General features: G+C 40.7%; 1 long non-coding RNA gene across 2 annotated transcripts; it reads right to left on the reverse strand.

The window, feature by feature from the left end:
* Positions 1-1006: 1006 nt before the first annotated feature.
* LOC136007127 (uncharacterized) lies at positions 1007-40933 on the reverse strand. 2 transcript variants are annotated; one of them, XR_010609486.1, is made up of 4 exons: positions 40815-40933; positions 38645-38899; positions 21905-22005; positions 21231-21427 (listed from the first exon to the last, which is right to left on the reverse strand). It is a non-coding gene; the product is annotated as an uncharacterized LOC136007127 (long non-coding RNA). The 2 variants fall into 2 exon arrangements; XR_010609485.1 differs by lacking the exons at positions 21231-21427; positions 21905-22005 and adding an exon at positions 1007-1859.
* Positions 40934-72089: the final 31156 nt, after the last annotated feature.

A 72089-nucleotide genomic window follows, 5' to 3' on the forward strand; every position in this document is an offset into this window, starting at 1 on the left:
GTCATTCCAGGCTGAAGAAGATAAATGCGTGAAATGTTTCCATATATAGTTCCTGTGAATCTGTATCTTAAAAAAAAAAAAAAAATAAAATAAAATAAAAAATTAGAAGTCCTTTTCTAAGCTTTATTGAATTTTCTGATAATATCTGCTTTCAAGCCTTCAACCCTGATATCGATTTCTGACAATGTGCATATATAAGAGGTATGTGCACATCCCTGCATGAGTTGGTTGAGAAGAGAAAAGAATGCCAGCAACAGTGGGAACCCTGCCGCCACCCCCATGCCTATGTGCTAGCTGCTGAATGCATTTTCAGACTGCTGTTATGTCTCATAGCATAACGAAATAAGCTCCAAATGCAAAAACAATTGAACAGCCCTCAGCGAGCCACTGCTAAGAAGTGCTTTTGCATTCTTTGATTAGCATCCACAATATTAGTAGAAAAACAGCCTCTAAAAATAAGTAGCTGAGGTCATGTCACTGAGGTGTCCAGTACCATGTACTGATACTCTCCCCTTACTGTTTAGCAGCTCAAGGCTATCACTGCTGTCTGCTGCTGCATAGTTACTTCCTTTTCCTTTTCTTTTTTGGCTTTGAGGTCACTTCTAAGTCTTATATTCGGCATTGCCCTGACTGAGCAATGGCTGCAGAGAAAGGTAAGGAATTGTTCCTGATTCATTCAGCAATTCTGTAATAACTTCATTGCTGCAGCACCGACTATGTAAACGTTTTTTCCGACCACATAAAACTCAGTGGATTTCTTACTGAGAGCATCTATTCATTCAAAGAAAATTGTATTAATATGAATGGGGAAAACAGTATGAATATCAATGGATGAAGTCTAGGTCATTCTAACAAGAAAGAATGTCGAATCCTTTCTACTGAGACCTGGTCCCTTAGGTGATTTAGTGCCCCTCAACATCCACTGAAAAATTATATTTAGCAAATAGAAAGAAAAAGTTTCTAAATGATAGATTACGGGAGAAAGAACAGACAGGATGTCAAATCCTGAGAGACAAGACATTTCTGTTTATTTGTTATGGAGGTTTTTTGCATTAAAGTCTCTTTCATACACCAAAATTAGTATAAATTGGCTGTGACTTCCTCCGTCTCAATAAATAGCTTTGAAATTGCTTCAATTCCTCAGCTGCATTTAAACCATTTGATAAGCAGCCTTTTGTCATATACTGATATGCAATTTATACAGATGAAATGTGCCTTTAACAGAAATCAGAAGTGAAGGGATCAAATAAATCTCTGGTATAATTACAGGGCTTCCAAGTGAGTTGCAGTAAGATGAATTTGACTCGAGGCTGTATATTTAGCCTGGAAACAGCCAGCCTGGGCATCTCGAATCGGACAGACCCAGCACACGTGCAAATGCTACAGCTGCCACCATGATGCAGATGCTAATAATTCCGCGGCTTTGTACCCTGTGATTATGCACGTGCTGTGTAGTGGTTCAGATTAAAGAGTTAAACAAAGTGCTTCCCCCTCTCCTCTTGGCGGAAAGATAATTCAAACCCATCTGATATTCACAGACAGTTGGACAGCAGCTGAGGTTTCATTAGGAATCCCACGTATGGCCAGAAGCAACATACACCTCGGTGTTTCCGGGAGCCACAGGCAGCCAGAACAGATGGTAGAAATCATCATCCCCAGACAGCCATCAGGGGAACCTCAGGCCACATGCTTGAATTTTTCTCAATGAACCGCATACAAGGCAGGCACTTGATCCATGTGACGGCAGCTGCTGGGTCCTGGGGGAGCGGGAGGCGGTGGAGTAGAGGAAGGCTCTTGCAGGTTATTAACAGGTCATGCTGTGACATTAGCAGTCCGGAAACATCGTCTCTCCCAGGGGGCTAAAACAAAAGCAAGGGAAAGGTTCCTCGTAATTCAAACACAGTTCAGTGCTTACAGATTACAGCACATAATCTGCTTGGCAACAGCACAGCGTGCAGAGACACTCTGCTATCTGATTTCCCTCTTTCTTCTAGCTGTTTCCATTAGAAATGTCAGAAGGAATCCTTGATGCGGTAAATGTCTTATGCAAATCTCGAGGGAGGAAGAGAACAGCTTCCCTGCAATTTTCAGAATGAGACCCGGAGGCAAAGCTGATGGTGACGGCTGAGCTCCCTCATTCAGATGTCCCCAACCTTTTTGTTCCATCCATGACATGCTAGATGCTGCTTTGCTCATTGATCATCAGAGCTTGTCTGAATCACCGAGCCCCTTTTGTGAGCAGAGACTTGCTGCAACTGCCTGCCTCGTTAAAAGGAAACCTTCTTTGGTGATATTTTGGAGGTAATGAGGCGGTTGGAGGAATAGTCTTAAAATATTGCATTTGACAAGGTGAATGCTTTTAGAAATCATTACCCTAGCCCTACAACTGCCCATCTTTTCGTTCTCATCCCAGCTCTTCCATGCAGAGCCAGCCATGTACACCAGTCTGCAGATAGAAAGTCTCCAAACCCTAGGCCTGCTTTAAATGGTCTCTGTCCAGAGCTGGCAGGTCAGGGCAATGGCAGTCAACCACGCACTCCCAGAATTACATCCTGGAGAGCATAGTAATATAAATATGCATAAGCGTGGGTTTGTGTGTACAGAAGGGGATACGCGCATGTTTATGTGTAAATACAAAGAAAATTACTTCATATCCGGAAGCTGCTTACTTTTTTATTACTTATACTTTCTAAGTATAAAATGGAATCTATCAGTATCTGAAGCAGACAGATTTGACATTTAAATATGCCTTAAGATTTTTGTTGTGCCAAGCAAAGTTCTTCACCAGCCACCTTTCTCTATAGAAAATTTTGGTTATCTACCTCCTCACCTCCTTTGCAGGACTTTTTTGGGGGGATTGGTATTTCTGTTTCCTGCCTTCACAGCAGTCAGTCTTCACTCACATTCCTGGTCTTCTTTCTTCTCTACTGTGCCAGATACTCCATTTCACACTCTTTTGCCTGCCTATCCAACCCAGGAAGCCCCTTAGTAGTTTTCAGCTGATACTTCCCGGTTTCTTGAAGAAAATTCCATGCTCACTGGATCATTACTTAAGACAGCAAATCCTAAGTTTTGTCCTAAGAACCCTTTCCTGTGCATCCATTTCTTGTGTTGTACAGGGAAACCATGGGTAAGGTGTTGGATAAACATAGGTTTTCTGGGATCTTGTGAGCTTATCTGGCCAAGCAGCAGAAACCTGTATTTTCCCTGCAAACACTGACCATTTGCCTGGGACACCTCACACTAGATCATGTCACCCAAGGCTCTGTCTAACCTGGCCTTGAATGCTGCCAGGGTGTCCCAGGTTCAGCAGTAGCAGTCATTTTTTCTCCTTCTTAGTAGCTAGTGCAGTGTTATGTTTTCATTTTTTGGCCTGGCAAGAGAGCTGATAACGCCAATGTTTTCAGTTGCTGCTCAAATGTTTGGTCTGGCCAAGGACTTTCTGAGCCTCATGCTCTGCCAGGGAGGAGGGGAAGCTGGGAGGAAGCAGAGACAGGACACTTGACCCAAACTGACCAAAAAGGTATTCCATACCACAGCACGTCATGCCCAGGATGTAACTGAGAGTTACCCAGAAGGGCTGGGGGGGACTGCAGGGTTGGAGGAGGTATCGGTCGGTGCTCGGCTGGGGGGATTGGGGCGAGTTATTGAGTTATTGGTCGGCTGGTGTTGAGGTGTTGTATTCTTTCCTCTTGTTATTTCCTGTATCATTATTATTATTGGTGGTAGCAGTAGTGATTTGTGTTATACCTTAGTTACTAAACTGTTCTTATCTGAACCCATGGGAGTTGCATTCTTTTCGATTCTCCTCTCCGTCCCTCCAGGAGCAGGGGGAGGGCAAGAAGCGGGGGGGAGTGAGTGGACGAGCTGTGTGGATCGCTTTAAACCTCAACACAGGGATGGAGCAAAAAAGACCTCAGGTCTTACAGACTGGAGCTTGTGCTGACTTGTATATGTATATGCATATGTATTGCTCTCTCACTGCAATGTTTTTAGAAGAATATGTGGTGGCAACAATAAGGACTCTTGTCAGGATTGCAAATTAATGGGAATGCAAATAAAAGATGTAGTGTTTTTTTGTCTGGAGCTGTAAGATGTGTGTAAAGTTTAGGCATCACAAAACATTACTGAAGGAAACATCAATTTTTTTTAAAGAGAGATCTATTCAAAATGCTCCCCAACCTTTTTCCTTTAACATAGAAATTGCTTTCATCCTAGCAAGAATTATCTACTGTACTAAGTCTAGACACGTTCTTCTTTATTAGAGAATATTTTTGTATGAGCCACTTTCAAAAAGATCCTTTTATGTTCCACCAACTAATGAGTGATCATGTCAGTGCAAAGAACAGGATTTTAAAAAAATAAAGTTAATGATGTGGGATGAAATTAGCCCTTTTGAAAGAAGTCAGGCTGACAGTTCCCACTGAACTCCACATTCAGTCACAGATGAAGGCCTAGAGATGAAGTGAGGACCTGAAGGGATGCTGCATCCCACCCTTCTCCTGCCCTTTAGTGCCATTTGGTGCTTCACGTGTTCTCTAGCACAAAGACTCCAGTGACCATCTCACTGCGTTTCGACTAGTCCAACCCCATGAATGTTACAGCAGCATCTGTTCTAGCCTTGGTAAGCCCAGAGTTTTTCCACGATGCTCCACCAGCACAGCAACTATCTATTTATTTCAGATGTAGTGCATCAAGTCTGATAGCCTGTCCAACAGTAATCAGTGCTAAAGGTCTCAGAGGAGAGAGCAAACCCAACAGGTATACAGCACCAAGCATTCAGGTATGTGTCTAATAATTCTGACACAAAGAGGATGCTTTTATCTCTAAATTTGTATTGACCGTGTTCCCTGAAAATATTTTTTTTTTAAGCTAGGGTTCCTGAGTTTATACTAGCCATTTTAACTTATTTTTAAGTCTCCAGTGGAATGAAGTTTCACAGGTTATTTTTTTCTGCTGTCCCTCTATGCCAGTTATAAACTTGTTACCTTTAATGCTACTGTTCTGGTCCTCTAGTGAATAGGAATGCTAACTGGCTTGAGGTCATTCAATCAATGACCTTCAGTTCTTATTCCATCACCATGTAACTGTTACCTTCCTAAAATAATTCTGGTTCTTATATGAAAAGACTTTAAATGGAATCTTCCATTTATGAAAGGATTTCCAGAGTAATAAATATTTTGTATTATTTCTCTTTAGACTTGAAGTTTCACTTTAGAAACGGGGAAAAAAGAAATTAACGTTTTTTTCAAGGGGAGATCACACGACAAATTTTTCAAGTTGTGAAGATGTGCACTTATAGCATAGCTACTTCAATCTTCTGATTCAAGATAACAGCCCAGTTACATGTCCATTCACTTCCTGCAGGTGATAAAGGCAGTACTGGTGAATGATGTATCAATGGGAATTCGACAAGACTGTTCAGTTCATTTTACCATACACCATGGCCTTTATACCACAACATTATATCTTTCCTACTAATATCAGTCGAATGTCCAAGTTTTATCCTAAGAAGAGACCATACAAAATAAATCAATGCATGGGTTAAAATCTTAGCTTTTTAAATAATACCTGCATGAATGGTAACTTTCACACAAAATGGTAAGGAAAATTGCAGTACAAGGTTGAGATGTTGGATCACAGCAGAAGTATGTGGTCACATACCATGTGTTAAAGGAGTAGTCTGTGCCAGTCCTGTGGCACTAGCACAATATGAATATCCTGAAGATCAGTACACTGCCTTTGGCTTGCTATACTGGAATAAAAGGACAGGGCTTCACCAAAAACTTATGGGATCATTTGCAGACAAAGCGGGGAGGATATTACAGCTTCTGGCAGGGCAATGAACTACGCACAGCCAAGAAGGAGCAAACTAGACCACAGCAGGGGATGAAACTATCTATCTTAGAGCAAGCTGATGTTATTTTCCTACCCTGACACAGTAGTTTCACAAATCCTTGGAGTTTCAAAAAGAAGCAGGCTGAGAAAGGTGATGGGAGGATACCAGAGATGCAGCATTAATTCAGTGTGATCAGTGACTCAGTCACTGAGTTACTGATTGCTAAACATAACCCTGCACCTTCAGAGAATATGAGCACACAGAAAGCTTTAAGAAAACCGAAGTTACATTAAAAGCATGCATGAGAAAGGCAAACAATGAGAAAATAGGAAGGACAGAGAATGGCAAACACATAAAAGGAAGCAACAGTAATGAAGGCAAATATGCACAGAAAAAGCAATGGATAGAAAGAAAGGTAAACACATAAGCAAAAAGTAGTGATTAAAAGAAAGGTTATCACATAAATCTTTCTGGAGTTTTTTTGAGCTTTTGAAGAAGGGATTCAGCTGTAACAATGATCTTACAACAGAAAGCCTGAATGGAAATTAAAATCTGCTTTAATAAATACTTTTAAAAACTTAGTAACTGTTGGTCAAAGATTTCTCGTTTTATATCGTTGGTGTTTCACAGTTGCAGAAAACAAACCTGAAGATGTAAATAACAAAGTGTCAAAACCTATGAAAGAAGTAAGAAACCCCAGGAAAACGTACTTTTTCATTTGGTTCTTATTTTATGAACCTTGTATGGTGGCAACAGTGAAAATACTGTAACCTTGCTTTGTTATCATTCTACCAACTATACCGTCTTCTCACACGCGCAAATACCCACACATTAGTGGTTGACTGATGTGAGAGCAGGATGAAAGCTAACTCTTCTAAAGTATTCTCTCAGCTCAGGATTACTCGGTTACAGTAAAGATTTAGTAGAGCATGATTTCCCTTCACAAAATTTTGCAGTTTGCACTAACACTTCTTATAGCCATTGGAATAAATTTCAGACAGCATATCCCAAAAGACAAGAAAAGAGAAGTTCTGTATTTTTCCAACACAGTGTCAACTTGAAATATGAACAGTGCTTAAAGAAAAATGTTTCATTTCTGAAAAAACTCATACACATGTAGGCATTTTCTGTTACGAAAAATTTGCTACCTGATTTGGTCTAGCAAACTTCTAAGTCAGAAGTTAAGTTAATGTCTTAAAAAAATATTATTGATGATAACAAACACACCCAGTTGTTTTGTTGCTTCTTCTAAAAGCATAACAAAGCATCAGGAGACTAGCTGCCCTGCTGACCAGCTAGCTTTGACAGGCGATTATTTTCCAAGGTCAGTGCTGGGTAATTAAAGATCTAATTCAGAATTCCCTTGGGATTATTTCTATTGACTTAGAAAGCTATAAATGGGACCCCTGATTCTCCACCTCCTCACTCAGTGGTTCACAGGAAGCTGCAATGTCAACAGAAGTGGAAAGGAGTTTCCCTGAAACAAATGAGGACACGTGCCAGGTATTAAAGGACTGCATTAGGTAAATCATTATAGACAAACACTGGGACACTTCATGAGTTCTAGCAAATAACGAAGTACCAATAAGTACTACATGTATTTTTTTAGTAACTAAGCTAAGAATCTGCCATAAATTATAGAACTGCTTCAAATCAAAAGCAAGCAAGGTTCTGTTCTCCTTCCCAAAGTTAAAACCTTTGAGATGATGAACTGTATTCAAATCCGGCTTATGTATTATATTGCAGACTTTGATTAACTCAGGATACAGTCATTTCCTACTGCACAACACCTTCCACTGCTAGTTCTTTCATCAAAACCACAGTCTATGATACCACCAAGGTCATCATAGTTGTTCTTAGTGCAAAGGGGAATGTCTCAGGAAAGTATGAGTGACTTAGAAAAATTTTGCTTCGAACTTAGAAGGACTCCACTGGAGCAATAAAAACTGCTCTCAGCTGGAACCAAAATATACCTTTAGCCACAAACAGTCTTCCAGCAGCCTGAAAACACATAGTAAGATAAGGAACATAATTCCAATAAGGTAGTAGTGAAACAAAGGTGAAGTTAATCTGCAAGAGAGATGATTAAGAAAGATCCTGCATTCTTGCAGGCAGCAGCAGAACTCCATTCCTTTGAGAGCTGCCATTGGCAGTAAGCTAGTGCTAAAATGTCCTTTCTTCCTTCTATCCCCCCATAAAATGGAGATGCACACCATTTTAATTCAAAAATTTTAATTAGCATGTGCTGTACAGCAGGTGCTCTAGCAAAATCATAGGCATCTGAATAAAAGCTTAAAGGCCTTGGATTATCTTTTAACACCAGAACAGGAGACTTTAATCAGGTCTGCTATGTCTGGCACATACTGAGAGTTAATTAGGTTTAGCAGAAGTAATCATAATGGAAATTCTTGGGTTTGTGGGGTTTGTTTTTTTCCTTTCTTTATGTCAGTAGCAGGACCTGAGGAGAACTCTGCTTACACTTTCAAGGTGGTTTCTGTGCTACCTTGGGGTTCTGATGATTTATTTTTTCTGGTGGCCAAATTCCAGACTGTAGGTATTGCTGTCCATGGTTCTGTCTTTTGGATAATTATTTAAATGCATGGACGTATGATAGCTGGAATGTATTACCAGGTTACAACTGAAACACAGCACATGTACTGCTGTAAATTAACATGGAACGCACACACTTTGCTTCAGGGAAAGCAAATATCTAAGAAGTAGCATCTAAGAAAGGACATGCTTGAATCAGGCCCTCCATCATGAGCTTTTAGTTAACTCAGAAACCCTCTGCTCTGAGAAACATGTTTTGTGTTTCTTTCTTTATTGCCAGCAGATATATGACCCAGTTCCAGAGACTTAAATCCCCTTGCCTTTGGTAAGGACTGCAGAACTGCTCCTTCAGGTTGCATGTTGTTCTCCTGATGAATCATTAAAGTTGTTTATGAACAGAGTTACTAATGTAGTTTCTTCACATTTCCAGTAAACCAGTTTATAATGTATTATTATAGGAAGCATTTGATCTTAAGTCAAATAATTTAATTTTCCTTCTTAGCCAAACCAACTGTTATTATCCTTCTACCCTGGAGAGATACAGTTTACCAGCTTCCTTATTAAAAGTAAATTTGTGCTTCAGCACAATAGTACCAAAAGCAACCAGCAAAATGAAAGGGCAAAAACTGAGCACAGGGGCCAGAAAATATGAATGCACAGGGGTTGAGCAGAAGAAGATAAGCTACTTCCACACTGAGAACTGGTCTCCCAGAAGAGACATTGAGTACTTGCATGATTAGACCAATGAAAGTGATTTCACTTTGAAATGAATTTATGACCCACTTTCAAATCCCTGAAGAAAACAGGGATTTAAAATGGGAAAGCTGAAAAGCCACAACAGCAGCAATGCAAACGTCTGCTCTTTTTCTCAGTTTTATAATAGTGTCATGGCCCTGATGTTAAAAAAACCCAACAGTATGTCAGCAACGTGCTGGAGGCAATGGAAGTTATCAATCAGTAATGTGAAGTGGATTTAAGCAGCTTAATAGAGGGCAAAATTCAATTGATTAATGGTTAAGGAAGTACTCACTGACGTGGAGGTTTCAAGGAATTACAATCTGATTAAAATTCCATTTTAGAAATGAAGGGATATGGGATGCTAATCAGTCTAAACCACAGATTATTAGTGCCAGCTATTTGTAACAGCTGGGACTATTGTGATGAAAACAAAACGTGACTCAATTTTGGTGAGAGGGGGATCATTTATTCATTTTGAGAACTAGAGCACATCAGAATAAACAACATCCATGCACCAAGCCTGCTGATCTCTGGCTGCTATTTAACACCTGAAAACCTGGTTGTCTTTTGGTCAGCTTTGGAGGCAAAGTGAAAACTGGGATCTCTTCAGCCACTCACATGCAATAAGGTTCTCCATGTTCATTAGAGCCACCTCAAGGGGCTCTGAAGTCCTCTATAGAACTTCAGACTAGGGGACTTTGGGAACTAATATAGATTTAAGAGGTCCTGCCAGCAAAAGAGCCTGTAAGAAAGTTTCTTTTAGAGATGTTGTAGTAAGATAAAATCAGTGTCTTTAGTCCTAAAAGACTTCTCCTTTTTTTCCTCATTTTAGCATGAACATCTATTTGGGTTAGGAATTCAAAACTCGAGGAAACCTTTCAGAAACAGTAGCTGAGATCTGGCTCATTGCATTTATGTCCCCATAATGTGGCAATCCCATTGACTTGCTCGAGAAAAAAGAAGAGTTAAGGCAGTGCTTCTCTTCAGCTCCTGGATTAAGCAGACCATTATTGCACTGCAGTATTTATATCATGGTTTTAGTAGCCTCAAATTTGAGCTTTTCTAAACCACATTTGTACTGTTTCTGGAATGCAGTGTCTTGTGCTTTGTGTGTTTTCTTTTAGCTCTGTTATTGACAGCATTGGTTTGCTTTGGCATGGCTTCTAGTTATGAGTACAAAGAGTATGACATTTCAGAAGAAGATGTGTAAAGTCATACTTAAGATTTAAATCCTTTAACAGAAGCCAAACATATGTTATCAATTGAAGTTCTAAGCACTGATCCAAATTTGGAGTTATTCTGGCAAATTAGGTCAACTTCTAAAGATTTATCAGGACAACTTCTAAGTAAGGAGATTTGGTTTGTTAAGAAACAGGCAGAATACATGAGTAACTCTTAATTTCCACATTCCCCTGGCAAGAACGGTGTTTGACCCTGGAAAAAAAAATAGGTTTCTAAATTATTTCTAAGTACTTGCATATGGCATTGAAATAGACAAAGATATTTATCACTTACTATTTCTTATTACCTTGACTAGAAAAAAAAAAAAACAGTTCCCTGAGTCCAATGAATGTAAGTTTATCTGGGGGGATATCAAACATAAAATGGGAGAATTAAAAACAAACCAAAACCTAATTCCACTCTGTTCCCTTCACCCAGTGAAGACCACTGGCATTATGACCTCTGTGGCCTAATTTAGGCAACCTTTCTCTTCTGCAGCTGACCTTATACTATGAACCAGAAAATACCTGGGGCAAAACTAACATCTGGTAGACTCGATAAGATGGAATTTTCTGACAGGCTTGTTGCATTCCTGCCAAAAATAAAGAATTTGTTATGTGACCTCCATAGAGCTACTGAATGACTGGGAGAAGGTCAGCAGTTTCTCAGACAAGCCTAGCTTTGCAGCTCACATTTTCAGGTAAGGAACAATCCTTTTATGTAAGGAACAACTTATATTGACCTTATTGCCATGGGAAAGTCTCTGAATGGAGACTGCTCCTGGGTTATATTCCTCTCTCTGTCACACAGCGGTAGAGGCATGTGCCAGACCTTAAAGACCTACTAGAAAGAAAAGTACATGGTAGAGATGCTTCAGCAGTTGGGGTGGAATCTGGGTTTCAGCATACATTATTAAATGACACTAGATGGCAGAGCAGCTGTTTTGAATTAGTTAAAATGGTATCTCTCATAGTGGTTTGCTGTTACTTTATTTTATGACATTACAGTTTCAAAAGGTGTTGACATATATCTATGCTGGCTTTTGAATTTTATGGATTTCTTGGCTGAAAGCTGAAGTCAAGAATATAAGAGGATCAAAATGAATTTTTTAATCTAGTCTAAGGGTGACAAAATACTAAGAAAGGGGAACAGAAAGGACTATCCAGCAGCCTTTTGGCCACATCAGCTGAATCTCTGTTCCTGTGACAAACGAGGATATAAAAGTCTGGGATCTAAAAGAAGTTGCTGAATTGGGGAACTGGAAGATTCTGGACAAGATTCTGAAAGACAAGCTCAGAGCTGTAACAAGGGCTTGTGTGGACCTTTCACTGGCATCACCACTGCCAGCAGGCTGGTTTTCACCTCGTAGTTACCATCCTGCAGGGTAACTGCTCCTCACACAAATCTATATCAAGCCTAAGGCACTTGTCCACCTCGACCTGTGGAAAGGTGGGCATGCTGCAAATGTGTTCACCCTTCATATACCAGAGAAGCATGATATGTGATAATGTGACCAATCACTCACCCAACATTGCTAAAAACTCTTAATCTGTAAACACAGAAGTTTTACAGTGGGCCTTATAGGGATGAGATCAGTAGTAACTCTTGCTGAATTTCCAGGAATACCCACGCATTCTCTAAAACACTGTACTTTTTTCTGAAACCCCCCTAAAAAAAGAAAAAAATGGAAAGCAATAAAACCTTTCCTGCTATATCACTTTTCCTTCAAGGCGCTGCTTATAACTTATAAAGGAGATGTACTATATCCTTGCTGCCACGAGATATGAGGCAGAGAGACAGGACTGTGAGGAGCTAATGACATGACAAGGAGCGAAGACTCCTGGATCCCTACCCTACCCACTCGACCATGCTGCCCATTGCCTTGCTGCAAATCCTACCCAAAAGTGGTGCCGTTGGGTGTGAAAAGCAGTCTTTACAGCCACAAGGCAGAAGGCAGACCTCCTACAGCAAAATGCATCTCGTTTCCCTCTCTCCCTTAAATCCAGCTGACCTGGAAGTGTTCAACAGAGCCATGTAAACAGCTCAAACAAGTTTCCTTCAGGTCCAAAAGAAAAGTAAATTAAGACAGCCTTCACCTCTTTTGTGTCTCCTTTCCTTACAGAGCTTAGCAAAGGTATTGTACTGAAATGAGTGTTGCAAGTACACAGTTCAGAATTGCACCGTTATGTCACAGAAGAGATAGATAAAATGTGAACAAGACTGCTTTTACAGCACCCTGCCATGAGATGAAGGCTGCCAGGGCCTGCCTTCTAATGTTTTTGATTCAGCTGGAGCATGAGCCAGAGCTCAAAGGAGAGAGCAGTTTGGAGGGGGCAATTGCTGTCCTTTGGCTCCACATGTGGTGTCAGGGCCATCACCCTTTCCACTAGCAAGTGCTGCTGCCAGCTGAGAAGAGGATGTACCCTGCTGCCAAAACAGACTGCCGACACACATCTGTAAACTCACGCACCTCTGCAAACTGGACAAAACCCACAAAGAGGGCTGAAAGAATGAATTAATGAATTCAGAGAGCTGCTGTCATGGGAGTTGCTATGGAAGCAAAAGGAAATATTTTTAGATTGTTCTTGCATCACATATTCTCCCACACAGAAACTCCCATTCCCTCAAATTACCTCTAGCGAGGAGTGAAAGAGGAGCATCTCTTCACTTTATCATCCATTCTGCCTGGTTTCTGAGCTCATAGTGAGCCCATGTTGGACTTATATTGCAGTCCCCTGAGAACCTGAAAGCTGCTAAAAGACAGAAAGATGTATGTGGCTGCTCTACAAAGAAGGCTTGAAATTCTTCTGTGATTTGAAATCCATGGCTGACTTCTGTGCATCCCTGCAACAAACATTCATTTGTTTCTTTCTTCTGCAACTTCTGGAAGTGCAGTTGACATAACATTAACTTAGATATACAGATCTCCTGTGCAAGAGGGAAAAAAATGCATTAGTTAAGTTATACGCATTATGCAGAGGACATAAACAGCCACATGTTTGTGCATAACTGGATGAGTCCTTAGGGAGTAATTAGCATTTTGGCAGAGCAGCTTGCCACTATTTCTACTCTTCTGCCAGAGAAATTTGATGGGGAGGAGCCTGTTTTGGTTACTAAAAAACAATTCATTGTATAACATTTTAGTATAGCTACAAGAGACATTTCAAGGTAGATAAGCTGGCCAACTTTGATATTATCTGTTCACCAGTGACCTCCTCCCTCATATTCTCTTGACAGTTTTAAGATAAAATGTGAACCGGAAAGAAAGAGTACTGCTAATGGATGGCCTATCTGAAGTATTGCCCCATACTTGAAAATCTACTTTTATAAGAAAACATATAATTTTCCCCTTAACGTCGTTGTGCAATGAAATTGATTCAAAGTAGCATTAGGGAAAACACTTTTTCAGGACAGGCAAATATCTGACTTAGAGGAAAGGACTCCTACAATATCTACAAGCCAGCGGGTTTTGGGGCTGTACAAAGACCTACATAGAGCTGCCAGCCTGCAGATAAGGATCACTTTCACAGAGCCTCTTCACCAAGTCGCAGGATGGTGGGGAGAGAGCCCAACACATCCGGTTCGCACAAGTTCCTCTTTATAGTCACGTTAAGAAATGCTACGCCTCAGATAAAACTTCCCACAGCAGACATTTCTTCCTAGATCCAGCACCGTGTGTTAAGAGGGTGCCACCAAGAACCTCAATGCAGCTGGGGGTAGGCGTTCTCAAAGCCTTAATGTTTGTTTTCACAAGGGACTTCTTCAGCCAAAGAGGGGAGTAATGAAATAAATGTCATATGCCACAAAACGAATGGGGGATCCCACACTTGTTCTTTTCATCCCTCAGCTGTACGTCATAACCAGCCCATTTTCTCCATCCCACAGGAGAAAGAGAAGATGCTGAAGCAGCACACAGGCGCCTGTAATTTCTGTGTTTCCTAAGAGCTTGGGAAGGCTCCTGACAGCCCTCCCATGCTGACAGAAGTACCACCACCCACCCCGCCAACGTCAGTGAGATACACCAGAGCAGCAGGCCGGAAATGGAGGATTTGCTCCAGCAACAAACAGGCTGCAGTGGAAGGAAACCCCTTGGGAGGAGGAAGCAGCCCTGTATTGAGGGGCAAGCGAGGTTCAGGAAGAAAGCTGCTGATAGATGTCCAGTGAGACCAGTCTCATTCATTCATCTGTCAGGAGACTTCATTTGTCTACCATGGCCTCATCCTCATCATGTCAACCAGTGTGCTGTATTAATTGAATTAGCTTGTAGCTCTCAATAAATTACTGGCTGACATGTTTTGGCTGCTTTTGATTTGATATAAAGAGGGAGATGCAACAGTAATCACCAAAAGGAGTGGATATCACTATCCATCTCATGACAGGGTAATTAATGGTACTGCTTTGACCTCTGCCAACTAGCCCTAGCCAGACAATAGAAAAGCAGCTTCTCTCTGCAGCCTTCCCTGGGACACACTTTTGCCAGAGCTCCCTCTATGCCAGAGGTGAAGCAGGGTTGATGTGGCCTCCATTGCTGAGAGGAGGGATAGTGAATTAGCCTTCATCTCAAGATCGAAGGTGGCCAAGGGAGCAGAAGCCCTTAAAGCTTTCCTCTACCTTGGTAGGAAGGACAGATGTTTATGTTTAGAGAGGGCTGGTTTGTACCTGGTGTCCCTCATACTTTATAACTCTGAAGCACCTGGAATACTGCGTTCAGCTTTTGGACCCCCGCCATAAGAAGGACATTGACTTGTTGGAGTGAGTCCAGAGGAGGGCCATGAAGATGATCAGAGAACTGGAGCATCTCTCCTATGGAGACAGGCTTGTCTCCATACAGAGAGTTAGGGTTGTTCAGCTTGGAAAGGAAAACGCTCTGGGGAGACCTTACAGCAACATTCCAGTACCTAAAGCGGCCTGCAAGAAAGCTGGAGAGGGACTTTTTACAAGGGCACGTAGTGATAGGACAAGGGCGAATGGCTTTAAACTGAAAGAGGGTAGAGTTAGATTGGATATTAGGAAGGAACTTTTTACTGTGAGGGTGGTGAGTCACTGGCACAGGTTGCCCAGAGAAGCTGTGACTGTTCCATCCCTAACAGTGTTCAGGGACAGTTTGGATGGGGCTTTGAGTAACCTGCTCTAGTGGAAGGTGTCCCTGCCTGTGACAGGGGGGTGACAGGGGATGAACCGAATGAGCTTTAAGGTTTCTTCCAACCCAAGCCATTCTGTGATTCTATGATTCTATTGTGTGCAAATCTGGGGCTCAACTTTTTAAATGCAAATGACTTTCAGTTTGAAAGCCAGGTTTATAGTATGTGCTGCCTTTCCAGGGTCCATTTGCTAAAACATGAGAGAATCAAAACACATGGAAAGCTTTGCTCAGCCTCTCCCCGCAGGTTACTGAAAATGTGCTCCTCTGCACAAACCCCTTTTTTCAAAGGGCTGTTTTTATGTTCTAATGGTTATACCTTCCCTCACTGTTTTATAAATCTCAAATACTTCTTTCAATTACACTTTAAAAGCAGAGCTGGATCCCCTTTATCCAGCTCCAGAAAAGCCCACTGCCCCAGTGTCACTGCCTTGGGACAGGTATAGCTCCCACCAGCCTGAGCCATGTCTGAAGAAAATATCCAACAGACTGCCTCCACTCGCTGAAAGTGGAAAGCATGAAACACAGATGGACAAAACTGATTTGTCTGTAGCAACTAAAGTATCACTTGAGATAGCAATTGTCAGTCCAAACCCAAGAGAGGGTAATGGGCAACGTAATTCTAGACTAGCTTGTAGGCTGCTGGGAAGGGGACAAGAAACAAAAGAGAACCAGAGGAGACAGTCCTGCAGCATGACAGCTTGGTCTGGATGCTGGGAACAGCTGAGAACTGCAGCAGTGAGACTGATCTGGATAACAAATAGATTCAAATGAGTGGTTTAGCAGTGACTGGGAAAGCAAAAAAAGGATTTTATCAAAACTCTCAAAAAGTTTGCAGCAGCAAAGGACATCACTGACTGCAGCAAGTGATCATGTTTTATTATGCTGAGACACCTGGGTTGAGCAAGGGCCACTGGGGTGATCAATCAGGTGAGAAACTTAACCTACTTAGGTCATGGAACCTGGCAACTCTGCAGTACTGCCAAGGATAGTATCACTGGGTAAAGTTTTGTTCAGCTCAGAAAAAGGCTGCATTGTTCTAGAAATAAAGAACGTGTTGTCCCGCTCTCTGCTGTAGTACTCTGCTATACCTTTCTCACAGCCACATCATGGAAGTAAATATCAATCCTGCCTGGGAGGTATCTCCTCTGAATGCCCCAGGAAGAATGGGAGGAGCCCTTTCAAACACAGGATGTGTGAGGGAGCAGAAAGTAGTGCAGCAGTATCCATTCCTGGGGCTTTTGGAGTCCCCACCTCCCTGGGAAGGTGTTTGTGCTCTCAAGAGGCAACAAGATCACCGCGGGTAAGTAAAATAGGACATGGGTTTGAACCTGCTAACCACATCACACCCATTTACTCAGTTCTTTCTGCATTCCTCACCCAATACAGGCAAGACAGAGCCCAGACAAAACTGCCCTGAATGTAGGAGCATAGCATGGAGGAAGCCATGGTGAGCATAGACCATCTGTTATCCATGTTTCTATTGCAAGCTCTGCCACTTTGAAGTCCAAGAACAAAACTGTGGTGACGGGGCTTTGCCTGAGCTCAGCTGTCCCTTGGGTACCTAGGGACAGTATGCGCTGTCAGTAATGGCAATAGGGGTAGGGCAGCAAACCGAGGATTCATCTTCCTCCTTTTAGCATGCTCCAAATAATCCTTTTTGTTACACTTTTTTAAACAACATTGTGCTTCAGTGAGGCTTCTGTTCCACCAGAAGAATGCTGGTGGAACAAATAGGTCTGGGATATGCATTGTACAAACCATTTTAGCAGAGCAGGATCAGTTGTGCTACTGCAGGCAGAAAAGAAAGGAAAAAGATAGTAGGACATGAGAAATGTGAGTTTTCTGGCTTAAAATGATGGCCACTGTGTTTTTAACTTGCTTACTGCTAACTCTCTTCCTAGCTGGCTCTGTGATAACTGCTTTCTCCATTCACCTCATCAGTCACTGTGCAGTAGGTATTATATAAAATAAAACTGTCCACAGTGAAAGACCCAGGCTCTTCTGTTTTTATTGTTCTGAGGAAGCTAGTGTCAGTAATGGTTCATTACCCAGTTTATCTACTTCAGTGATCTCTCCTTGACCGAAGTGAAAACTTTTGTTATAAACTTTCAATTCTATTACCTCACCTTAGTATTGTGTGCTGAAAAGGACTCCATAGCTGTTACAGACATTCAGAGGTGGATCTCATTAAAGATCTTGTTAAACATTCTTAAGATAGGGCAGTGATTAAGAAACTTCCCTTCACCTTACAGGCTTTTAAAAATCTCTCTTCTTAGTTAATGATAGAAAAGGATTTCTCCTGATCATAGATGATGGTCTTAACATTGGTTTGCTGCGTATTGTACATATATTCCCAGTTAAGCCAAAGCACACGTAACTATTTATGTAATGTCAAAGTGATAAATAAGGCATTTAGGACAAGATTCAGACCAAGCTGCGACTGCAGCACAGTTTAGGCCTATTGGTCCTAAACAGCAGATCTAGAAAGCCTTCAGACTGGCATTGCTTTACATCAGGCATGTTTACAACTCACAGTAGAACTCCAGACCGAGCTTTAGAGCTCTCAGGACCACAGGGTTTAACCATTTGGGTGCAATTACCCACATGTGATGAGCCTGGCAGGCAGTCTAACATTTAGACAAAACCTGTTATCCCTAAGGAGGTATGATCTGCATGGACTGAAGCCAGTGACCACAGGAAGAGCACCAGAGCTGCACTCAGTCTGAGTAACATTCAGCTTCAGATTAAAACCCCTAATTATGGTTGCCTACTTGTGTGTGAGATGTCAAAACTCCCATCATGCTCAGCAGACATCTAATCATATTGGCAATAGAGGCAGTGAGCAATTTAGCTAATCAAAATTTGACACCCAGGGATGGACTGAGCTACCCAGGTGTAGATGTCTAGTGTTACTTTGGTTGCTGTAGGGTATCCTGTAGCTACCACTCCAGGAGATGATGATCTTCCGTAAGTCGTACATCATTTCTGCCACCCTTCTGCAGACATTTCAGCTGCTCTGAGCATCCCAGATGGCTTTGTGTGGGCAACTGAATTGCAGCCCTAATGGTTGGTTAGGTGAGTATCTCTCTCAGCTCCAGTGAGACTGCACTGATTAGATCTACCCTGACTGTAATGGGATCATAGATGCAAGTACTTTCATCTCAGACTGGAACCCACCACTTCGTTAACAAAAACAACTGCTGATAGTAATATCCACTTATACATAATTGCTTACAGGTCTGTACAGTCATTCAGGGAATCAGATACTTGATGCAAAGCTTTGTCTAAACCCAGGAGTTAGACTTTTAGCTTCTGTATCTTAAGAATGTGTCTAGATTCCTACGCTATGTACTATCCCAAGGGCAGGACAACATCTCTCTCCCTTCAGGCTGAATGGCCCTCTACAGCTTGGGGAAACAGCAGGAAAGTGTGTAAAAAGGAACATGTCTGTGAGGTCTAGCAGCCATGGCCTACATCTGGATAGTGTCTGTCTCCTGGATGTTCTTCTCCCCAGGGCATTCTAACGTAAAAGACACAGAGAGGAACAGGGCCAGGGCCCTCTCCAACAGCTGGTTAGAAGTCCCATCCAGCAGTTACACAGCTGCTGTTGTTCCTGTCTCAGTTATTCACTTGTCAGTTCCATGAATCTATAGTCACAGACTCATGCAATGTCTTAATTCATGTATTTTACTGTTATGAAGAACTTCAGGGTCTGCATATATCAGAGGCCTTTATATTTACACCTGTACCAAGGCAAATAATTTGGGCTTGATTAAAAGTTAACCTTCCAGAAAGCCATCCAGAGTAGATAACTTATCACTTCTCTTGGGAGCCTTTTGAACGTTAACACTATAATAATTGTTAAGAAACACGTGCTCTCTTTTTTTATTTGAATTTGTTCAGCTTGAGCTTCAAAATGTCAGTTCTTGTAATGTTTTTATCTAGTAGATTCAATAACCTTTTACCAACCAATTTTTCCGTGGTTCTACTAACCAGTAACTGACATCTCTTAATCTGCTTTTTTGGTTAGCTGATTTTTCCTTTCTCAATACACACATCCTACCTCTGAATTATTCCTGCACCCTCTTCCAGTGTTGTTAGCTCATTTTTAAACTGTCATCATCAGACTTGCATAAGTTCTCACCAAGGGTGCACAAAAAGAGTAAATCATGACAGCTTATTTATACATCAGGCATTAGCCAGAGCATTGCACAGGGAGCTCATCTGGAGTAGTCTGTTGCTCTCTTTTTGCCTCATTGCTGCCAGTTACCTTGCCCAGGAGTGGAGACTTCTGAGCATGTGCCTAAGACAGGAGAGATGAGAAAGAAAAAGAAAGCCCTCTTCTATGTGAGGTTCATCAATATGGCTCCTAACAACAAGGGCTGGCAGTGGTGGGTATGGAGCGGATGGGGTCCAGAAGAGGATGAAGCGAAAATGAACAAATAGCTTGTTCTGGAGCTACAATTTTAAGAGCTGGTTGAACTGAATTGTTTCTTATACAGCTTTGTCTTCTTGTTCCTCTGGTTTTAAAATAAAGAACAAGGACGATTACAGAGTGGTATTGCCATTGTCAGCCCCTGTGCTATGGCTGCTAACAGGGAGTTAGCTGATGAAGTGTATTTGATGTACTTGATGAAGTGGCAGCACAGGCTAATGAAATTGTTGTTCACTCAGGCATGTGAAGATTTTGACTCTAATCCCAGCTCTGACTGTTCTTCTGCCTCCAAAAGTAACTTAATCATAATGTATTTCCGTTTCCACAATGTCCTCTTCCCCCACACACCTTTTATCTAACTCTGTAAAGCCAGGACTTAGAGTTATCACATTTTCTAATAAAGAACCCTAAACCCACTTGTAATCTCTAGGCGTTACTTTCACCTCTTTTCTATTCTCTCAGCTGAGCAGTGACAATGGAATTAGGTGCAATGTTTCTGCCAAATTCCTGTGGGTAAATGTTCGTCCTATATCCAGATTTCCTCACGGACTCCCATCCAAGTATAGGACAGACCCATAATTCCCTGCCCTCTGGCTGCATGTCTCTAGGAATAGCTCTCGTTAGTAAATATTGTATTCACCCTGACATCCAAAATGCCACCAGCTTCTTTGATGTGCTACTGTGGGGACAAAAATGGCAGGAATGTAAGAATCATTAGAGTGTAAGCTAAATGTTGTGCTTCCTAGAACAGGCACTTCATGCAGCTGCTGAGATGGCTCTGCTGAAAAGCAGACTAGCATACCAATTTTCACATTTTCAGATCTTATGCTGTGCATACCAATGTAATTCGTATGTAAAAAAAACAATGTAAATTGTTTCTTATGCAACTGTATTACTGTTTATACAAAATTTAGGGTTATTTTTAAAAAAGACACTTAAAACTACTTCTTAAATAATCCAAAAATGTGACCCTATGGGAAGGTCACAAGGGTCATAAGGTGACAGATTTTAACTTTTGCCTGTATGAGACAGAATACAAGTTTGCTAATTTACACCACACACGATGAGCAAAGCTATGTTTCCTCAAGGGTTTAATATATCAGACTTGAGTTTCACGTCTTCCTATGTCACTAGGCTCCCAGAACACTTTTTTTTTCCTTTAAGATACAGCAATTGCTCAATTATTCTGATTACTATACTTATAGAAGATGAAAAAAGAGAGAACGAAGTTACTTTTACTAGACTCAGGTCACCCACTTGGTCGTGTGCCAGCGTACACAATAACACTTTGGGTAGGAATGGGTCTTAAAGAATCGCACTTGCCAATTTTTCATAATAAAAATACAGACAGTATTAATAGCTACTAGCATTTCCGGCATCACACTTGACTTCTGGAAGGGGATCCCCTGCCACATTCCAGAATTGACGTCTGCTGGGGACAGCCGTCTTCGCAAGTGCCAACTGAGCTCCTGCAGGGAAGGGCCCACATCCAACAGCCCATCTATCAAACAGAAGGCAGACAGAATTAGCAGTAGGATAGAGAAAAGATGTCAGAAAATCTTGAAATCGGCATTGCTCCTGGTTTGCATGTAAACAATAATTTTATAGTTCTATATATTTTCATTCAAAAAAAATTGAACGATGATTCAAAATCAAAGGGGGAAAAAGAAAAAATAGGTATTTTAAATGTGTTCTGTCTATGTCCAACAAAGTAATTCTCATTTTTCCTTCCCAGGCACGTTTGTAATTTTGCACTTCTATTTATGGTTAGAGCAGTCTAACGTAACATTAAAAGAATTAATCTTATCACCACTGAGGAAGTACTGGAAGATAAAATCAGGATTGCTCTTTGATCATTAAATGGCTTTAGAATTCTGCACACAAACAGATCTCTCTCTGCATTATCAAATGTCAGAGACACAGTTATGGCTGTTTGTGAAAGATATCTTTTTTCCTGCTCAAACTTACATACACAGACCTTCACATGGGACACATGCTCTTTTATTTTCACATCTCTTCTCAGCTAGATAAATTGGTTCTATTTGTAGGAAGCAGGAGGGAAATTCTTGGAATTGTTTACTGTAGGGGAGAGAAAGAAGAGGATTACTATAAAGACAAAATAAAAGGGTCTGTGTGTCATACAAAGGTGCTTGTAAACTTGGAGCACAATTACCTAGCTTCAGGAAAGTACTCTTACATCCAGAGTATACACCATGTTCAAAATATGGGAGTGGGGAAAGAAGTAAAGCATTATCATAGTAATTTGCAAGTAAATCCATAAACAAACAGAAGTTTAGGGTGATGTTGTTATGCATAATGAATATGCTAATTAGGACAATTTAGGCATTTTAGGACATAATGCATACATGTTCACTGCATATATATTTGCCCAGGCAGCCAAGAAAGCCAGCAGCATCCTGGCCTCTATCAGAATTAGCATAGCCAGTAGGACCAGGGAAGTGATCATCCCCCTGTACTCAGCAATGGTGAAGCTGCACCTCAAATATTGTGTTCAGTTTTGGCCCTTCACTACAAGAGAGACATTGAGATGCTGGAGCAGGTCCAGAGAAGAGCATGGTGAAGGGTCTGGAGCACAAGTCTGATGAGGAATGGCTGAGGGAACTGGGGTTGTTTAGTCTGGAGAAGAGAAGGCTCAGTAGCCGCTCTCTATAACTACAGGCAAGAAGGTTGTATTGAGGTGGGGGCCGTTCTCTTCTCCCAGGTACCAAGCAGTAGGACAAGAGGTAATGGCCTCAAACTGCCCCGGAGAGGTTTACTTTGGATATTAGGAAAAATTTCTTTACAGAAAGGGTAACCAGGTCTGGGACCAGATTTCCCAGGGCAGTGGTGGAATCACTGTCTCTGGAAGTGTTCAAAAAACTGTGTAGATGGGGTCCTCAGTGATATGGGTTAGTGGTGATCTTGGCAGTCCTGGAGTAATGGTCAGACTTGATGGTCTTAAGGGTCTTTTCCAACCTAGTTAATTCTGTGACTTTCTACTCAAATTTACTCTACTCTACTGTACTCTACTCACATATTCATACTTAACTGAAGCCTCTTTATGATTCACTGCAACCAGCCCCAGGTAGGGGCTGGGCCATGGTGCATGCAAGATCAACATGGACAGTGGCAGGCTTGCTAGGAGAGCAGGGGCACAGCAGCACTGGGGGCTGCAGAGGGTGGAAATGGAGGTAGAAGCCAGAAGCCAGGGATGGGAGTCTCAGAATAGCTGGTTACAATGTCAAGATCACCAATGTGGGGTTTTTTTTTATTTCCCCCCTCCCCTCTTATTCAATTATCAGCAGCAATTACAAACTGACATTAATAACGCTGGCAGAAATATGGAAAATTGTCGTGGATTGAATGGCAGAAGATCAAGTAGAAAAGGGGGCAGAAGGGCAGAAGTGCTCACAGCACATCTTTTCTGCATCAACCCTGTGATTCAGGCTTACTGTTCACAACTGCTCACTGACAGGCATAATAACTAAGAGAAAGCCTTGTTTCAGTGAATGGGAAAAATGTTCGGGCTGAAATGTAGTCATAAAAAAAAGGCGTTTTTTTTTTTTTTTACTGCTTTTCTATAAATTTGTACTTCTTCCACAGCCCAGCACCTCCCTCACCCCCTTCTCAAGCTATCAAGAGACACATTCCCTGTGTCTGTTTTGCAATGGAGTGTTTCAGAACTTGATCACAAATTCCATGGTATGCTGAGCAACACCCAGTCTGAACGTACCCTAACAGAATGATGCAAAAAAGCAAATTGCTAGTGTTTCCTTAAGGCAGATTAAAAATATTATTAACTTCGAGATGCTGGTTTTAAAGGCAAGTCTTTGTGGTTTTGTTTTTTTTTTCTTTATTTACCTTTTGCAGGAAAAAGCTTCCTTTTCATTCAGTGCATTTGACTAGCTAAAGCAGATACATAAAGTTGAGTAGACCACTAAAGCTAATCAATAAGAGGAAGTAATTTCACAGTCGGTGTCTATATATATAGCTTCGTATGCAGACACAGACATACAGACACACAGCTATTGCTAAGTAAAGGCTCCTAGAAACGTAAAGAGGCTGTATAACATCCTGGAAAATTTCCCCCATTTTCTGACAGCAGGACAATAGCACCTTTTTGTTCCTGGGGAAGGCATGCACATCAACAAGGGCACTAATCTGAGTAAACCTGGCAGGCAGCAGCAGGATCTGGCTCAGCACAGAGGCCAAGAGTGGGGAATGGCGTAACAGGTCAGCTTAAAAGTTACACTTCCCAGCATGTGCACAGTGTGCTGAGCTGCTTATTCCAAATCTACGTACAGAATGAAGTCAGTGGAATTACACCGGGGATGAATTTAGCCTCATAACTTTACTGATCTATTTCCTACAATTCTCTTAAGTATTCAGTTGCTTCCTGCTAATTATTTTTGCATTATTTTATAGAAGGCTAGTGTGTGCCATGTGGGGCTTTTGTAAAATGTTCTTTAATCATTGTCACTCAAAATAATTTAAGTTTCTGAATGAGTTTGTACACTAGTAAAGTAGCTATTAGAGAAAAGGCTGTAGTTCTTGTTCTATGGGTTATTAAAGTGAAGTAACTATTTTCCATACAAATCTTCTTTATTTCGTTAAAGCTCATGCCAAGCTGAATTTTGTGCTTTGGTGAAGTTAATGGAGCTCCCCAGGCTTTCATAAGAGTTCATATTCACACCATGAAATATGCTTGCAAAAGACAGCTTTCATTTTTAAGTCTGACCTCAAAACCTGTTTCTGTATCTCATATCATAGGATTTCTTATTCATAGGCAGAATTAAGCATGTATCTTGTCTCCAGGACCCTTCTATTTTTAATTCATTTCATACTGAAGAAAAAGTAGGGCTGGGGTATTGTGAAAATATGTAAAAGTATAGATATGGTTGCAAAGCTCAAAAAATCGGCCTCCATTGTGGCAAACCAGCTTGTTGCAGGTTGCACCTGGTACATGGACCAGTTTCTGTAAAGTTAGTACTAAGATATGAAAACAGGGACTCAGACATTAAATGCAAGATCCATTTACTTTAAATATCCTGTATCAGGTATAACAGGGTTCAGCAAATGCCTGAAAAAATATGAACAATCTCAAGTTCTCTGCTTTCTCCTGCATGTAGCCTTCTCTGAGTATCTTTTGAGTCATCTCCTATATGTAATAATACTAGAGTTTTCCAGATGCCTTGCAAAGTACTCCAAGTATTGCATTTACTTTAACAATCAAACAGATGAACAAAACAGAACACAGCCAGACCAAGCCATGTAGTCAGACTAATCCAATTCATATTTCAGTGCTTTCTCAACATTTCTATCTTTCTGAAAGATGTTAAGATGTGGTCCCACAATTGCTACTGGTGCTGGGTAGGTGGTTTTGCCAGTAGATTCAACCAAGCTGTCAAACACCAGCTCTGAAACAAATAAAGTGAGACAGTGAGAAAATAAACAGATGGTCTTTACCTTTCTAATGCTACCTTTGGAAATCATCTAAAAGATACCTTAATTCTATATGGCTATTTCTCTGCTTAAATTTAAATACCTGCTGATGTAAGTTCTGTATTTAGTTGTAGGACTGCTATGTTTTCGATGACCAGGCCAACCACCCCTTGTCATTACAATTCAGAGACCTTTTTTATATCTGTTCCAACAAAACTCTCACAGCCACAATGGCAATTGCAATTGCACAAGACATTTCGGTAGCTGAGCCAAAGCCTGAACGGAGGCCAGCAGATCTTCTAGCTTCTTTTCCAAAGGCTGCATTGCTCTTATTCAAACAGCCTCTCTTTGCTGGTTATCTGGTATCAATTTATAATTTACCCCACTAGACACCAGTCCCTTGAGCATTATTTCCCAATCAGATAATTAGTCCATTCAGCTCCTCTAAGATACCCTCTGCTACTTTGAAATAGGAGAGGCTGGAGTGCCTAGTGCATAGTCTTTAAGCTTTGTTCATGCAGCTGAGAGAAATGACTCATACTGCCAATGTGGATTTACTCATTAGGTCTGTTGTGCTAGTAGATGCTCTGGGGAAGCTGACGGTGACCAAATATTTCCTTTTTATCAGTGCAGCTATTTGTCTCTCATTGTGATACAGAGCAGTTCTGGTTGTCTCTGGTATGTGCTGCAATCTTATCAGATCTGCCTTCTCTTTCTTTCCTCCTTTGCTCATGAAAAGTTACCCTATTGACTTTCTCAAAGAACATTATCAGTGCTATTTCACAACCCCATCACTTTAATTGCCAAATACATACAAAGCATTTCGGTCTCAAAAGAGATAAAAAAAATATTCAAAGGTGAAATGAATAACGTGCACATATTTTAGAAGATCTTCCTGCACAGAGCCTTCATTTTGTCCTTTGATATGGCTTTCAAAATTAATTCCAGTCCTGATCTCTCAAATAATTTGCTAACTAAGATCTACAAAACCTTGAAGTAATTGACAAATTTAACTTTTCAAATCATACCTTTATGCATCTGTGGAGCTGAAAAACCTTCACCACATTTTGAAGACAAAACCCCTTTTTGTCTTCATCTCAGAGCAATAAAGAGGAAAACTTCCCATGAGTAAGCCAAGGACTGATTTTGTGATAATCTTCATATTCACCAAAATGATCTCTTGTGGTGTCCCAAACATGGTATTGGAAACATTAATCTGTTCTTATGATGCTTCTCTCACAAACCACAAATGTGTGCATTCAGTTAATCAAATTATAAATCAAACTAGTTCTATGATGAGTAATACAACTCGCATATTAATAGTGTTAATGAGTAATTAATGGATCATCAATGCAGTTGGTGGGGAACCATTTTGAAGAGCAAAATAACAATGCTCTGGAAGTAAAGGTACAAGGATCCCAGCAGCAGCGTGTCCTCTTTAGATAGTGAGTTTAAATAGTAATGTCTGTGGTAAGGAGCAGATTGACAAAGTGATAAAGTGCTACCTAATTACTTCAGAAAGTTGCTTGGTGTTAAGATTTCAGTACATTACATAAGCAAGAAGATAATTTATACCAAACTGAAGGGTTTTTAACATGAAGAAGGACTGAATGTTCAATTTCATGAAAATGCATCTATGCCATTGTACAGAAATCAGAAATACCTAGTTTTATGGCAGGTAATATGCTCTATGACAAGCCTTCCAAAGTCAAGCAGCAACCTGGCTGATTTTTTCCGTCTGGAGCAGGAGAAATTCCACAGAAAATAATTTATTTCTGACGATAATTTTTAAATTTTCTGTCCTTGTCTTTTCACCAGGATAGAACTGGTATACGTATAGGGGAGCTTTTTCATGTTGTTTCCTTCAAATGATCCCACTGTTCCACAGTTCTTAATCTAGAGAAGCTTTCAGTGTTTATGCAGCTAGACCATGATTCCTCTGTGCATAGCTGCTTGTAATTCGCAGAGAAAAGTCTGTCTGTGCAAAAGAAATGTTCACAGTGGCTTTTCCTCTGTGCCCCTATGCCAGTATTACAAAGAATGTCAGTAACAATTTTCAATTTAACTACCTGGCTTCGTACTCCTCATAAGATACAGAATACACGTCTTGTGATATGCACTAAGGAGTTATGTAGACATTGGTACTACAAGTTTCTCAATTATTATTCTTCAATAAACACTTTTTAGGGTCCTTGGGCTACTTTGGAGCCTTCCCATCTGAGCAAAGCTATAGCTGTGGTTTTCTGTTATTGTGCTTCTGGACTTCATGGTATGAGAACCAGCTCATGATAAAGGCAACAGCACTGTTGCACATGGACTATCTTGAAACTTTCATTCCTAGGTGACAGGGGCTTGGGCTGAGCCCGTAGAATAGAGGAGCTAGAAGACTTAAAATCTTGTTAATCAAAAGTTTGGAATTATTTTTCGCTCAGTGGAGATTCGTTATTAAGAAAAGGTTTGACACCCCTCACCCCCACCATGTATTCATTGAAAGAGATTTACTCTAATAAGCTTGTCCAGTTTCTTTTAGCAACTCATTATAACAAACAGTCACTTTCATAGAATCACAGCAAAGAGGTCTGCGATGGACTTTGAGGATATTTCTTAAGTGCTATGTAACAGAGCGACAGGAAGGAAGCTTGAACACTGAAGCTTCTGATTGTCCACACTGTTTTATTGTTCGTTCTCTGCAGCTAGTCTTCTTCAAGACAAATCTGCTATAGATTTGGGGCAGGACGTGAGCCAGTACATGTGACTTTGTCTTAGGACCAGGAATCAGCCCTGAGGCCAATTAGACATAGCCTAAAAGGTTATAGAGCCATCTTTTCATTTCGAAATAGAAAATACCATTATGCAGTAATTAGTTCTGTTTCTATATGAACCAAATCTAATCAATGAGCTTTGTGGGCTGAACGCTCTAGGGTTGTGCTCTGCCCAACATCATCCACTGTTTCTGAATTTTGCTCTGCTGCCACTGACATCAACAATTCTTCATTGTCACAAACCATCATAGATAACGCTGCCACTCTTCCCACATCTCAAGCTATAGTATTCCAATAAATTCCCAGCAAAATGCTCATCTGCACCAGTTAAATGATTCTAGTGAGTATACTAGTGTCAGCTTGTATCCAGTTTTTATCTGCTGAGAATAGTAGATGCACCTTCTCAAGTCTTACAATAGAAAACAGTACTTCCCTATCAAGATAGCTCTAATTGAAAGGGGCTGTAATGCCACTCCCTGCACAGACAGAAACCCATGTATCTCCACTGGAATTATTAGGAAAACCACTCAGTAAAGTCTCTCAAAATTATTCCTGGGCTGTGATCCTTGGAAACCCCTTGGCAATGAAGGAGGTAAACCCTAGCAGGGATCCTGGAAACATGTTTGTAGCCCATGAAATCCAGCAGAATAAGCCTATTTTAGATGATGATATATAGAATCAGTACTACAAGGCATCAGTGACACTAATTTCCCGGTTAGACCACAGTACCACTCAACATCTTCAGTCACTCTTTATGAAATTAAATGAGGGCAGAACTTGGCCTTGTAATTCTATCCCCTACACTGAAGGAGGTCCAATTACAAACAGTACTATTAATATTGCTACCCTCATTCAAGACATCCAGCCACTAAGGGACAAAGCAATTACAATTCATTGCTAATACATATACGTTCATATAATAGCTCACAAAAGTCAGTATTTTGAGCTCTGCAGTGGCATATTTTTTACTTTTTCTACTTCCTGTCTGCTGCTCAGGCAGAGAAAATCTCTGGGTAAGTCCAAAACCTGACAGTTACTGGTTTTATTTTCCTGAAAGTAATGGGGAATTTCATAGTAATCTGTGGGTTCTGGGCCCAAATTTCAGAAGTGCTAGGTGATTGCAGCTCCTGTTCTACTTAGTGTAAGTCCTTGCTGCTCAGCTTACATTGAAAGTAGGCCTTCAGTCAAATTTGTACTGTATCAGGTTTCTGAAAACTTGGGTAGCCTTTTTTTTAATAAGGAAAAGGACATAGGAAATTATTTGTGTATATACAGACATGTATTTTTATTTTATTTCTTATTTTATTTCTTTATATTTTATTTTATTTTTCCTAATGTAAATAACTTACAAAAGTTAAACAAGAGGATAAAGTACATACAACAGGATAACTTTTGGACTAAAATAAATGTGTCCAGTGAAATAAGGGATATTTTCATTTCCATCATCACAGAAAACAGAAGTTCCTAGAGTGAGCAAGCAAGATCCCTACACAGGAATTGTACCTGCAGATCCAGCCCCAAGTCTCTTCTGTTTCCTAATGCCTTTGAGGCAATGGGAGGAAGAGCAGATGTTGACAGGGTAAAACCCGGGAACAGAAAAAGACTTAGTCCCCTCTCCCCACCACTGTCATATCATCAGTTCTCAGACTCCAGAACATACTGCTATTTTCACTAGGTTAGTAGTCTGAGCTACTTTTGTGTTCTGCTGTAAGACAGTGTTAAACAGCTTCCTCCTTCTCCTCTATATTTATCCACAGAAGTCTCGTGGATGTCCCAGGATGTTTCTCAGCTGGTTGTGCAACACTCAAAGCCCCTGTTGTTACAAAAGAGACTCTTTCAGTTCCTCTCAGCAGGCTGTTATGCTATGGGCCTTCAAATCAAGAACAGATTTGTCTTGGGTTCCTCTTATTCTTTTTAATGTGCCTTTTCCCTAGAGATGCCTCTCCTCCCACATTTAAATTTTCTTTCCTCTTTTGCCAGTGCTAATGTTAGGCATTAGATATTTGGCAGAACTGTGATATATATTTCCTCCCTCCTAACCCCAGCCTGTCTTTTGTTCCTAAATGAAAACAGCCTTCAGAGCACTATGTGGCCAATCTCTCTGTGCTACACCTGCTTTCACCTCACCCAGAACACAGGGAACCATGAACAAAACATTTCCAAAAATGCCACTGTGTGATTTAGAAAACCATTAATAAATCACCCAAGAAAGTACGGCACTGCTAAGAGGTGTCTGCTCATGTAACAGCAAAAAGTGTACCTGCCCTGCGAGTGTAGAGGAACGGAGTGCTGGTACTCAAAATGGATTTCTCTGGGTCACACCTTTCTGTTTGCAAACTATTCTTCAGACTATTCTGACATTTTAATTCTTTTTTTATTCTTTTTAAGCTTGCAGAACGTGGATAACACGATGTTGCAATTGTCTCTCTCAAGTCTCCCATCTCAAACAAGAGGCAATCGTCATTTAAAAAACACGTTGTTTAAAAAGTTATTCCTCTCGTCTTTCTCCTTCTACAGGAGCCTGACGGAAGAAAAGTATGAGCTGTTAAAGGCAAAGTAAGGCTCAGACAAGAAGAGCCTAAGACAACAGTGGCAGCCACTGTATCATATCTCACCATGGTGTCACTGCCAGTCTGACACACATGACACCTTCACCGCACTCACCATAATGGAACACATCAGGATCATTACAGACAGCTGCTGAAAATACTTTGTCAGTGTCTAAATGTCAAGATTTCTTTCAATACCTAAATTTCTATATTTCATGCCTGTTGGTTATTTCTTTTACCCCTGCCTTCCTCAGATTGCAAAAAACCAAACAAACATGGTTTTGCAAAGTCTACCAAAACCTTGGGTTTAGGTAGACTCTGCAAATGTGTTTACATCTTTGCTGTGGCTATTACAGTGTTTTGCTTTGGAAATGTGATCAGCTTCATTTTTGACACTCATTTTTTACTTTTGATGAGGCTGCCACTGCCTTCACTTGTGTGGAGCAGCGCACCACCATGTTGTCTGCTGGCAGCATATAAAAATTAAACATTTGTAACACAAATTGGCAGAGCTGTAAGAGGAAAGCAATAGGCCCCAATTTCCAGCTGGGGACCTGAGGTGAGAAAAAATTAACTTAGCCCGAGCAGAGTGAAAGCCTCAGCATATTTTCCTTAAACAGTAAGCAGTGGTTTCGTTACAGCTGCATAGATAGTCTGGCACATGCCCTTGCACTTTATTGAGGAAGTAGGAGACACATGGGTGCCACCAAAATCCCAGCTTCTGGAGGTTAACACCACAGCAGACTGATTTCACTAAACTTACAGGGCCCCAGAGAGGGCATGCATCCACTCTTGCTGCTGGAGCCAGAGCTTGGGAGGGCAGCTTGGTCACAATTCAATGGGGAAACCAGGGTCAGCGGGCAATGAGTCTGCAGCACTGCACAGGGATGTGGTAAATGATCTGCAGCAGCTGCAGACTGGAAACTGGAGAAAAATCGTGTCAATACCAGCTTTTCAGAGAAGGAGTACTATAAAGTGGAATTTTTCCAGAGGAGAAAATTCAGGTTTTGTTTTCTAAGTTCTCACATACCTAGGAGCAGCACAGCTGGCTAGATGGCTTTTCTCAAGGTTTATAAGGTAATAAAATTTCATTGGGTGTGTTTGATCTTTCCTGTTAATGTCTTAGTGTTTGTGTTGGAGATATCCAAATCTTACAAGTCTGGAGCCAAATATTATCTGTATGAAATCTTTGTCTCAGTACTACATCCTCCCTTGCAACATCATTCTCATGTAGTTGTTCTGTTGCCAAATTTTTCAAAATTCTCAGTAACATCCCTTTCACTGACTCTCAGCCAAATCAAGTAACTGAATGCTTGCTGTGTTTCTTAGATTCAGGTTATAAACTGCTATACAATGCTACTGATTACATTAACTTCAGTTCTCCCACTTCCCATATGGGCCAAACTTCCCCTCCTCTGCTGCCTTCCCTTTCTCCTCAGGGTGAATAACAGCATATATCTCAGTGAAACACAAACCCACCTGTTTTTAAGCACTGTTTATCACACCTCCTCCCCCAGACTCCATGTTCTAAAGTCCACATGCTCTATGTAAGGGTCATAAGGTAAAATCTGGTATCAATTTTGAACGGCTAGTCAATGATTTAGTCTGGCTTTTATCCAATGGGATGGATAGAGATTTGCTATGGGTGAGGTGACAGGCTTAAAAACAAATCCTTATCCTCCAGAAAAAAACGCTACAATTGACCAGCTCCAATAATACAGGAGTCGAAGGGAAATGGAGAATAAATCAAAGGCCACTGCAGTAAATGACAGGTTTTCCATCAACTAAAAAGCACTTGATCAAGCCTTAAGAGTACAGAACAAGCTCCATTTTTATAAAAGAAAAGGTAAGTCTGGGTTAATGAGATTCAAGAGGTAGAAAGTCTCCAGAGCTAAAAAACAAGTCGAACAGTCTGATTTTTTCCTGAGATCAACACTAGAGCTGTGGCAGTCTGGCAGAGCAGGGTTAGTTTGGGAGACAAGCTCACCAGTGGCCAGTACCATTTACTCAGGCAGCTGGGTCTTGTGTGATCACTGTGTTAAAATTGACTCCAAAATATCATGAATCCTATTGACAGCAGTGTGTTCTAAGAAAGGCCCAATACTTCTCAGGGGAACTTATCAGTGAAAGGAACCTCAACAACAAGATTCAATTAAGGACAAATTCTTACTGCTAATTATTTAAGGGACAAGAAAGTACCAAAGCTGCAGATGAGAAGGGGAAGAGAGGAAGGAACCAGTCTGCAGATTACAACAAAAATCTCTGTAGAAAGGAATATACGAATCCAGCCGGGCAGTTTGTGTTTGCAGAAATGCCTGAAATAACCACCAGCATTAGCACTATCACATCTCACTTCAGTTTTAAACAGTGTGAAATAAAGCAGTATATTTTTTTCCTCCGGAAATACTGCTACTTTACATTTGCAAACAGATATGGGAATCATACTGTTGACAAAGGCAAAAAATAGACACTTGTCAAATATTGGCTCTGAAAAAAGGAAAACACATTTTTAGAAATCTCTTCAATTAGAAGGTAGAATTTTGGATTAGATATTTTAAGGCACAGACTGAATCTGCTAGGATTGTAAATGCCTATGCACTTCAAGTTCCTAAAGACCCCTGCATGCTTTACATGCAGAACACGTCACTGAGATTAGGCCTATGAGCCCTCATTTTTGCAGCAGAGATAACTGTTAGGATATGATGAGATGATATTTCAGTCATATTTTGCAGTGGTGTAAATGACTGTAAGAGGGCTAAAGTGGTGGCAAGCATGGGAAGCTAAAATATGCCTGAACAGATATTTGAAAAAGCCACCTGTATAAGGAATTCATACTGAGTTTACTGTTAGTGAGCTGAATGCTTTATCATCTAAGCTCTAACCTTCATAACTATGTATATAGAGAATATAGCCTACAAATATACATTTTAATGGTGTCTACGGCTTTCTAGATAACTTTAAATGCACCTTGAAAGATTCAGCTTCAAACATGCTAAATCCAAACTTTTAAAATTCTGTTTGATCTAACCATACCCATAGACTGCTATGGAGCTCTTAGACCTGTATTAGCCTGATGACTTTCATGCTTCGAAAACGTAACTGTTTTATGAGGAGTGTGGGCTAAGTTTGCTCACATCTAGAAAAAAAAATGCAGATGAAAGAGTAAGTGATATCACATAACGCATCACAAATCATTCCCCCAGTGGCTACTAGTTGTTTGTTTCCTGTTTGCCAGTCATTCAGGAACACTCCCTGTCTGTCTGCAGTTCTGGGGGCTTACTGCATGATTTAGGTGGACATGTGCTGCTCTGCAGATAGTCTGCCAAGAGAGCACTTCAGCATTATTCATTGTGTACTACTGGTGGCAAACAACATGTAATTTAGTCTATATGGTTTGTTTGTACTATCTGGTTGTGCAACAGCAATGCTGAAGTAATGAATGATGAGCATACTTCCCAGATGAAGTTTCAGTAAAATGACTGTTCATGGTAATTACCATAAGACAGTCATGATTTACTTATGTTTTCCATGAATATGCCTATAGTAATCCAAACAATAAATTTAATAACCAGAAGAACAAACTTATTCTTCAGATTCCTAGAAACAGATTCAGGTCGAGGGTTCCCTGAGCTCTAAGCTCTTTTCAGTATGCTGAAGTGAATTTCAGCATTTTCAGAGCCTGATAAATGCATTCCTCCCTTTTTGAAGTTGATTGAAACCATTGTTTGTTTTCATGCAGTCAACACAGGAAAGGAAGTTTCTGAACAAAGGATTGGAGGACAAGAGCTCCTGGATTTTAAAGCAAGCCCCAACAACAACAGTTTCTGTGACTGTTAGTTATTTGTTGTGACTCAGTTTCCCTGTCAATGTATTGAGAGTGTTTGCTTCAAGCAAATAATAGGAAAAAAATAACTTCTTTGATAAAGCTGGCCTTTTGCTTGTGAAATGCCTGTCATCTGTTTGCAGTTTACTCACACTATTAAACTTATGCCTCATTTTTTTCTGGATTTTTTTTTTTTTTTTTGGTAACTATGTGAGGAGCATAGCACAGCCTTAAGACAACTTTGTGGTCAAAGGTGTTGTATAACTGCCAGTTATTTATTACGAAATTAATTCACTCTTGTTCAAGTGAATTCCAGCATGAATATCATATGACAGGACTGAGAGGAACCTTGTTTATTCTATAGACTAAAGTAGTATTTGTCTTAATAAAATGATAACATTGTTCATTTATCTTCAGAGAACTGATCTGATATGTCTCTCGGTTAGGCTTTAGGGCCAGGTTTTTCAACCCTGATTCACCTTGCCATCTATTTATTCATGTGAACAGTCCTATATAAAGTTCAGATCATACTGCGTGTGAAAGAAAGGAAGGAACAGTTTATGTCTTAGCCTCTATTCTGTGCAGTCCTGAGTCTAGCAATGATATTGACTGGGAATACAACTGAAATAATTCAGGCAGTAATGTTCTTATATTGGAAATATGGTAACATTAGCCAAAAGAAAAAAACAATTTGATTTAATTAAACTAAGATGTGAAAAAAAGACAATGGGGGTTCTTCCTGTTGAAAACATGATATTTCAAGGTGACCCTATCAGAAGTTTATATAGCAATAGCTTGAAGCAAAGATTGGACAAATTGCTACAATAATCTTCTAAATATTTAGAAACCTAGATTAAATAAGAAAGAATAACACCAGAGTTGGTCTGCAGTGAGAGTGAGCTACAGCACCTTCTCCATTGCTCAAGCATCTTTCCTCTGTAGGACAAGAAAAGATCAGAAACACACTAGCATGGGTATAGTAAAATTCCATTTCTTTAATGAAAGTGTTTTCTGCTCTGCCAGTATTGCTTGTGCAAGAAGATCTTTGTGGAATACTGCACCCAGGGCGGTTAAATGAATGAGTTTCATTCAGCAAATATTGAACATGATATGATGCCAAGGGCTGTGACGGTCACTACAACAGTTAAGAAATTACATTTCTCACAAAGTCATAGTATACACATCACAAAGATGTGACATACATGATACTCAAAACGTTTCCACCTTCCTCTGAGAGACCGCATCCAAGCCAGTGCTTGGGGGAAGACATGATATTAACTAGACCAGCAAGGTCTAGCTCGCGTAGCAGGTCCACATTATGTCTAGAACCGAAATGTTTTTTCCACACACAACCTGCAAACAAACTCATCACCCTTAGCACTGTTTGTTACTCAGTTCACAGTAATCATCACAGCTGTCAGGTGCTCTTACCCTCAAAGCATCCAATTCAAGTAAGACAGACAACAAATATATCAAACCAGAAAGCAAAGCAATCAGGAAGAAAGCTTGAGCGATCTTCAGTAGGGCCATGTTTATTTTTGGATTTTAAAGTCTGGTACATGGAAGTCTCCATTCTTTCTGTCTCCTACACACATATGCAACATACAGCTCCAGTTTCATGTTATGAGAACACCCCTGTGATAGCCTGCAGGCCAGTCACCATGTTATTTTCTTTCAGAAAAAAAAGCAACAAACAACAACAAACAAACAAACAAACAAAAAACCAAAAAAACAAACCAAAACAACCCCAAACAAATCTATTATTTTGTTTTGCAATCATTTTTCTTTGAAATTATTTTGCAATTATTTGCACCCCACAGGAGCTCCACTAAAGCAACCCTGTTTTCTTTAGCATTACAGATGTAGCCCAGATTTCCCTACCCCTTATTTTGACATAGAGAGCTTACCAAAAAGTGACTATCACAGTGATAAACATTAAATCTGCATGATTTCTAACATTACTGCCACTCATTCTTTGAGTAATATCTGCATGCTACTACAACCCCTTGCATGAGACAGCTCACAGAAACAAGATTTACTCTGAGCATTTCCAGCACTATGATTCAAACCACGGCTTATGATTTTGCTTCTGGATGTCCCAGCTTCGGTTCTCTGCTTTTTGGCTACCAGGCAACTGCTCTGTTATAAGTCCACCTGGAAAGTTATGACCATGCAGTGACACAGTCATGACTGCGACTATAATTCTAAGCCTGAATGCTGTCAACAAGCTTCCCTTCCTTCACTGCTGCATTTTTAATGCCTGAGCTAACTAAGATTGTTCGAATTGCTTCAACCATTTAAAATATTTATGCTGCTACGGAAGTCTTAAGGTCATAAAGAAACTGCTACTAATAGAAGCAATGTATTACTGGAGTCAGTGTTTGTGATTCTTAACTTTTTCCTGCTACATGACTCACCCTACTCAGTTATTTAGAAGTGAATATGTTTTAAAAAGACAGACTTTCTCACCGAAAGGACACTTTGTTAGGTGCAATCACAAAACAGATACAAGATAATAAATTGAGGGAATAAACCAAAAAGTGAAAACTTGTTCCTGTATTGTTATTTTTAGGCATTCAGTGTTGCACTATGCAATTTGCCAGAGAAAGCCCAGGGAAAGACAGTAAATGCAAGAATGTACATTCAAAATACATTCAAGACCTGACCTGTAAACTCAATTTCTAAAATAGCTGAAGCCAGAAACATCACCACACTTACAATAGGGAGCATCTATGCAGAAGCTGCTGTTTGTTCTACTGTGCTTCCTAGTGCAGACCAGCATTTCCTAGTGCTCTCCCAGCTTTTGGACTGGATCAAACCTAAATCCCAGACCCTAATAGGTAAGCAGAAACCTGGAGGTGCACAGGCTGCAGATCTGGATCTCTTATTTGAATTTTGTACAGGTTTATAACCCCAGGGAGAGTGAGAGTAGCTTCAGATCTGAATAACACTGCAGGGTAAGTTATCGTAACAAACCTTTCTGATGCATTCAGTGTATTTAATCTTGGTTCCCTACCTCTGCTCTATTCCTCAAGCCCCCAGCTCAGCAAGCAGAGGAGGGCACCGTCACCCCACTCTGCACCCCACTGGCAGGCCATGGTGCCAAGCAAACCATGGAGAAGGAAATACATCTTGCAGTCAAAGGAGACATGGTTCAGTAGAGCCCTAAATGCTGTGTGAGCAGAAGCAGCTGCTGTTTGGGGAGGCCCAGGCAGTGAACCACTGGGAAGCAGGAGCTGCTGGCACATCAGACATTGCACCAACAGGATGTTTTGCAAGGGCAACCAACCATCACATTGTAGTTGTGCCTTCATGTTTGCAAGGAGGAGGAGGTCATGTGTTGGGGTACCACTTTACAAATGCATCTTCATATACCTACACTAGGTATTGTGTCTGGCTGAGGCATTATTTTTTAGGCTTGCATTTCCACAGATCATTTATGGTAGTTTTGTGTTCATAAGCTAGAGGGGATGTGTAAAGGGGATTGTTTCATAGGACAATCAGCTGCAGGAGGAAGGATTGTAATGTAATAAAGTTAGATTTCTAAATATAGAGCTAACAGTGAAACAGAGAACACCCAGAGGTAACAGGTATCTCCATAACTTGTAAGCTGTGACTGACTTGAATTGTTGCATCACGGCCCCTGTGCTGGGGCTGCATTGCCTGACTGGCAGTGGCCCTGTACTGGTGCTGTTGGCATCATGATTCTCTCTCTGCAGGAGAAACTAATTAGCAAGAGCTACGGAGCCCAGCATTTTCAATGCAATGCATCTGCAAGGGTATGGTGGGAAGCTACTGTCACCTCCCATCTGTGAGCACTTCTCTGTCCTTTGGGTCTCTGAAATATGCAGCATGTGGCTTGCAGCACCCATATGCTGCAAGAGCAGTCCCTCCTGATTACAAGAAGCAAATGTTAGATGTCATGTTCTGGGAAATGCCAATCTGCATTACCAAGGAGGTACTCAAAATCCATACCAGATGTTAACGGCTGTGCGCCCAGAGGAGCAGTGAGGAGCCATGGCCATTGCTGTGGTCATAGCAGCTCATGTGGTAAGCATCTGTGGTTTTAGCTTCTGACCTGTCTGTCCCACATGTAACCAGGATCATGCAGAAAATGGTGTCCTAGTATGTGAATATCTTACCTCTGCAGCACAGGCCCTCACTGGTCAACAGGAAGCGGCACTGCTGGTGGTAGCCAGGGTCAGTTGTGGCAGAGTTGACACTAAAGGAGATGGACTTCATTGCCATGAATGCTCCCTCTGACCTCCCTGGGCATGTTCCCAGAAGCACTGGAGATTTTCTGCAAGTATCTGCAAGGCTGGGATCAAGTTGGTGTCCATCTGAGCATCACTGGTGCATGACAAGACTGCCCATGGTCTCAGAAGTGATCTGCAAAACTTGTCCACATACATTTAGAAGTCTCTGGGCTCGATATGTACAGCTGCATGTGTGCTACTGCTGATCCCACTACAAAGCTCTTCAACAGCAGTTTACTCAGAGAAGGTTAGGTATTTGCATAGCAGGATACAAATCCTTAACTGTCTGTTTTACTTGCCACTCATCATTTTATTCACCTCACCGTTAGCCTCTGTTCGTTTGGAGCAGTCCACTCCATTCTACACAAGTTTTGAAATAACAAGCAGAAAAGTCTCTTCATATTAGTTAGATTGTTTCTGTAAAGTTAATTTTTGATTAAAAAAGCCTTAAAATTTTACTCTAGATTTTTTGCCACAGTCTGCATGATGTCTTTTCTTCAATTAATGTTATACGCTCTACTCTGTCCTATCATTTAATTTCTGGACACATTTTGTGTGGAACTTATTAACAAAATACAGCTGTGTTATATCTAAATCTGCCTAGGCTCAAAGTCTGAAGAACCACAGTGTCTTTTAGTTAAAAATCATCTGGTCTACCCAGAAGAGGTTTTTTTTTTTTTTTTTGCTGTCTTTTTTAAAAAATTCTCTCTTTATGTTTGGTTTCTTGTTTGTTTTTTATTTTTTAAGTGTTATATCTTGAAACAAAGCACCATTCTTTGTCTGTACATCTCAGCTCATCAGTACAAATCAATTTCTAGCCATAAAGCTTAAAATCAGACTCAAAGTCATGAAAGATTTTTGAGCATTAAAATTTTCAAAGCATTTGAGTGGATTTCCAGCATCACTTGTTATTAATGAAGGTTCCTTTTTACTGGAGAAATAGAGTGACTTCTGATCACCATGGTATAGTAACTTTGCTAATTACAAAAGTAGCAAACCTATTTTTCAAGCAGAGGGTAAAGATCAAAAAATATGATGATGTTTTGTTCCTTCTTTTTCAAAATCAAAATAAAATTGCGAAAGCTTTGATTCTACAACATGTAGCTTTCCTTTACAGAGTGTTAAACTAGTCATAGCATAGACACTGTCCCTCAGCGCAGACAGTATTTCATCATTTCAAACCTGTTTCCTATGAAAGCTTCCAAAGCTCAAAAATGTGGTACATCAGCTGAAACTGTCAATATTGGTGACATTTTAGATAGCCTGACATGAGGCATTTTCCATGCTATAAATACCTCTTAAATGCTGGCCTGCTTTAGGCTCTGCCTAGTTTTACTTAATAATAGAAGCCAGCATTGAAATATGTAAGTTATTAGAATATATCTCTGGGGTTTAAAAGACTGCAGTATAAGATAGCTCATAGTATAATTTTTCCCCAATGGCACTGTTATTTTTAATGAATGTGTGTGTGATGCAACCTGTCAGGCCAATGAACCCCAGCTTGGCTTGAAATGTTTGCACTGCTGGAGCAGAAAGGACTGTATGCCCACAGGTGATCTCAGAGGGGTGAGCTCCACAGCAAACCAACCTACCCAGCCCTGGAAATAAAACATATTAACCAGGTCTGACTCTGCTTCCTTCCTCCCTTGCCCTGTAGAATGTACAATATTTATGATTAAGCTTTGCAAATGAAAATCAGAGCAGTTTCTGTGCTCATTCAAGCTGCACAGCCTTATTCTGGGTGATTCATTCATTGAGTCAGGCAGCCATGCATGCAGTCATTCATAAGTAATGCCACGCTTCCTTTCAGCATGCAACAATGATTTACCCCCCTGCTGCCTTTCAGTGTTTGTTCAGCAAACACACTAAGCTAGAGAATTCCTATTTCAAGCTTTACCCTTATTTTTAAAGAAACAGTGTTATCTAAATGCATGCATACTGAGTGTTGTACAGAGAGCCAAGCACAAATGTCAGTAAGAAATGGCTACAATCCATAGTACCCCTCCCAAACTATTCTGTCTTTACTTGGCATCCATGAGAAAAAGCTTGTACTTACAAACAAGATTTCAGCTCCTTTTACACTCATGCCTTGCCACAAGAAGGCCTATAAAAACAGACCGATTTTAACATTCACCAGGACTCCTAGAAGAGGACTGATAACTCAGCCTAGCATCATGCCATAAAACCTGGAGCACCAGGATTTGATTTCCTGTTATCAGTATTTTCTTGCTGATTTCAGCAACTAACAGGAAATAAAAACATACAGAAAATCACGGGCCAATGAAGAGGCTTTGACCTGTGGGTTTTTAAGGAGCTATGAGGAACAAAATCTGGCCAGAGCTGCAGATTGAGCAATAACACGTGCTTGATTCTTGTAAAATTAGGGGACTGATTTCATTCAACTGTACACAAATAAAATTGAGACACTAGTCTAAACTGACCATTTTAGTACCTTCCGCACTTTGAGAGGGGGAGTGAGAGCATGGAATCAAAGCACTATGTGACACTGCCTATACCATCCCTAAGTCTTTTGTCACCAGCTGATTTCTGTTTATAGTGAAATGACAAGGTCAATGCAAGTAAATATCAACAAATACACAGTTCATGGCAACCTCTCACTAATAAAATCCAGCATGCAAGCACACTTTGGGTGAAGCTAAAGGGTTATGAAGCATGGGTGCCTTCTCCCCTTTTGAGAAGGGGAAGAGGTTTATTCCTCATTTCCAAAGAGACTTCTGAGCTGAACGCGTCCTATTTGAGAAAGCTGGCCTCTAACAATGCTTTATTTCATGCAAATCCACAGGAAAAAAAGTAACCGAAAGTTAAAATAATTTCTGGGTGTGACATGCTAATACGGCCCAGACATCTGGGGTATCACAATTAGAAACCCTTTGTGAATATATTTTCATTAGTCACAGAAAAAAAAAACCAACTCATTTTTTCCTGTTTTCTCAAGATTTCAAAGCTCTGCAGTGTATCCTTAAACATGTCATTAAATTATGCTTCAAGCTTAAGGAATTTCATGCTTTGTAATTCTTTTGAAGTTGGCAGATGATTTAATGTTTCTGCTTTGGTTTTTTTTAATTTTGGTTCTTAAAAAAAAAAGAACTTAAGTTTATCTTCCATTATTGTTCTCTTTCATAGCTCACCAAAGGACGCAGTTATGAAAAGGTACATATTTATGTTAAAGAATAATGTTTTGAAATTCTCTGTTGTATTTTGAAACCCTTGGTAACAGCAGGGCTTTAAAAATACCTGTTTAAATTATTTACCTTTCTTCTTTTTAATCAGAATTCCAAGGAAATTAAAAATGTTTTCTTTGATTTTTTCTTTACTTTTCGATGTCTCTAATATATTGCACTAGAAAGCAGTAATATTTTTCACATATTTCTGCTGTCTTTTAAGTTATGAAGCATTCTTATATTAAGAATTTACTGTATTCAGGACGCTGGCCATTGTTCCAGGTAGCAGTTTATTGCTCATCTTAGTTTATAAGAAAGAAAAATGCATTTACAGGGAATACAGGCATTACAATGTTATAGATTTACTGATGTGTCTGGCTGAGAATAAATGTTAATGGAAAAGCAAATTTTCCAGTAAGTGATAAATTCCATAGAGTGTCTGGCTAATGCAGAAAACGTTGATTGCTTGTCAAAAGAATCAAACACCCCAAAATCTGAGGTATTTTGGGTGTGATATCTTTTTCCTTTGTACTTACAATTTTTGAGTCAAATTTTGTCCAAGTAGTTAAGTGAAATTTGCATGCTATAGCTGTGGTTGTATCATATTTACTTTAAAGGGTTTCAGCCTGACTTTGTGTCAGGGAAGCAGCCCTACATTAAGAGCAAAATATGGCTCCCAGTTCTGTGAAAGAGATCCCCAGCTGATACACAATGAATCAAATCAAGCAACACAGTAAAACCAGAAGCTGTGGATGCAGTAGGAGAAAGATGAGCCTTGTAGTACAGCCATGAATGTGGGATTCTGCTAGATTCATTTGGACTCAAGATTTAGAACCCCACATACTTTCAGTAAACTTCTCTGGACTCTGCTCATATGGACAAACATTGAAATACATTGTACTTGATCATAACCACTTGACCATGACCCTGGTCAAAACCTTGGTGCACAACAGTTATATATTTATATTACAGAATAGTATTAATTCAGTAATACTATTATATAAAGTCATAAATAATAAGTGATAAATAATAAATTGTAGTAATAGGACAAGGGGTAATGGGTTCAAAGTTAAACAGGGAAGATTAGGTTCAGATATTAGGAAGAAGTTCCTTACTGTGAGGGTGGTGAGGCACTGGAACAGGTTGCCCAAAGAAGAGGTAAATGTTCCATCCCTGGTGGTGTTCAAAGCCAGGTTGAACAGAGCTTTGAGCAAACTGGTCTAGTGGAAGGTGTCCCTGCCCATGGCAGGGGGCTGGAACTGGATTAGCTTAAAGGTCCTTTCCAACCCTAACCATTCAATGATTTTATGATTCTATGAAATGTTACAGTAAATGGGAAAAAAGTATCTCCTTTCTGACCAATATTTTGTACCCAATCTGGCCACTTCTCTACATAGCTGAGCACAGATCTACAGTTAGAGCATGGAATATAACCTCTTCCTGATAAAACAACATTTGTAAAACCAACATTAACCTGACAGAGTTTTGGTGTACTGATTTTACATACCTACCTGATCAAAGAGGCTAATATTCTCTCTGCTTGAGGCAGAACAGTGGAAAGAGCAGTGAAAACAATCAACTCTCAGTGTCTTTCCCGATGTTACTTAAAACTAACACGACTGTTACTGTTATTATCAAGCAGGAACAATCTGCTCTGAGGTTCAGCGTGGAACATTAAGTAAGGCTGGATTGTCCTGGTGTAGGAATGACTGGACAAGATTTAGGTCCTTCTAAAAAAAACATAGGACTATAAATGATGAAGAAACAGAAATTTTATAATTATCTGCATCTTTCGGATGAGGAAATGAGGTAAATGAACTTAAATTCTGCATCAGCACTAGGAACTGAACCCAGAGCCTGTGATTTCACTAAATCACTGTCTGGGAGGTAGCTTACTGCCAGACAGTCTCTTATGTAGGACAGTGCAGTAACCCTTGCCACTGTCATTTTCTTTTCTGCTTCATTTTTAATTGCCTTTGTTCACCTTTCTGAAACATCAGCAATGCCCTGCTCCAGTTCTGACCTTGTGCTTTCTGTAGTGTGGATGGTTGAGGAGAAGTTGTGGACGAGTTAGCTGAATGCAAGTCTGTTGCTTTTTCACCCAAGATGGAAGGAGCCTGCCATGATTGAAACATACAAACAGCCCATATTTTCTTTCTTACAAAGTACCTTTATTCTTGTTCTCTCTGGGGTACATGCAGGGGCTGCCTACACTAATCTCAGGTCTGAAAGAAAGTCTCTGCTTTCCATATACAGTATGAAGATGAGTCCTGGAAACACCAAACTAATCCGCAAGATAACAGTCTTTACTGGGATTATGCTGATAAGGACCACTGACTATTAAAAATGCTCCAACTTGTTAGTTTGTCTTTGTTCTGCAGTGAGGGTCCCTGTGCTAATTTGCTGCATGCTATTTAAATCTGAGGTTGCAAGTCTTGTGTAGCAGATGGTGTTTTAAGATCATTACTCTGGACAGCACAGGGGGCATCATATCCTCTTTGGAAGCTTGACCACAACAAAGAGAATGAATAACCACCAGTATGAGTCTACAGAATGAGCACATTTCATATGCCAGCCCTCACTTAGAAGCACAAACAGCTCAGTCATCAACCTGCTGTTTATCAAGGCATTTCCAAATAAGAGCTCCTCTAAGAACCAGGATATTATGTGTTGAATGTCATTTCTGCTCTACTTTTCTGTTTCATTTTGAATCCATCCAGGCACCTTGAAGCCACATGTAGAAGCTGCAGTGACGCTTGCTGGAGAAGGCTGAGCTGATTACTTTCTGCTTCATGGGCTTCTGAGACTCCAGGCACCAGGTTCTTTATGGTACTGATTACCCTTGCATTTTAGCCCATTAAGCATTGCATATCTGCTGAGCTATCCAGCTTTTCTTCAGAAAGCTGAAAACCTGTGCCATCATCCAGCACCCTGCAGATGTCCCAGATATTACAGCAGCACAATCACTTTACTGTTTAGAGTACTTTGTTCCTGTCTATGTGAATTATGGGGTGTCACATCATGGCATGTGTTGCTAAAGTAGGAGGTAACCCAACATGACATGACATAATGGGATACAGCCTGTGGGTGCAGGGAGAGAGGTGGGAAGGGAAATCAGCTAGACCTATATCTGATGAAAAATCTGTGACTACAAATTTAGCCAAGTAGTTGCTTGAATTTTACCAGATTGGTCAAAGAAATAATAAATTTTTTGTCACACAGTGACCTAAAAGCAGAGTAATCTGACTACATAGTTGTAAAGATGAGACTCAAACTCTGTATTTCAAATAGCTCATAACTTCTGCTGATCTGAAAGATGCCCGACTTGGTCAGTATCACCAGCCTCTACAAATAGAAATGTTGTGTGGAAACCCTTCAGTTTCACTAGAGTTTTGAGAACACATGGGATGGGTTTCAAAACCCACAGGTTTCTGTGAAAAACATGTGCATGATTTCCTGTCAAGCTCTGTTCCCACTCCTCCCAGCCTTGCAGCTCCTTGGCAGCAAAAGGCTCCAAAGATCCACCAGTCTGCCCTGGGTTCAGAGCTCTTCTTGCCTTCAGGGATAATTTTGGCACTTGTGGTTCTCATTCCATAGCAGATCAGAAACAAATGTCAAAGTGATGAAATCCTTTGTGGCTTTACCTTTCTCCACACAACTCTACTCAAATGCTGTAGGAAGAACCAAATTAACTGCAGAACCACTGTTGCAATGACACATTCAATCAAATCCTTGAGAGATATTTAGGGTTTAGTCACACACCAGGCTCTTGTCCTTCTCTTTTCACCTACACCTATGTACGCTCAGAAGCAGCCAGTGAGAAGGAGTCATACATTAGCCTGCAGCCTTGCTGCTCTCAAGGGAGGAGTACTTTTCTGTCCTAGAATAATTGCCTCTAATTGCAAAACATCCTCTGTCTAAACAAAAATAAGTTTCCCCTTGGCAGACATAGACAGACCAATGATTATCTATTATTTGCAGTACCATTACACATAGGAACTCAGTCATGAATCAGATTCCCAAGGGCCATCTTGCTACATACATACAAATGAATCTAAATGTACTGTTTCATATCCTTCAATTTCTGACTAAGTTTTTCTATAAGTGGGTCATTGGATTACAGAAATGGGTGCAGACAGCAAAGAGCACTGGAAAGCCTTTCCCTGCAAAATGCTTGTCTTCAGTTAATGTGGTACTTGTGCCATTGAGTGTTTTTGAGCAATATGTACAGGGTTAGTTTCTGAGAGCAGAAAAATGGAATTGAAGAAATGTTTCAAATGGCTGAGAAACTTTCAGAGAACAGAGAAAACACAGGACTTGTTCATCTGCTAATTAAGAAAATATATCCTTTAACATTACTGGATGCAAAAGTTTATGCTCTTATTAGGTACAACCCTTATTTCAGGTCTCATTTTAGTATTTTCTGATAAATTTTCAGAACAAAAATGAGGATTCTCTTCCATGATTTACCAGCTCACTGGTAACTAACCTTTTCTTGGAGCTGTTCACTTGTTTCTGAAAGGTAACTCAGAACAGAAGACCTGTGTGGTGGTGTGTCTCTGCACTTTTAACGAAAACCTCTTCTCCTCCACTCCAAACCTGCCAGCTCCATCAGGTGTGCACCACAAGGATTCCTTCCAGTTCCCTGACTAACTTTATTGCTACAGCAACAGAAAAATCTCTTCCCAAACACTGATCACCTCCAGAAAAGAAAAAAAAGAGTTTAGTCACTATGCTTTGTCTGCAGTCTAAATGTTTATGAAATCAGTCCAATAGGTCTCCAAGGTCTGTCTGTAAGGGCACTGCCTGATGAATCACACTCGTGTTACAGATGAAAACTAAGATGGAGCAGAATCAGCAACCCACTGCATCTTTGCTGAGTTAGCAGAAAACACGGAAATCGTGGCTCTGGATATGAGAAAACCTAAGCAAAGAAGCAAAGGAAATCTCCCTACTCCCTGCAGACAACTAAGTCCACTCAACTTTGAGAAATTATTAATGGATGTCTTCCTAAATGGAAGTTAAAATGCATTTTAAAGAATGAGGGGTAAGCTCAGTAGTATTTTATGCTTCCTGGGCTAATCTCACCCCACCTTAACTTCGCTTTTGTGTGAATGTTTATAGTAGACATCAGTTCTGGTTTTCTATACTTTCCCATCTATTTGCCAATTGCTATGTGCAACTTTGTTATGTTTTGAAAAGACAATTTACCAGGATCAGCCGGATGTTCCTTCTGGGTTTATTTTTCAGCCTGGGCAAGCAGAAGATGAATTTTGGTCCTGTGGCTATGAATACATTTTCATCCTTCCTTACACACAGTCTCTCCTATGGTAAAGAACGATTCTCTCTTCCCATCAAGCATCCAAGACTGGACACAGAAAAGGGAGGGGAAAGAAGGAATTTTCTTAGATGCCTGCCTACATGTATTACTCATAGGCCCAGGCACACACAGATCCGCAAATCTGGAGTCAAGGAAGACATTTCTCTTGTTTCAAGTTCTTTCTGAGTTTGAGGGACTGAGAGCAGTAAATTAATTTTCCTTTCTATGTAGCATGGCTCACCAGCTGCTGGGATCTGGGCATTTTTTAAATGGTACTTTTGTTTTCAACATTTTGGTCTCTTGTATCTTCAGACTGGCAAATCTGGTGGTCTGGTTTGTTCAGTTGCTTTTTGAGAACTGAGGCATTTCATCTGACTTAGGTGTTCATAGGAATGGAGAGCAGTGTGCTAGGTCAGGTGAAAGTGGTACTGGATGAAAACCCAGTAGTCAGTTTCCAGCAATGGCCCATCATGGATGTGTAGGTGAGAATACAAGTACAGGATAAGCATGTGTAGAGATACTACCCCACAATATTTGTCCAGCCTGCAAAAATTTACCATGCAGGGACTTCTTCAATCAGAAACAGTATCTTCACATCTAGTAACAACCCAGTCTCATTGGAATTTTATTTAATTAACTGGATGCATCCAATCACTTCTTGAACTTTCCCAACATATCCAGAAGTGGCAAGGAAGTCTGACGGTGCCTATGGGGGTGCGATTTAATGAGTTAGATAATGTTGAATTTAAAAGGTTGGAGACTTTTCCATATCACTGTTAATGAACACGTCACCCTCTAAATCAAGGACAAAATTTCAATGCCAGCAAAATTTGTTACATTCCCCTTTTTGTTTTAACAAATAAAGAATTCTGGGCAGTATAGCGAAGCAAAGGCTACAAGCTTTATGCGCTTACACACATACAGTATTTGTTGCTTTTCACATTCTCATTGCAACGTAATATAATCAAATAATTCCCCCACTCTTCTCTTTTGGTCACATGCAGATTCTGAATGGACTCTTCTTGGATTGCTTGGAGGAAATTCTTATTAAACAGGATGTGCCTCTTCCGCAGGGTGACAGGTTATATACAGAGATTTTTCATCAAAATGAAAACTGCTTCATTTGCTGCCAACCATATGTAAAGCAAGAAGAAAAGTCTGGTCTTACTGACTCCTAAGAGACTGAAAATTGAGACTAAATGGAAAACACATACATTATAAATGTTCTTTTTACAACATAGTTTTACAAGACTCGAAATGTAGGGAATTGAAAAATATTTTCAAACAGGTAGGTAGTCAGGGATGCAAGCATATACAGTTTCGAAGATGATACTTTGAAGATAGATTGATGGATTTTAAGTCTAGAAGGGGCAGTAGTGATCACTTGTCTAATATCCTGCATGCTACAGATGGACAGATGGGTGGGAGGAATCCACTCCTACTTTAAGTCCAACTTTATTCAGTGACAACAATTAGTCTTGTGCGCCTGATGATCTGAAGGGTAATTTTACAACTGTTTTCAAAGAGATCTTTTCAGTGTCCAGGGTAGCTAAAATAACTGTTTCCTTTTTTTCCCAAAAAGGCCAACTTGATCTCAAATGTTGATGATAATGTTGGATCTCTAAAGCCTTAATTTGATATATTTATGTCCTGTCATTGTTAGTGATGTGGCCACTAGCGGGCTGAGGCTTTCATTTCTAAATATAACCTTTTTGTTGTGGTAGATTTGCATTAATTTTATTATATTGTACCACTGATGGAACAGACCTCAAATTATCTATTTTGGGATTCTTTATCTGGGGTTATTGTAAACTTATCCTAGAGAATTTTCAAGAAACACATGGCAAAAGATAAAAAGCAGATCACATCAGTGGGTTTGAGAGTGTTGTGTGATCTTCCCTCTTTTTATATTTTGACCGGATATTTTTGTTTGGTTTGATGTGAAGTGTGGCAAACTTGAAAACAAACAAATCTTGCTTTGAGATAGGAAGAATACTAAGGAGGCTTTTATATCAAGCCATCAATTACACAGCAAGGGTTTTTTGTATATTCATATATTAGCTGGAATACTCTTCCTTATTGTGATATTACTTTTTTAATAAAGATTGAAATACACATAAACTTTAGCAGATTGTGATGCAAAATCAACAACTGTTCTTACTTTAAGACTTTCCCTTTGGGGAAGGAAATACTCTGGTCAAGCTTCTTACAAACCTGAAAGATCTAATACCACTACAGAAGTTGGCATGATGCAGTTTGGGTTTTTAGACTAGGATTTTTGTCCTTGTGCCATATTGCTGATGTTTTGCAGTATTTAAGCTGTGCTGTTAGAATCTTTCATGCCACTAATGATGTCAAACAGCTATTGCAATAACCCTCACTCTTGCAGTGACATTAAACCTCAGAAAAGCACCAGCAGGGACTGGGCTACAGAGGTAGGAGGCAGGAATGTCTGTCTTCTGAATAGTTATCTATGGCTTAGCCTATACGACCCTTCTGCATGTAAGGTGCTGGTCCCATGTGCCAAGAGGGCTGCTTCCTGCTACAAGGAAAGCTTCTCCAAGAGGACACCAGTAATGGGATCTGTTTCATGTCCCTCATAATTGCTGTGCTGCCTTGTCTTTAACTCTCCTAAGCTCCACAGATTTCTGTACACATCAGACATGCAACAACTTTTTTCTGCTTAGGTACTGCATGAAAAGTGTAGATGAAAAGTGTAAACTGGTTGAGTAAGGTGGTATTGGCAGGATGCTATCTACCAACCACTGAAACTGACACTGTACAGAAGCAGGAACACACTGGGGCTGCTGCTGCTGCTCAGGACCAGGCTGGGCAAAGCAGCGCTATGAAGAAGACACTGGCACAATGCCTGCCTGTAACACTGGTATTTTGCGTTGCACATGTATTGTAACTCGGGGTGGTTGGTCTAACAAACACTTGGCACATTGCCTACCTCTATTCTAGCTTTTCAGTTCTGGCAAGTGAAATCCCCTCTGCTCCCTATACAGGACGGTCCACAAATATGCTACAAGTTACCCTGAAAAACAAGTATGTTTCCTTCTTTGCCCTAGTTTTGTACTTCTGCCATCAATCAGGTCAAAATCTGATCATCTTGCTCACAGGATCGAAACAAGTCTCTGGGAGAAAAAGTCCTACAGAACAAAGAAGTTAGATCTTGCACCTGACTCTCAGCTAAGGGCAAAGTACTGGTGAACATGAGCTTGTGTACAAGGGTATTTCACTAGCAAGTGGACAAAGACCTCAGGTTTCAAAGTAGCCCAGCAACCAAGAGTACAAACTTTTCAGAGACAGGGCACTAGCCTGTTTCACTAACTTGACTGGGAGCTGGCACTTGCCTGCATCGCAAAAAAAGTGGGGGTGGATTTGAACCTGAGATAATGAGTGGTTTGAGTCACCTCTGTTTATTTCACACTTACAGCACTATCTTCCTATGATCTGTACCTAAGATAAATTGTTCTTCTATGAGCATGTTACTTATCTTAACAGTATTGCCCAAAACAACTAAAGGTCAAGTTAGGAGACAATAAAGCATATCAATCCAAATCATATTAACAGTTCAGAAAGTCAAAGATGCAGACAGCTGTGGGGTTACTGCTGGGGAACACAACATTTGAGGTTAACAGCTAAACACCCAGCCTTTGGCAGAACTATGTTCAAAATTCCTGTGTTGGCTCGTGCACTGGAGGAAAAATAAAATACAAGGTCAAAATGCTACAAGCTATGGTGACAATAACTCACGCTCAACAGGACACTAACTAGGTGTTTAAAAAGCACCTCTTTTTCTGCTCCCTATCAATATGCAAATGTTAGTCTTACAATGCTGGAGAGCCATAATTCTCAACACAGAGATTTTCCCAATGTGAGAAATTGCCCAAATTATATTCCAAGAGCCTTATGAATATGATATATGAAATTTTTGCCATTAAAATATACAGACAGTCAAACCACATTAATTTATTTGTATTTCTTTAATGTAAGGCTCAAGCCCAAAGTATTTTATATTATTCTTTTTTTTGGGGGGGTGGGAAGGGAGGGGAACAGTGACATTGTATCTGTATGTGCTGAAAGCACAAAAGCTACAGAGAGCCATTGCACTACTGAAAGGGGAAAGAATACCTGTTATAAAGTGCTTTGAACAATTTTAAAACCAACACCCAGGTCTGTTTTCAGGGTGAGAGCCCAAAGCAGTAAGTTGTCATTCCAAGTCACAGCAGTGTGAAGAATAATTCCTGGTAGCAGTCAGCCCAAAAAGTGTGACACAGCCTTTTGGAAAGCCCTGGGATGACATGGTAGCACATCCTTTATAGCACAGCTTTGCTGTGTATTCAGCTGGGAAGGCCCATCTGAATAAATAAAGCCACAGTACCGTAGCCCATGTGCAAAACCCAACTCACTTGCCTGAATTACAAGGCAAGTGATAGGGGCAGGTTTTGTATATCTCCCATGAGAAAACATAGGAGACAAGCAAGGTCCATAAGGAATGTCATCTTTACTGAAACTTATTCCTGCTCCAGGCGTTTCTGTTGAAGAGGGGGTGAAGCGTGGGCCCAGAGGCGCATCACCATCTACTGTGTCTTATCTCTTTGTCCAGCCCCTCTGGAGCAATTGTGGCAAACCTCACTGGTGCAGACAAACTGAATCATAGAATCATAGTACAGTCTGGGTTGGAAGGGACCTGGAAAGGTCATGTGCTTCAGCCACCCTGCAATGAGCAGGGACGTATTCAACTAGATCAGTTGACCAGAACCACATCCACCCTGGCCTCGAATATCTCCAGGGGCACAACCATCATCTCTCTGGACAATCTGTGCCAGTTTTTCACCACCCTTATTGTAAAGAATTTTTTCCTCACATCCAGCCTGAATCTTCCCTCTTTTAATTTAAAACTATACCCCTCACCTTGTCACAGCAGGCCCTACTGAAAAATCTCTATCTTTCTCATAGGCCCCTTTTAAGTACTGAAAGGCCATGATAAGGTCTCCTGTCTTCTCTTCTCCACCCTGAACAACCCCAACTGTCTCAACCTTTCCTCTTAAAATAGGTGCTCCATCCTCCTGATCACTTTTGTGGCCCTTCTCTGGACCGTCTCCAGCAGGGAGACGCAGCAAGTCTCCAATTGAGACCCAGCAGGTATCACCCTGAGAAGCTCAATGTGGAAGAAGATAATGATATCAGAGGGGCATAGATGGAGAAAGATTTCTCAGGGGCAGCCCAGTCTTGCTGAGAAGCATTTGGCAAGCAGAAGGGCACCCGCTGCACACACCAGAAAGATCAGCTTTGGACAAGATGGCTCTCAGCAGAGCAATTGTTCTCTTGAGGTCCAGCACACACCGTGCTAGTGGCAGCTGTTCACATCTCCTGTCAGGATGCAAACAGCCTGACCTGATTTCACATCTGGATGCAAAACCTCAGTCTTTGCCTTCAGTGCTAAGAAAATCCATGCTTGTAGGTGGCTATCACACGGTAGCAAGCGCTTTGCTATCTTGCAGCATGATCTGCATCGAAACAAAGTACTGTAGTTTTCTACCCTGCAGTAAACTACCAACCACAGACCCACTGTTAGAAACCCCATGGTGAAAAAAGGTTTCTGTTATCATTACTGACAAAGTTTGAGGCTTTTGGTATTTGTGAAGACAGAGCAACCAAATTCTGGTTTGGGTAGACAGAAACAGATGCACCAGCACATTCAGGCTCTTATTTTAAAGTTTTGGGGAAGAAAAATATTAGGAAATAGCTGCAATTCAATGCCATAATTCTTCAGAACATTTCCAGAAGATTCCTATGCCAAAGGAATGCTGCTAGTGGAAATTGCATCAACAGTCTGAAGACCAAATTAGCAGCCTGTTTCTCACTTCCACCAGTTGACAATCTGTGTCTTTTAGCAAGCCATGCTAAATTATTATATGCTGTGTTACACTATATGCTATGTTACAAATGTAACAGGAGTTTTCTCCCAACTGAGGCCTCAGTGTACCCGCTTCTGCCACAGATCCATCTCCGCAGCACAGCATCCTGCTGTCTGGCCTTCACCTTCAGCAGGGAGAAAAAGCAATGGTGCTGGCAGCAACAGCAAAGCACATGGGAATGCTGGAACTGGGACAATTAAGCTAAAGATAAACAAATTTATACAAAACTGGTGTTTTCATAAAATGTACTTTAACAAGGACGTTCAAGCCAGACAGGACAAAGACGTGCTGGCCTGAAAATATGTTTTACCTCGCAGTCACAGTACTTGACTAGTTCCTACAGTTTTCTATGAGAAATACTGGTGCTTAAACAGAAGGGAAGATAGAGATGGGGAAAATATTTGTGAATAGAAAGAATATTTATTCTACAACACAGTGACTTTATTTCAGTGTTTGGATTAATAACCCAAGGCCTTTCAAGAATAACAGCTCTCCAGTCGACCAAACTCTTCTTAAATTGGATGAGCACCATGCTGACAAAAGCTCACTATGCCCCTTTGAAAATCACCCTCGAGTCAATGGGTTCCAATGAGTTGCAGACAAAATTACTTCAGTAGCAACTCCCTGTACAATACTCTCCACAGGATAGAATTTTACAGATATCTTGCTTTTCTGTCTGCAAGTACGTTTGATTTAAATTTACTTGGGATCTTTGGTCATTTGGACAAGGTATTGGATTTATAAATTATATAGCACTCTCCTTGCCACACAAGCTGATGTTTGATCATTGGCCCATGCCTAAACAACAATGTTAACCTAAAGTCCCTGTGTTCTTTTCTTTTCATGCATGATTCTTGCTCACAGAGCTTCATGCAGAGGAGCTGAAAGAGGATTTCCAGTGGGTAAAAAAGAAAACCTTCCAGAGGCAAACAAACCCAGAGTCTTTAATACCAGAAATGTCATTATAAAAGAATAAAGCAAATGAAGCTAGGAATATTTTACACAATTTACAGTCCTAATACTTCCAGCTCAGGTCAAATGAATAGTCTTAAGCAACATGGTCAGCATGTTCAGTGTTTCAGTTAACCTCCTATGAATGATTAGCTCACTGTTGCATATCATGGAGATACCCTACTGGTCTTAATTTACATTAATTAGTTGTATCTTAAGCCATAGCCAAATGCATGTTTAATATCAGATTAAACACTTAAGAGACAGTGTGATCTACCAGATAAGGCACATGACCAGGATACAGAAGAACTGGATTCTGCTCCTGGCTGACTCCAAGATATCTAGTTCTCCCATCTGTGTCTCAGTTACTCAATTAGTAATGCAAGAATACAACTTTCTCTTGACAATGCTCTTTGATGCATACCAAATCTGAGTGTGGCAACTTGCAAAACACTTAGGGTGTACCTGCCTTTGCACATCAGAGAATGGCAATGGGACACCTTTGTTTCAGGAGTGATTAGCATTAAGTTCAAGTGCCTCCTTACTGGTCCCCTGGGCATGGATGACTAAGCCATTGAGGTAGCAAGACATGTGTATTGGAGTATAATTACTCTCTTCTGCTCTCTATCAATCAGCAATGCAACTCTTTCCTTGTATGTCAGTGAGCTGCATCCTTGTTTCAGGAAAACCCTCTCTTTCTGCAGTGGCTGTAAAGACTTCCTGCAGAAGCAGAAAAATAATTAGATACATTCACCTACGTGAAAATACAGATGATGAGCCAAATGGGAAAACATTCCTTAACTGCTTTTACCCAAATCTCAAAAGCTAATGGGTGGGAACAGCTAGTTGCTTTATGGCCCTGCTGCCAGAATAATTCTATGAACAAGAATTACTGCAAATTATTTTGTCACAACCTTTAGGTTATGATACACTTCTACATGTCCTTCAACTAGTGATAATAGCCACAGAGTGTGACTCCATCACTGCCGTAGGATGCTTGCAGATAACTTTAGCCTAGCTCTCCTCTACTGAGAAAAATAAGTGCACTTTCAGCTTTGAGGAAAGGTGGGACTCAGTGCTCCATTTTAAGCACAGTGAAAGTTTGCTTCCAAAGCTGCTGTTTCAACTGTATCACTCCTTTTCTCCATCCCTCCATTTATTCCTCTTTCTTTATGTCTTAAATTCATTTAATTTCATATTTTTTTGTCTCTCTTTGGCCCATATGTCTCATTCATTTTATAGAATACTCCCATCTTTAGTCAAACCATAATATTAAGGCACATCATCAACTTCCTTTATTTTTTAATAAATGTTCATGATTTTTCCCTTTGTCCACTGTGTTCCACAGGTTGGAGCTCCTTTAAAGCATCCTACAAGCAAATTCATTATCCATCCTCAAACTTCCCTTTTCTGCCTATAAAAAATGTTACAACAATTAGTGTGTCATTCATTTCAATACCAGCTTGGGCCTGCAATAAAGAACATCGTCTCTCAAAAGGGCACTTCTCTCCCACCCATACAGATCACTCCTTTTTGTCCCTTTCTTGTGCCCTGGTGCGTGCTGGCACAAACAGTTGGGTGGCAGAGCACTGAAGAGTCAGGAAGTTGACATGGGTAAAAATAACTATATTTTGCTTAGTTAGCTGTTTTCTGCATCAACACTTGTGCTGGGTTAGAGTAGCTGTCTAAAGGAGGTGGCAAAGGGGATGCAGAAGCCAGAATTATCAGATAGCGAAAAAGGTAGGGCAGGAACTGCCTCTTTTGACAGTGCTACTGGTTTCTGCTAGCTTAAACTGCCTGTAAAGCCATGGTACCAGGCTTTGGGCCCATCTGCCTGTTACACAAAGATGTATTGCCTCACTGTTTCCTTGTACCCCTCAACCTTTCCATCTTTGTCCTTCTGACCATCTTTTGTTCTGCCCTTTAGCATAGTGGATTTTTAGGTTGGATTTTGTATGGTGATTACAGAAATGTAATAATAATTACAGTAATGGCAGCAAATACATGTAGTAAGAGAAGTGTTTCAACTAATCTAAACTGAGTTTTCTGCTCTTTCTTAAATATTTCCTGACAAAGCAAGAATTCTGGCCCATGTAGTTCTTCGCGGCATAGGCATTTCTTGCTGCAACCTGAAAAATAGAAAAAGATCACCAGAAGTCAGATGTGCTTGTACCAAAAAAAATTGTTCCCTGACAGTTTGCATCTCTCTGCTCAAGGATGTTGCCCATATCTCTCTTGCAGAACTTCAATCTTTTGAAAGAGCTACCAGCAGTTATTCTAAGGGAGTGGAACATCTCCCTTATGAGGAGAGGCTGAGGGAGCTGGGTCTCTTTAGCTTGCAAAAGAGGAGACTGAGGGGTGACCTCATCAATGTTTACAAATATGTGAAGGGTAGGTGTCAGGATGATGGAGCTAGGCTTTTTTCAGTGATATCCAGTGATAGGACAAGGGGCAATGGGTGTAAACTGGAACATAGGAAGTTCCACGTTAACATCAGGAAGAACTTCTTTACTGTAAGAGTGACAGAGCACTGGAACAGGCTGCCCAGGGGGGTTGTGGAGTCTCCTACACTGGAGATATTCAAGGCCCGCCTGGACAAGTTCCTGTGTGATGTACTGTAGGTTACCCTGCTCTTGCAGGGGGGTTGGACTAGATGATCTTTTTAGGTCCCTTCCAACCCTTGGGATTCTGTGATTCTGTGATTCTGTGATTCCTATGAGACAAAATGTTGTCCTGAGAGAGGCAGGCAAGTCTTGCTGCCTTGGAAAGTCATTTCCCAACGCCACAGAATCCACCAGTCTGAAACGTTCCTGACGGATCTTAAGCGAGGCGACTAATTTTCTCACTTCCCCTCAGCTGCTGTCTCTCAGTCGCCTGTGGCTTTGAAGACCCAGAAGGCGAAACAGTATCTAAAAGCACTTCCGCGTGGCAGTGGCAGGAGCAAAGGGACCTTCTCAGGCTGAAATAGCAGCAGAGGAAGCATGCAGATCTGATGGAAATCCTGGGGAACTCAAGGCATCTCCAGTATCTTCAGTACTCTTTGCTCCCTTCCTTCCTGGTGACAGGAACAGAGATTCTTCGGGTCCTACAATCCCCCCGGGAGAATTCCTGGGACTGGAGAGTGACCTGTAAAATCAGTGCAGACAGGTTTATCAGCTGAACTTCCTCATTCCCTGGGAACAATGTTTGGAGATCCACCCTCTCCTTGGCTTGTCTCCTCTCTTCTCTCACTTCACTTGTGCAATTTCACCTCGTTGCCAAATAACCACAGAAATGGCAGCCATGCCTGAGGCCAAGAGAAGATGGCTGTGAAGCTCTTAGAGGTGAACAGGGATCTCCTTCCTCTCTGTCTTCAGGGGTGAGGTGAGCACAGGCCAGTTGCTTTGGGTTTGTGAAGAGCCCATGGCATTGCTGCACCCCAGGTTTAGCACACTGTATTGAGGCAAGGCTGGGATCATATTAGTACCTGTCTCTGTGCTTAGACTTAGCGCTTTGGTTTGAGGCATTAGCATAGTGCTGAAGCAATTTCCCTGATGATCTGCACTTACCACACACTGACTTGGCCTCAAAGTGTTTCTGGTCTTGTCCGGACTCATCCTCCGGAAGGCTAAATACATGCCTTCATGTGCTACAAACCCTAAATCAGGCAAAAGGGACCAAGCCAAAAACCACTTTCGGGGCAGCTTTGAATTGTGTGTTCTGGGGATGTATGATCCAGGAGACAAGACAAAATCTACTCCCAATTAAATCCCCTGAGCCACATAACATGATCGTGTAAGGGCCTCTGTGCCACCTGTTCCTATATGATAATTCACTTCTTTCATGCCAAATCACTTGCTAATGAAGACATAGCCACTGTTGTGTGATTATTTCCTCACTAATTTTCATCTAGGCGTAAGTTTCTTATACTTCTTTCTGTTCTCCTTACCAAAAGCCTTGATTGCAGAAAAACAGCATGAAGAAACCTGCTGTAATACTGCCAATTTGATGTGTACTTTGAACTGAATTTTGAAACATATTTGAAAACTTGCTATTAAAATATTTAACGTTCTTATTTTTATCTTCCACTGATTGCTGACAGCCAGTAGAAATAAACTCTCCTCCCTTTTACACATATTTTGATGATTTTAATAGCATTTCTTGCTTCGTTAACAGACACATGAAAACTTCATAAGGCAGGTTTGAGCACAGGCTATGCACATCTGGCTCTGTAACTTGGGTCACTAGGACCCTAGTGATAACTTCCCCTGTGTTTTTCTCCTTCTTTTTCACAAAACAACCAACTTCTTCTGTATTCTGCTAGGTTTTATATCAATATCTGATCTATGTTAGAAAACTCTCACACTTCTGCTGTTGCCTGAATGTCAGACCACTTTCTTTCTGTCACCCCCAGAAGAAACAGGAAGAGTACCGGAAGTGCTAATAATATTTTTCTGATGACTCTGTCTCAGTTGCACCACAGTGATAAACCAACAAACTGAGCAAGCGCTCCAACAAAATGCTTGTCTTTGAAGGTGTATGATATCACATCAAAAACAGCTACAGAATATTTACTGATGGCTCAGAAATATTTCTCACCTCTGTCTCAACGTAGCACATTTGAAGCAAGAAAAGAGGGACTACATCACAGACAGGAAAAATTAAATATGTAATTACTTCTTTTTGGCATAAATTGTACAGCCCCAAGCTTCTTATAATGTATGAAACAGAGTACACCTGTCATGTCTTGAATGAACATGAAACCGGGACTTGCAAAATTAAATACATCTGCAAAAAATTGTCTCAGTTTCAAATTGGAAGCTATATTCATAGTAGGTAATCATGCAGTAGGGTAGGTTGTTTATGCGTGTGTGTTTTTTAGTAGGTGGATTTCAGTTTCTGTCATCTGCCTCAGAAGCAGCAATAGTGTTTTGGCATAAGGGCTTATACTGGGAGTAGGGGAATAGATTTAAAATACACTAGTGGTCCTGGTAGATTGATACATAGGTATATTTTTATATGACAGAGGTATATTCTTCATGTGACAGATAGAAACTACTTTTGTCCTAAATGTCACAGAAGTGAGAACCAATGGTCCAATCCTAGCTTGTAAAATCTTGGTCAAGACAAAGTCAATAGTTTTATAGTGTCTGAGTGCGTTTTACCTTCCCACTCTGAGCAAGGTACCCTGTGAGTGACCTGAGCTCAGGTTCCAGAAATTTAACTGGTATAAAATGGGCTTTTGCCTAAGCTCATTTGCTGAGCTGAGAAGTTGTTTGTGGGCATTGCTTCCAGCACCCTTGTTAGGTCCACCAAAACTCGCTTTGGTGTCTTGACACTACAGTGGGCTGCGCCATGTATGCAGGACAGTTCTGCCATGCGCATGCCATAGAGCTGATTTGTACATGCCTTAAGGTAATTTGTTAAGGATTTCCTGATTTCCCACAGCCTGGTCAAAGCTGCAGCTTTTTCTGGCCTAGCAGGCATCTAAAGAAGCATCAGCACTGTAGCTGATAACACGTGAATGCAGAGACAGTAAAGAAGTAGAACAGATTTGGTGATTAGTGCTAGGGAAAAGCCAGAGATACTGGTTAAGCGAATGCTTGGAAAACCAACACAACTGAAAAATCGTTTACTGCCAACAACTGGTCTTGTTTTTCTGGAAATCAAGCAGCAGCGTTCTCTAACTTACACTGTTTTCTAATGTATGAAAAAAAATTATTACAAAAAAAAGGATAATCTAGGCTGAAAGGGACCTCTGGAAATCTTCCAACCCAACCTTTAGTACCTCTGTCTTCTCTGTAACTACTTTTCAGATCTTGGAAGACTATAACTATGTCTCCCCTAAGTCTTCCATCATGTGAGCAATCACAATTTGTTTACTTTTTCATCATATGACTGCTTCTCCAGCTCCTTAATCATCTTGGTGGTCCTTTGCTGGACTGTCTACATTTTATTAATCTGTCTGTTGAGCTGGAGGAAGCAAGAGTAGATACACTGTTCCAGGTGAGGCTTTGGAAATGCTGAGTAGAGTGAAACAATAAGATTGACCCTAAAGACCTTGGTGCTGAAACCGCCAGGCTTTGTCAGTTCTTCTCCAACATCTAGTTTTGTCTTTCCCATTATCTTTTCCCATATCATTCTCCTGGTTTCTCCATACTTCTATTTCTGCTACTTTTTTTTCATCCCGAGGCTAATTAAGGCTGACAACACGCATTGTGAAATATGAGTCCTTCCCAAGGAACACAATGAGATTCAGAGTGAAATAGAATAGAAAGTTTTCAGTATATTCTCTTGAAAAAAAGAAGGCAGCTTTATAGCTTTTTTAATAATACATTGGAGAAACCACTGCTTCTCCTCCCAGCCTGCAGGGTCTTGCTAGAAGGAACTCATGTGTCATCAACTACAGAAATTAAATTTCACTAATTAACCTCCCTGGGCCTCCCTCAAAAATCAGTGGGATGAAATGGGCTCCTCCAGATAAGAAGAAAATACCCAGAAATATTGATAACCTGTAAATCCCTCTACCAGCAGACTTAACACAGGCATGAGCAGTATTTATCATGGAAAGGGCATCACCCCTTTTGTAGGGTGCCAGCAAGCCCAGGGGGCAGGGCTGTTCTGATTGCTGGAAGCTCTGGAATGGAGCCCCCTGGCTCCACAACTGTCTTGCGATTTAGCAGCAGTATAAATTAAACAGGGAGTAGAGTCAGAGGAAACCTGGGCACCTGTGGCAAAGCAGCAAGCCAGAGCGACTTGTGTGATCATCCAGTTTTGAAGGAGAACAAATGCATCAGGAAACAAGAAGTTTGGTGTCTGAGAAGTGTCTCTGGGGTGGTTTTCTTCTTAATTGTTATTATTATAACTCAAGAAGTAAAGGATCGCAGGTCTCTTAATTCATCAAATACAGTGATTACTCACTCTGTTTTGGCAGAAATGCTTATAGTTCAGGCATTGCTCAGCACTTGCTGCCGTTTTTCTCTATTGTATCTCTCAAGTATATTTTTGTTCTTTGAAGGACAATGAGAGCTCTCTCCTGGGAAAAGGAAAGTCATGAGTGATAGAGCCACTGAAACAGTACCTGAGGTCGGCTGGGCAGCAAGTGCAGCTGGTGAGCTAATAAAGCCGAAATTTCTTACGGATTCTTTTCATTATGGCCATGTGACGAATGTCATTCTATACCATACCCAGTTCTTCATAGGGCAAATAAATAGAAAGTTGGAGTATTTTTGGAATGCTCCTCTATCAGAACATGCTCACTCTCTACCTCTAAAATACCTTAACTGAATGCTAATTTCAAAGCCTGTAACATATGATGAAGTGCATCTTGATTCTTTGGCAAGCACTGATGACTACAGGGGGCAAAAGAAGGTGCTGATCTATTAGATCAACACAGAAATTAAACACTATGGTAGAGAGTATGTGGTATTTTATTACTCAGGTATCATTAGGAAGGATATTAGGTCTTTGAAACTTTGGTTCTGTTCAGAATAATCATAGAAGCATAGAATAGTTAGGGTTGGAAAGGACCTTAAGATCACCTAGTTCCAATCCCCCTGCCATGGGCAGGTACATCTCACACTAAACCATGTCACCCAAGGCTCTGTCCAAACTGGCCTTGAGCACCGCCAGGGATGTAGCATTCACAGCTTCCTTGGGCAACCCATTCCAGTGCCTCACTACCCTAATAGGAAAGAACTTCTTAATTATATGTAATCTAAACTTCCCCTGTTTAAGCTTTCACCTGTCACCCCTTGTCCTGTCACTACAGTCCCTGATGAAGAGTCCCTCCCCAGCATCCTTATAGGCCCCCTTCAGATACTGGAAGGCTGCTATGAGGCCTTCGCACAGCCTTCCCTTCTCCAGGCTGAACAGACACAACTTCCTCAGCCTATCTTTATATAGGAGGTGCTCCAGTCCCCTGATCATCCTCGTGGCCCTCCTCTGGACTTGTTCCAACAGTTCCATGTCCTTTTGATGTTGAGGACACCAGAACTGCACACAATACTCCAGGTGAGAGCTCATGAGAGCAGAGTAGAGGAGCAGGATCACCTCCTTCGACCTGCTGGTCACGCTCCTTTTGATGCAGCCCAGGATACAGTTGGCTTTCTGGGCTGCGAGTGCATACTGAAGCCAGCTCATGTTCATTTTCTCATCAACCCACACCCCAGATCCTTCTCCACAGGGCTGCTCTGATTCTCTTGTCTGCCCAGCCTGTAGCTGTGCCTGGGGTTGCTCCAACCCAGGTGTAGGACCTTGCACTTGGCATGGTTAACATCACTGCTGGTTCACTTTTTCTGATGTTGCTAATATTGATGAGACAGGGGCCTTGAGTTTTAAAGCATAGAAACATAGAATTATAGAGTCATAGAATCCTTTAGGTTAGCAAAGACCTTTAAGATCATTGGGTCCAACTGCTAAACTAGCACTGACAAATCCACCAGTAAACCATGTTCCTAAATACCACATCTACATATCTTTTAAATACCTACAGGGATGGTGACTCAACCACTTCCCTGGACAGCCTGTTCCAGTGCTTGACAACCCACTTGGCGAAGAAATTTTTCCCAACATCCACTCTAAACCTCCCCTGGCGCAGCTTGAGGCCATTGCCTTCTGTTCTATCACTTGTTACTTGGGAGAAGAGACCAACCACCACCTCTCTAGAACTTCCTTTCAGGTAGTTGTAGAGAGTGATAAGGTCCTCCCTGAGCCTTCTCTTCTCCAGGCTAAACAACCCAAGTTCCCTTAGCATCCCCTCACAGGACTTGTGCTCCAGACCCTTCATCAGCTTCATTGCCCTTCTCTGGACCCGTTCCAGCACCTCTATGTCTCTCTTGTAGAAAGGGTCTCAGAACTGGACTCAGGAGTCGAGATAAGGCCTCAACAGCGCTGAGAATATGACATTAAATACTTCAGCCTTTTCCTCATTCTTTGTCACTGTGTTTCCCTCACATTATTTTTCCAATAAACTGAATAGTCTTTCAGATTCTTCTAGAAGTAGATCAAATAAGAATGTCTTGAAAGAGCAGGCTGCAACATCATAGGCTTTGCATCAGCATGTTTCCATGGTCACAATCAGGTACTGAGGAGTGCTTCTGTAAGCGCATCTCAATGTTCTTTGTCAACACCTCCCTTATGGTGTCACATTGCTTTCTTAAACACTGTTTGTGTTCCATTTTTAATTATTTTCCATCACACAAGTCAGGTTAAAGGTAAGGCAAAAACTATGAATGCATCTTGCCCAAGAGTTAATAGGACTGATATTTGGAGAATGCTTTGAAACCTTCAAGAAAGCAGTGGCTGTCTTGGGCTTGGGCTGCTAAATGTTGCTAGAATAGGCATATATGGACCAATGCCTTCAAGTGACTTGACAGCAACCATAAGATACAGTGCAGCTCTATGTTTTGCTATATCATTCATCTGACCCAGGTCCTGGATCGCCCTGTGCTGGAAACATGGCTCTTTCTGTAAAAAAACCAAAGCCTTAATCTGTAGGAAATGGTAGAGGTATTCACTTGCTATTTGTGTGTCCACATGACTTGGGCCATTCTACCTGATGCAAGGAGTATTTCTGTAATGCACCTAGTGATGACTTAACATTCAAAAGCCAGATAACACTCTTACAGTGGCCCCTTAAACACACAAAACACAGAGCTCCCTATTCCCTGCCTCCCTGAGGAGAGTGAGCCAAGATTTTAACCTACGTTGTGCTTGAAAGGAAGCTGTCATGGTTTTCCTACTCTAAGAGTGATCCGCCATACAGCCTTATCAGTGCAGAGGGTTTTTCAAGTAATGATACTGAGTCTAGATACTTTGTTTCCATCTAAATCCTAGTTAAGATGTCTAAACCCTCATCTGATTTAGCCCCCACACCCCTAATAATGTGAGGGTCTTAAATACCAAAAGGACAAGTTTTGCTATGCAATGTTACACAGGTATCTGTATTGATTTGAGCCTCAAGCAGAGAAAAGCATGGAAAATGTCCAACAATTCTGCCTCTTGTGTTTGGGTATTTTCAGAATAACACATTTGAAATTTGCTTCAAACTGTGATTCTGAAATTTCTTTAAATATAATAGAATTTAAAATAAGAAGGCCTGACAACCCTGTAAACAGAACTTTTTGTTTGATGGAATGTACATAAAACCTGACTGCTCAAACATGGTGTAAAGCAGCCAAAAACAGGTTTTCAAGAAATGCTGACCATGAAGGTTGAATGCAGATGCAATCTGGACGCCAAGTAGGCAGGAAGAGACTGGAAAGGCAGAGAGCAGGAACATGCCTGTGCTAGCAGGAAGGGCTGTGAGATGATGCTACTGATTTCTCATGTCCCCTGATCTGTGAAAAAGGAATGATTTTTAGATTTTCTTGCAAGCTGTTTTAAGCTTTCTTTAAGGTATTTCAGTGAAGTAATTAAACCTTCAAAAGTGCCCAAACTGAAACGACTCCTCCTGTTTTCAGTGACCCCAGTGGGTTTACTATGTAGAAAAGCAATGTTTTCCCTACAAATGTGGAATAGCTTTTAAGCATGTTGAAATAATTTGGGTGTATTAAACTATAGATTCAGACTTCAGGATTTTCATAAAAGGTCTAAAATTCTTCCACTAAAGGCAATAGGTTATAGGATAGTCTGTAGATCTATTCAGTTCCATTATGGTTCTCAAAATTACCTTGATATACAAAATGTGCTTAAAACTGAAGCTCTGAAACTCTTCACTAGGGACTGTAGTGACAGGACAAGGGGTAACGGGTTAAAGCTTAAACAGGGGAAGGTTAGATTGGATATAAGGAAGAAGTTCTTTACTGTAAGGGTGGGGAAGCACTGGAATGGGTTGTCCAAGGACGCTGCGAATGCTTCATCCCTGGCGGTGTTCAAGGCCAGGTTGGACAGAGCTTTGGGTAACATGGTTTAGTGTGAGGTATCCCTGCCCATGGCAGGGGGATTGGAACTAGATGATCTTAAGGTCCTTTCAAACCCTAACTATTCTATGATTTTATGATTCTAAGTATATAATTTTTGTCTTCCACATAATTTTTTTTCCACAGAAAATGGTTTTTATTTTCCATAAATCTTTAATTTTTGAGGAAAAATAAAAATTTACATAAGACATTTTTTGCTGTTGAACTAAACAGATAGATAAACTGTCTGCACCAGGGAAACAAGAGGAAAGCGGGAAAAAATTGGGTATTTTTCCTAATGTGATAAAGCACACCAAACCCAAAATCTACTGTGAATACTCCAGGTGGACAAATTTCTTTTTGCTACCCTGGATACAAACTCTATGAACTATTGATAATGATTGCTAACTTTGCTACAGCACACTTTAAATCACTAACACACTATAATTCTCTAATAAACTAAGAAAATAACATATGTACTCCCTCACCTGCTAAACAGATGGTAAGGAGTGTAAATTCGTGCATGTGACTTTCTTTTTTTTTTATTGCTTTGGACATCTTAAATTTAAATAATCAGATTCAAAGCACTAGCTTCAATCTAAAACAGGCATGCTTTGGAGAAAGGAAGGATCCTTTTTCAAAGGGAAAAAAAGGCTCTGGTAAACAGTAAGCAATTAGCCACAACATGCTACCAGGGATTGTTTAATTGAGGCTGCCATACTAAATTAACCAAATACATGCCCTTGGAAGGACTAGTAAAGCAGAATTACTTACAGATGTTTTCAATTATTCTGTATGAAGCCATGTGCTGCTGCTTTGATTTTATTTTTTTTTATTTGTTTTTCTGCTGCAAGAAAAACTAAAATTCAAAACAAACTATCCCAGACCTTGTTTTTCCCTAAATGGTAGGACTTGAATGATTGCTTATTAGCTGCCAAAAATCTTTCTGGTCTCTCTGTGGATGGATTCATGAGACACAAGTAACTTACAGTTCTTGTCTTACCTTAATGCCCATCCTATCTAGTTAATCTGCCCTAACTTCAGGCTTTAAGGAGCAATTATGACTGCTTAGCTTTGTATGTCTCATTGAACATTTGCTGTGAGAAACACCTGGAGAACTGTAAACCAGTTCATAAAGTAATAGGGAAGATGCCCTTCCTGCCACATCCATAATGAGTACTTGAAGTATAGGGAAGCTGTCTCACAGCACTGAGCTAAAGGTTTTTTGATTCCTGGTTAGAACTGCTCTTTGAACAGCCCTACAGCCTTGGCTCTGAGTTTCCTCAATTTGGCTTTTTGGGTTTTGATTTTTAATCTGTAGATATCATTTTCAGGAAGTTATCATCTTACGAGTTCTCAAATATCATATGAACTAAATTTGCAGGCCAACAACAAATTCTCTGTCCCTGGGGACAGATTATTATTAGGCAATATCTGTCTGCACTAAGGGTAGATTAAATGCACAAAAGCAAACATAGGAAGCAAAGAAAAGGATCTTACTTGAATAAATCATCAATGAGATGAGCTCAGATCTCATTGTCAATTCTTTTGAAATCAAAGCACCCTACTCTCTAAACTCATTAACACTGTAGAAAGGCTCCTGCAGCTTTATGTGAAGTACCAAAAGCCCTGAGCTTATGTCCCAAACTCAAAGCTGGGCAGTAAATAGATGTTCTGGGTCATCCTCTGGGGCACCAACCTCCGTGCAACACCGTAACTTGTATAATTTAAGGCTAGGCACCAGAAATCCAGATATTCCAACACTGAAATCTTCTTTTTAGTATACACCATTTGCAGCATAGTCCCTCAATGCAGGACTAGAGGGTCACTGGCTGAGAGCACTGTGTGTAGCACAGAATCTGAGTTATATGATCTGCACATAAGAGAAACCAGCCGGGATGTGACTCTGTAACTCTGTGGAAGAAGCACTCTGCAGGTGGATCCTGGACTCTCAGTCAGTTCTAAGTCCAGTTTTGTACACTGTCTAATGGCTGGTAAATATAAAACGCCAGGCTAAGAGAAGTCTAAAACTTTATATGAAAATAAGTGAAATCTTGCACTATGGTTGCTCAAATCAAGAAGAGATCATATAGAACTGGTAGCATAAACAAGATACAGACTATGTAACTACAGGCACTTAACAGAGTGCCAAATCAGGAGTTTATTTGCTATTGGCTTCTTTTCCACTCAGCAGTGAAAGGCTGGTACTTCCCATGCAGAGCAGGAATTCACCCAGAGCAGAGATCTGTGTAAACACAGGACAGCAAGAGACAAGCCTGGGATGGGGCACAAGCTTGACTCTAAAAAGTGTATATTCAGACTGCTGTGTACACTCACCCAACATGACTCAGGGTATCAGACTGTCACAAGCTGTTGAATTTATTATTTAAAAGCATTACTATAAAGTTTCTGTAAAAATATACTACATAAAAAAAAAAAACCAAAAACCTAACATGCTTTAGTTATCTATTTAATATCTTGCTTCCTCTGAGTCAAGGAATACATAAGCTCAATCTCTAGAATAAAAATATATATACAGCACCCATTTTTAATTTAACTTTGCTCCAGAATCCTGTGTCTCATACAGGTAAAGGTGGTAAACAATGATGGTCAGTGATTTTTAATGTTAAGAAAAGTGACCAGCAGGTCGAAGGAAGTGATCCTGCCCCTCTTCTCTGCTCTTGTGAGACCTCACCTGGAGTATTGTGTGCAGTTCTGGTGTCCTCAACATAAAAAGGACATGGAACTGCTGGAACAAGTCCAGAGGAGGGCCACGAGGATGATCAGGGGACTGGAGCACCTCCCGTATGAAGACAGGCTGAGGAAGTTGGGGCTGTTCAGCCTGGAGAAGAGAAGGCTGCGTGGAGACCTCATAGCATCCTTCCAGTACCTGAAGGGGGCCTATAGGGATGCTGGGGAGGGACTCTTCATCAGGGACTGTAGTGACAGGACAAGGGGTAACGGGTTAAAACTTAAACAGGGGAAGTTTAGATTGGATATAAGGAGGAAATTCTTTCCTGTTAGGGTGGTGAGGCACTGGAATGGGTTGCCCAGGGAGGTTGTGAGTGCTCCATCCCTGGCGGTGTTCAAGGCCAGGTTGGATGAAGCCTTGAGTGACATGGTTTAGTGTGAGGTGTACCTGCCCATAGCAGGGGGTTGGAACTAGATGATCTTGAGGTCCTCTCCAACCCTAACTATTCTATGATTCTATGATTCTATGATTCTATGACTGGTGTATGTACTGTCCTACAATTGGCATGTAAACATGAAGAGATCAGGGGACTTCCTGTAGGATTGTAGTACGTCCCATTATTTAGCAATATCTCAACACCCTAACCATGTATTTCAGCCCAGGGCAATTTACTACACAATTTCCTAGCTTCTGTGGGATTAAATTTATTGCTCATATTATTTTAATGTAGCTTTGTGGACTTCAATTTCCTTCAAGGATTTTATAGAAGTAAAAGTATTACCAAATGCATTAAAGATATTAGTATTTGCAGACTGTGGGATTTCTCCCGTGGTCTGGAAGCAGCTTCCACAAAACAGGAAGTCATTAACTGCCAGGATCACATATAACTGCAGAGATATTATATGGAATACTCGTAAGACATTTACTGATGGAGATAAGGGGTTTGGAAGCTGGTTCGAGTTATGGAAATAAAAACAGCTACAGTATTCTTTTTATTAACATTACAAGACCTTATATAAAAATAGAGGACAAGAGAAATCTACATTTTAGCACCAGTTGTGAAGATTTCAGAGCTTGCAGTTATAGAGAAGTCCTCACAAAAGGGTGACTCATACAAGTTATAAATGTGGGCAAGCCTAATTGGTTTTCCAATTCTGAAGATTCACCTCTAAAACGTGGCCTGTCCCTGGCTCCCCTGACCTTCACTTTTGAAAAAGTAGACAAACTGATGTCAGTGAATGAAACAGTGGGGATAAAACACAAGCAATCATTGACGAGACCTGGGAGATTTATGACTTGAAGGTGGCTGCAATTTAACCTGAAGGTGAGCTACTCACTGCAGTGCAACAGTGTTAAAGACTTTTACTAATCTGCCCTGCTCAAAACATTGGCTTCTGCATCCACTGCACTAATTTAACCTTCCAAGTGGCTGGAGGGTTTAGTCCCTTACATAGCACTTTCCACTGAGCTAAAACAGAATCTTTAAGGTTGCTATTCACAGCCATTATCATACCTTGGAAGATTACAGTTGGAGCAGTAACTATGGTCTACAAGCTCGAATCTGTGATCTCTTCCCTCACAAGGGATCCCTGAGTAAAGCCAGAAAGAAATAGAATTTCAAAGCCAGACTCAATTTCAAAGAGGAAAAGAATGGCAAGCTTACAGCAAAAAAGAATGTAAAAAAATGTGTCTGAAGTCAAAGAAAATCCAGAGGGGAAAGGGAAGCCTAAAGTCAAGCTAAACAATAGAGCATGTAGATCAATATAAAGAAATATAAGACGTGCATAGACAGTCAGATGATCATGGGGCAGCACAGTCCTCCTGACAGATTCTGAGACTGAGATAGGTTGCCCTTTTCTTTTGTTAAATTTCCATCAAGGCACTGTCAGGCTCCAGAATATTATTAAGCACTTCTAAAGTTAAGAGAGCAAACAGACTAGAAAACACACAAGGAAATAATAGTCTCATGACCCCTGGAAGTTTAGTGCTTGTGACCTGAGCCTGTGAGCATCCAGTATGTTCTTACCGGTAGTCCTCTAGTAGTTTGGAAGGGCCAGAAACAAAACTCCAATCTTGCCCATATTTGGTGCCCATCTTGGCATGGAAAAGGAGAAGAAAGCCCTCCTCTGAGCATTCTAAGTTTGCCACAGATAGAGTTCGGACTTAGGCAAGGAGAACTGAGGTACGTGGCAGCATTCAGTTCTTATACTACTTGTATGACTATCAGATTCAGGATATAACCTATAAGCCTAACTGGAGTCAGAATGTAATATTTTTCCAGGTCAGGCAGGAACATTGCTCTTCTTTGCAGAATGTCTTCCTCATAAATAAGAGCATTATTTAGCATATTTGCAGTTATGGCAAAAATGCAGGACATTGGATTCTCCTTAGTGCTAACAACTAGATGAAGCATCCATCCTGTTCATGTATAAATTTCTAAATGCCTGAAGCTGAAGCACTTACCTTTGAGGCACCAAGTTCCTTTTCCTGTCTCTACTCCTTTTTACCTAACCCTTAGCTGGCTTTAAATTCCCAGTGGTTTGCAAAAAGGATTTAAAATAATATATGACAAACCTGTGGCAAATCCACCCTTGTAACACCTCCTTTTTCCAGATTTGGCTGCCTTTTAAGACTTACAAAATCCATTTTAGTATCGTCTGTTGATTTGCTTAGTAGTTTCAGAAAAAGAATCAGCAAAGCTTCTTCCTTTTGATGAACAAACTACAGGTTCACATACCCAATCTGTGTGTAATCCATTCCCTACAAAGACAAAAAAGACAAAAAGGTAACAGTTCTCTAATGACTGCTCCCAAAGAGAAGCTAGGAGTAAGTAGCTGCTGCTCCCACTGATTCTCATTTTTAGCAGAATCATGCATCAGGAAGCCTCCTCAATAGGGCGTAAAAGAAATAAGAGTTTTCAAACTCAGTGTTCCTGTCCTGCTCACAGAAGCTTTTGGCAAAATATGAGCATCCTCCCATTTCACTGAGGATCCACAGAGAGAAAGGTCACCTTCTCCAAGAGCTCCAGTGCTGTGCACTTTTCTACAGCACAGGACAGAATTTGCTTCCCATAATCACTCAGAGCAAAGTCTGAGAGTGTATGAGACAGGAAGAGTAACTGAAAATAGGGAAGAGGCTGGAAGAGGCAAGCTGTGAGGCCCCTTCCAGTCCTGTGCTCTCTAAAGGAAAAAATGACAGCATCTAGAAAGAATTGCCCACATTAATTTCTGTAGATTTTGTTGGATAACTCCAGTGAAGGAAGGCAAAACCTTAGATTTACTCTCCTTTCAGTAAAAGCAGAGTTGTCTCCACTGCAAGCAGATACATATATATATAAACTAAGATGGGGCATAGAGACCAACACAGGGTCCAAGTTAACGCCCCAGCAAGTATGCAATGTATATTTTATTTGACTAGCATTGCTCACCAAAGAAAGTATCACTACAAAGAACCCAGGTATTAAAATATGAACTGTTCCAACTTCTTGCAAGTTCCGCAATTACTTAATAATCCCAAGAATTTAGGGCATTTTTTCAGGTTAAGTCATCTAAAGTGTCACAGGCTGTTAGCTTACTTTAGATCTGGTCTTATATAATGCTACTGTAAGGCATACCCTGTAGGACACATCAAAAATAAGAACTAGAAGCACATGGCTTTATGTCTATAACTCAGAGAAAATTTGCCTATGACCAGTAACAAAGGGTATTTACAGCCATACCTATGCTAAGTGGCTGCCAAATCCAATTGCCTGGTAGTGGCTTAGCATTTCAGGTTTTGTAGGGTTATACACGCACTATTCAAAAGTATGAATGAGTCCATAAAAGCAGAGCTCAGTACTCCTGATTCTTTATTTATTTTCATTACTGTCTAAAATGTGACTGGTTTTTTATAACATAACTCGATATTCTGGTTGTAGAAGATACACCAAGAGGTATTGTTCCTGGAGAGCATATTACTGCTGCCAGTGTTCATGTTTATATGATTTCTCAATGTTCGAAATATTGAAGCACAAACCTTGGCACTGAACAGCCTGTGTAAGCACCTCAGACTGACTCTAAGCCTTCATAAGCTTCACCATCATCTCAATATCATTTGCCTCGTTATAGCCGGGAAGAGTGTACAGACATCCTTGCCATACACGGACTGTGTACTTCCTATCAGACTCAGATCCCTGAGGTGGTTCTGGTGAAGCCAATGAGTGCACATAATAGAGCATAGCACAGAGTAGGTTGATGCTGCCACTTTCAGATGGTGACACAGAAAAGCTGCCTTGGCTGGGTAAGCAAATTCTGCCGTCCTCCATGTTCTGCTTCTGTAGTTCAAAGTCAGTTCAGGTATCTGCTATTAGATGCCACCACAAGATGTTTACACTATTCTAC

Source organism: Lathamus discolor, chromosome 1, assembly GCF_037157495.1.
Source record: "Lathamus discolor isolate bLatDis1 chromosome 1, bLatDis1.hap1, whole genome shotgun sequence".
In the NCBI taxonomy this organism is placed as follows: Eukaryota; Metazoa; Chordata; class Aves; order Psittaciformes; family Psittacidae; genus Lathamus; species Lathamus discolor.